General features: G+C 42.0%; 4 protein-coding genes across 11 annotated transcripts in view; 3 read left to right on the forward strand and 1 right to left on the reverse strand.

The window, feature by feature from the left end:
- The window catches only part of pde4d (phosphodiesterase 4D, cAMP-specific), a 161,899-nt gene extending 146,606 nt beyond the window's left edge, over positions 1-15,293 (forward strand). For 7 of the 8 annotated variants that reach the window (XM_031856231.1, XM_031856233.1, XM_031856229.1 and 4 more), the window contains 10 exons: positions 2,408-2,520; positions 9,741-9,834; positions 10,199-10,374; positions 10,543-10,641; positions 10,764-10,928; positions 11,122-11,221; positions 12,881-13,035; positions 13,139-13,261; positions 13,703-13,885; positions 13,974-15,293. In XM_031856231.1, the coding sequence (XP_031712091.1) occupies positions 2,408-2,520; positions 9,741-9,834; positions 10,199-10,374; positions 10,543-10,641; positions 10,764-10,928; positions 11,122-11,221; positions 12,881-13,035; positions 13,139-13,261; positions 13,703-13,885; positions 13,974-14,507 (1,742 nt within the window). In that variant the 3' untranslated portion in view covers positions 14,508-15,293. Of the gene's footprint in view, positions 1-2,407; positions 2,521-2,545; positions 8,262-9,740; positions 9,835-10,198; positions 10,375-10,542; positions 10,642-10,763; positions 10,929-11,121; positions 11,222-12,880; positions 13,036-13,138; positions 13,262-13,702; positions 13,886-13,973 lie in introns of those variants that run through there. The other variant, XM_031856236.1, reaches the window with a different exon arrangement.
- Positions 15,294-19,280: 3,987 nt separating this feature from the next.
- Positions 19,281-29,649, reverse strand: rab3c (RAB3C, member RAS oncogene family). Its single transcript, XM_031856643.1, has 5 exons — positions 29,419-29,649; positions 28,071-28,295; positions 24,477-24,595; positions 21,827-21,951; positions 19,281-21,594 (listed from the first exon to the last, which is right to left on the reverse strand). The coding sequence occupies exons 2-5, from the start codon at positions 28,293-28,295 to the stop codon at positions 21,404-21,406; spliced, it is 660 nt and encodes a 219-aa protein (XP_031712503.1). The 5' UTR covers positions 29,419-29,649; the 3' UTR covers positions 19,281-21,403.
- A 1,076-nt stretch (positions 29,650-30,725) lies between these two features.
- Positions 30,726-35,595, forward strand: LOC116388623 (adenine nucleotide translocase lysine N-methyltransferase). Its single transcript, XM_031856662.1, has 6 exons — positions 30,726-30,797; positions 32,065-32,238; positions 33,205-33,309; positions 33,478-33,618; positions 33,694-33,744; positions 33,868-35,595. Exons 2-6 carry the CDS (start codon positions 32,071-32,073, stop codon positions 34,054-34,056), a joined length of 654 nt encoding a protein of 217 aa, XP_031712522.1. The 5' UTR covers positions 30,726-30,797; positions 32,065-32,070; the 3' UTR covers positions 34,057-35,595.
- An 83-nt stretch (positions 35,596-35,678) lies between these two features.
- On the forward strand, positions 35,679-41,725 carry plk2b (polo-like kinase 2b (Drosophila)). Its single transcript, XM_031856661.1, has 14 exons — positions 35,679-35,989; positions 36,085-36,192; positions 36,303-36,419; positions 36,702-36,831; positions 37,056-37,239; positions 37,446-37,644; positions 37,768-37,915; positions 38,118-38,212; positions 38,538-38,670; positions 38,891-38,971; positions 39,296-39,455; positions 39,728-39,857; positions 40,015-40,125; positions 40,327-41,725. The coding sequence occupies exons 1-14, from the start codon at positions 35,768-35,770 to the stop codon at positions 40,516-40,518; spliced, it is 2,010 nt and encodes a 669-aa protein (XP_031712521.1). The 5' UTR covers positions 35,679-35,767; the 3' UTR covers positions 40,519-41,725.
- Positions 41,726-71,520: the final 29,795 nt, after the last annotated feature.

Here is a 71,520-nt window from a genome sequence, read left to right on the forward strand (position 1 = left end):
TCACAGGGATCAAGCTGCTCTCTTAAAATGTAACAAGCTGCTGAATATCCAAACATTTGGGCTGATGCACTACAAAATTACAATATATATGAATTATCAAAACAATTGATATCACATCAGTATTCTTCCTTAGTAGTCCAGCCTCCCTTGTCCTCTTGTCTCTGCATATTTTTCTCCTTCTTCCCCTTCCTCCTCCTCCTCCTCCTCCTCTCTCCTCCACTCCGTCTCACAGTCCGACTTCACTGTCGAACTGTTCCGGTACATAGTTTGGCTGCAGCTCTGCGTCTGTGCAGCAGAGTGGCCTCTCCGAGCTCCGGTGTCTGATGTCGCACTAAGCATGAGAAGAATGTCATTGACGTCAGTGCAGTTGCTGTCAGAAAGAGTAGCACCCCAGCCACCGACACCACACCAGGGAGTGATACAGACGGAGAGAGAAAGGGAGACCGAGAGAAAGAAAGAGGAGAGAGACGGAAAGAAGACAAAAGAGGGAGGAGGAAGGATGTTCAGAGATCAGCGGAGGAAATGAGGAGTGTGGGAGAGGAAGGGGACCAATGGAAGGAGGGAGGGAAACATTTGTCAAAGACAATGAAGCGGGAGAGGGGGGATCTTTTAGAGAATAGGAGGTGTAGAGATGGTCAGTGGTCGTGCTTAGACACTAAATAGTCATGCATTGAAACAAAAATGGTGAGCATGTGCCCTTTGAAATATTCAGGTGCTAAAAAAACTACACATGCATCCCAGACCTACAAACTCTGCAACATTTAGTCAAAGAATGAATTGTCCCAGAATAAAAGGTTGGTTTAAAAATATGAATCAAGCCTAAATAAAGGCTTTTATGGGGTCTAAATGCAAACCGAAATGTTGATATTGCATGATTAAATGTGGTCCTCCTGTTTTTTTTATCTGGTACTGTTTTCTCTGTGTGTGTGTGTGTGTGTGTGTAATTGAATTACAGCTAAAGTGACCCCCCCCCCCCCCCCCCCCCCCCCAGATCAAACAGCATTGAAAGCCTGTGCTTTCCTAAATGAGTCAAGGCATCAATATTAATTGGCTTCTGACAAGGTGACATTTTTCTGTTAACGTAGGCTGACTTTGAGAGAGGCATGTCTTGAATTTCACATGAAAAGAAACTAGAGGATGCTCTGATGCGGGGCTTGTTACGGTGACGCTCTACATTCTTTGCCATATCGTCAGCCATCTATTTGTTTACCTCTGTGTTGTGTTGTGTTTGTATGCTGAGCAGTGAACACATATTAACATGCAGGCACACACATCATAGGGAGCTCCCAGCTCTGTCTCCACTCCTCTATTACTCCAGTCCACATGTTGTCGCTCTCCCTTCCCCATCCACGGTGCAGTCCTCTCAGGCTTTAGGTACAGCTTGGGGGGAGAACAGCACGTTTGGCTACCAGGGACGCCGAAGCAACAGCAGCCCACCCCCTATACACACAGCATTTATAGGAAACACTACCCAGCACACACTCATACACAGCACCGGATTATACCATTTGCTTCCCGGATACGATGGATATTTTCATTGACAGAGAGGCTAAGGAGACAAAATCATGATGTGTTATGGTTAGCATTTCGTCTGGTGTGTGTGTGTTCGTGCGCGTGTCTGTTTGCGTCCGTGTGTGTTTGAGATGTCTTTGTATTTGTTAACCATGTCAGGATGCTGTGAACCATCTAGTGTTTGTTCCTTGCTGGACTGTATTGACATGGATCTCGACTGGTTCTGAGTCTCTCACTGGATCCTCTTTTCCACCGTCCCTGTCTTCCCACCATCCCCACATTGGCAGACATGGGCCTGCTCAGCAGACTGCTGTTCATCCTGCTACATGACTGGAATTACATCTCTCTCACGACTGATAGCGTAAACCTCACACACCTGAGTGTGATATGTGTGCTGTGTTTGGAGAGATAGGGGATGAGTCTGTTTGTGTGCGATCTCTGAGAAATCGCTGTTGCTCCTTGCGCTCTGTGGGTTACCTCTGTATTTTTTGGTGTGATTTTTCTTGCTGTTAACATTCATTTGGACACCCAGAACTGACTCAGAGTGGCTGCTTGCCATTCATCACGTGCAACCGTACTCCCTGGGATTGTATCTGACTTATTCTTCAAAGGAAGGATCCAGGATTTGAACTGTAGGACTGCACTGGAGTTTTCTTTTCTCCAAGGGAGTCAGTTAGCTTTGCTACCTAACCCACAGACTGTGGGTTAGGATACAGGACCACTGCCAGGCCCGCACAGCTGGCTCACCTGTCCAGTATGAAGAGTCACCCATGTGTCTTCTCGGGGTATCCCAGCTTAGCTGTATGTGGGGTGGGAGACCCCGGGCCTGGACCGTCCCCTAGCCCTCTGAAGCGGGCCCTTACTGACCACTTGCCCTCCTGTCTTGCCCCTGCAGAGGAGGCCTACCAGAAACTGGCGACTGAGACCCTGGAGGAGCTGGACTGGTGTCTGGACCAGCTGGAGACGCTGCAGACGAGACACTCTGTCAGCGAGATGGCCTCCAACAAGGTAAGATTAACAAAAAAGTGTCCTCCAACTTTTCAAGTTTAATTCTGGAGGCCAACATGATTGCGTCTGATATATCTTTTTGTTTTTGTTATTTATTTAAACATGTTCAGAAGCTGCTACCCAGGATTCACTGTGGTGTCTTTTTGTACGTGGCTGATGAGAACAGAATTAATAGATAGTGGTATATGTGATGTATAGTATACATACTAATCTGTATAAGGTTATACTATTATATACTATATATTATACATCGAGTGTTTGTTACAGGTAACAGAATTTATTTGTGGGTGTGATGAACTGACGCGGACACTTGCATTGGTCCTCACAGGTTAACTTCAGACAAGGGAGGTGCTCGTGAAAACAGACTTTGTAATCCATCCACACCTACAGCGGCATTTCCACACATCAATGAAGAAAGATACAATTACAAATGAATATTTCTACAAATCTGCCGATGTGCTATATACTGTATGGTCACTCAGCGGCAGTGAAGCGGTGTTTATTGTTCACTGACAGGCCAAGCTGATGTGCAGCGTAACTTCACCTGGAGATGGATCCAATACGTTGTGCGTTGTTGATTTGATTCTTTTGAACAGGTGTAGTTTAATATGTAATAGACATTACCTCCTCTGTGTGCGACCTGCTCCTTTGCCATCAAGCCCTTCTCCTTGTTCTGTTGTCAAGAGTGTATCAACACTTAGCAGTTTCTGTTTGAGCTTGAGGAGCTCACTTCTTCTGCAATCATTACGTGGCTGTAGATATTATGTGTTGTGATGCCTTTTGCAGCAACCCAGCCATCAAAGCTCACGTTGGACTGTTTCTGTCATATTATCTCTGTGTGATAGTGACAGCATCATAATGCAGGCAGGGAGTTGTGTTGTGAACATGCTCAGTCGCCTCTAGTGTGTGTGTGTGTGTGTGTGTGTGTGTGTGTGTGTGTGTGTGGAGGGAGGCTGCTGTGCCACTCTGAATGCTGAGCAGCTCTAGTGATGTCACACACTGTGATGTCACACAAGGGGGCATGGACCACGACGAGAGGCAGGCAGGACGGACAGACAAAGGAACTGCTCGAACGCACACATCCAACGCTGATGTGTCCACGGTCACGTGCATGAGCGGCACATCTACCTCGCGTGAAAGTGAGAAGGTTAAAGGAAGGAAGAAAAAAAAAAACCCCGTAACATGCACCGCCTCACTATTACTTACCAGGACAACTATCTCTAGTTGTCATGGCAACAGCCACAGGCCCAACCAGCCTGATGTCTCACTCCACCAACACGTACACACACACACACACACATCAAAGGTACTACAGACCCCACACCTCCCACACAGAGCTCTTACTCGTGTCTGTAGACTCTCATTGATCAACACTCGACTTAAACCTTAATTCATCAATGACGGAGACTCTGAGATTAAACAGAATGTAATTCCCTTGATGTAAAAGGAAGGAAACTGCAGCTAAATCTGCACCTCACTGGATCTGAAGGTGACTCCCAGTGACATTCTTGCGTAGATCACCATCCATATGTGTGCTGTAGCAGCCACGTTGTACAGCTGCTGTTGTTTTGTGGAAGCAGTACAGTTCCTTCTGCTTTGGACATCCCTAAGTAAAGACCCCAATCAGATTCTGACATAACCTAGGGAAATAATGCATGTCACCTCTGAACATCAGCACTCTCAGAGTTACTCCGTTAAGCCCCAGGGCTGCTATAACAGTAGGTCAAACAAGGTGGCACACCTGTTTGACCCAAACGATCTCACAGCAGAGAGAAGACATGTTCAATGTTATTATTGCTGTTACAGCATTCATACAGCAGCTGAAATACATACAAATACACAGCATTATACACGATTCAATAGAAATGTAGCACAATTTGTTCTATCTGACATAGCCTTTGAGACAACCGTATCTGTATTGAGGCGGGTATTGCGCTGGTGGTTTATCTGGTGGCTCTAGTGTAGGATGCTCCTGTGGATACAGTTCCACCCTTTGTGTGGGCGTAGAGGCGTCTCTAGAATCAGCACCTGGTCTTCCTCTGGTTCTGCGCCTCTTCATTGTCTGCTCATTTCCAGAGGTAACAATGTAGGACAAGGAAGATACTCTTGATTAACAGCTCAAACCCACTAAGATGCACAAAGAGTAGTTTCTAGTGTGGAGAAGATCTCCTGGAGCAAAACGTCCCACAACGTCTTGGTTGTGTTATGATCCAGAGTGTTGGCAGCCTCTGTTGAACCATGGCTCAGGCAGTAACAGGTTAAATGTACCGTGGATCCCATCACTTCGTCAGGGGGGGGTACTTGTGAAACATGGTCCATTTTCAGATACAACACACCGCAAATATACTTTAATCTTTGAATATCTTTTCAATATTGCCATCCCGTGTTGCAGCCTTGGTGAGGTAAATGTCTAGCTGTTCAAAGTGACATATGCAATCACTAAAAACAACACATGCCTAGATCCTGCATCCGGCCGCCACACATACAGTACAACCTGGCTAAACCTGGCCAAAGTGCGTTGGTGCAAATTCTATACATCCCCCACAACACAGAGCCATCTTAATGAATATTGGATTCTGTTTCATTTGGTCAACACCTCAATGACATACTCCCCATCTTGAGGCGACACCATATATATTTTGTCCAGTCCAGCCTCTGATGTGTGCTGTGTCCACAGGTGAGTCATCCAGGACACCCTCCATCAATACTTGTTCATTTCCTTTTCTTTGAGTTGTTCAGGCTCAATACAGCTGCCTTTGCGAGGTGTTTTGCCGGCTATACACAATGTTGGGATATTTGCTCATGCACACACAGCCCGCACCTGTGGAGATCCCAATCGGGTAATCTGCTTCTTTAGGTTGGAAAAAGATGTGCGCAGCTCATGATCAGTGTAGATTGACGTACACGAATACTTCTGTGAAACCGCTGTCCATTTCATGTGACTGTGCTGCTCTGACGCCATCAGACAGGTTGAGTTATTTTGCAGCAAAAGCTCTTAATAGTTGTATTCAGGGTTTGCAGATCTTTATTTGTGCTCAGGTTTTGATGATGCTTTTTAGTTTTGACTTTACTGCCACCAGAATAAATCTGTAATGTGAGAAAAGAAACGAGTGCAACATAGATCTGGAGGTGTCATAGGCTATATACAGCAGGGAGTGGATATTTCTGGTCACTCTGCCGAAGAGCAAATTACACACAAGTCACAGCTAACCTTGGTGTGACACTTTCCAATTTCAACCCAATAGTTTGTGTTCACACCTCTTGGCTAAGCTATCAATATATCAATATGTGTGTGTATTTGTGTGACAGAGGAGGGAGTTTGTCTGTGGGCGTTGTATTTGTTTAAACTCTGGGCTTCTACGGCGAGTACACTACGTGTGTGTGCGTGTGTGTGTGTGTGTGTGTGTGTGTGTGTGTGTGTGTGTGTGTGTGGGGTGGGCCTGTGCTGGCCTGCTTGGCTCAGAGTCAATCAAAGCTGCTGGATCTCAGTCAGCCAGTTGTCTCATCTGCTCCAGCGTAGCTGTAAATTACTCACAGTGCCAGGCTGGCTATAGAGGTGTAAAGTAGGCAGAGACAGGTTTGGTCCCTTTTCAATCCATGTAGCCACCGGACCATCACAGACACATGACACATGCATGTGCACGTATGTGCTCACACACGCCAAGAAAAAAACCTCTTCTCACAAATGACTGTAGATTCCTGATTTAAGATTAAGCTGTTACCTGTACTTTATTCTGTTTCATTTAATGTCATGCTGCCCCATAATTATTACTGCGTCCATAATCAATATATTGTATAGTAACAACATATCTAATGTAGGGCTGGGCTGATATTAATCTTGATTTTCCGACAATTAAATGAACATGATTGACTGCGATATTGATGTTTATAATGTGTGCTCCATAAATAGAAAACTACGCTGCATATCAAATCAAGCACTTCCTAAACTGACAGCCAGCCACCGGGCACATGGCTTCACCTTTGATAAGCCGTCATGCCACTGCATGCTTTCCCTTCAGAGGCACTCTGTGAAAAACGTTCCTGAATGTTGTCCAGCAGTCCAAAGTAGACGACTAATGTATATCACTCTAAATTAAGGGGAGGAAGAACCTTCATTTTAGTCATGTTTTGATGCACAGTTTTAGTTTTGGTGCAGCTTTATTTTGCTCCTAAGAGATGGGCTGTGAATAAGGACCAGTCTTATTTCGATGCATAGATTTGCACACAACATGGAACTTAAAGAAGTGCTCGTGTCAATCTCGATCTCATCGTGATCTCAATTTTGATTAAAAAAAACAAATAGTCATGATTATCATTTTGGCCTTAATTGTGGGGCCCTAATCTCATGTGAAAGCAACGTGACAATGTGAAAGGGGTCGTTCATAATGATGAAGCCACAGTCGCATTATTACTCAATGCGTTGGCAATATTGTCTTTGTTACACTCGTGCCAGTAAAGCATATTGAATTCAATTGAATTCAATTGAATCTGCTTTGTATAGAACTACATGGCGAATTGTTTCCAACCAAAGCGACAACCTCTTGAGCTCAGTGACACACGCAGCAGCCTATGTGGACTCTGTGCTTTCAGTTTCTGTTCTACTGAGCCCACTTCAGATAACTGTGACGCTCATTCTTTTTGCAAGATTAATTGGTTTTCATGTGATACATCATCTCAATAGTGATGTTACTGTGACTCATCTCCCATGAATACTGGCGTGAGAGCAGACCTCAGTTTGTCTTTTGTTAGATGAGGTAACCTGTGCTCGTACATCATACTGAACAGAAGGTTAGGTCAGTTAACACGCAGACCCACACACGCATGTACTAGTGCATGTAATGTAAATATGCCTTGCATACACACAAACGAACATGTACTGTATGTACACACACACGCACGTACGCACACGCATCACCACATCCCGCCTCACTGCAGGAATGGAAGGAAAAAGGAAGAGGTAGATTTTCCACTGACTTCAGTCCCAGCCAATCACACAGCAGGTGACCTCAAGTCTGTTCCAATCCAAGCCAATCACAGGTGATGATGAGCTCACACTTCTTCCATATCTGGGCCCTGATTTGCTGCTGTTGTGTGACACAGCAAGAGAAGCAGCTTTTGCTCTTCACATGGGAGCTTGTGTCATACACACAGAGGCGGCCGGGCAGGCAATCAGGCCTGTTTGGAAGCTGTTGACAGATTTCTTTTTTTTTGTGCTGTCCTGGTGCTTTGGCATCTACCAAGCATCCGCACCACCATCAATTATTCACAACCTCAGCAGTGCGTCCCTGTATCTGAGCGTATGTGTTTGAGTGTGTGTGTGTGTGTGTGTGTGTGTGTGTGCGTGTGTGTGTGTGTGTGTGTGTGTGCACATGTCATGTGTGTCACAGTGTGTGGTCTCAACGGATCTTTGGGGAGCCACGTTCCCGCTGCTCCTCTCTCAGAATCTGCTTTTCCTCTCTGCTTCCTGCATCGTGGGCTCCTCTCCGTGGATATTGGCAGGACCAGAACGTGATGCTTCCTTTATGGACATTGAACCGAGTTTCAAAGGCTCTTCAGGTTGAAGTCTTTTACTGGCCAGAGCTGCGGACGTTTTTTGTTTTGCTAGCAGTCTAGCGCTTTCATCATCCGAACTGTGTTTTGGGCTGTAAAGCTGTACCTTTCTGTTTCTGGATATCTTGTGTTCCTTTGTCAAAATGCCTGAAGCTAATTATCTACTCTCTGTGTCCTGGGGATATATAAAGGTAAGATGTGGTCTCAGATTAGTCTGTTTAAATTAATTATTTTTTTTTACACCTATTTAAATGTGATTGTTGTTTTTTTGATACATCTGTGATGGAAAGAGCTGATAACGCTGGCACTGTACTTTGAAAGGTGTAAGACATGGCTGGAGGTGCGGCAAAGATGAACATACGTAGTTACATTTTGAAGTGAATTTGATTTTAAAACGGCAGACATTTTCACCTGTAAATTGTTAAATTCTCGTCGGTCATTTCGGTTATTTTAAGCTCTTAACTGGAATAAATCAGCAACTCTTGGAGCTCTGTGGAGACTTATTTAGGTCAGCAATCCTCTCGGTAGTTGAGATGCTCCACATTTTATTGATGTTCTGGGGGATATTTGTTAGGTTAGCCACATTATTTTAATTAAAAAAGCAAAAATCTATCTTTTTTCAGTGAGCTCTTATTTGTTATAATAATACATAACGTATGTGTCTTGTTAATACAGCTCTACATGTCATGTATTTGTCGCTTTTCTCTTCTACAGGCTCTTACTATCTGACAAAAGCACACCACAGATGGCTCTCTGCCTCTTGTGTCTCCATTTTAAAAAGCCACCCAATGAATGCCCGTGGGTGTTACTCAATAGGATGTCGATACACAATTGCGCAGAAAGCACTCTGCAGTTTCGTAATGGTCTATTTTAAGTGATCAATATTGATGTATACTTAATCAATATACATAAATTAGGCATTTGGACTGAAGCCGGAATGAATCGAGACAAAGCAGCGACTTTTGTGCCAGAGGTTTTTGTTTTGCAATCCGCTTTGTAGCTGTTGTTCGGCAGCCACTTTAGAAAGCCCCTGATTTCAAGCATCCTCCTCCACGTCAATCAGTTTGATCTTCAAATCAAAACCTGCAGCTAAATTTGGGTCTGCCACTCGAATTACAGTAGGCAGAGGAGACAGAAGAGAGAATAGGGTGAGGGAGAGGGAGAGGCAGGGAGGAGCAGGCAGTGCGGCAGGGGGAAACTGAAATTGAAAGAAATTGTGGGAAATCGGGTTACTGATTGTGTACTTACCTGGCAGTAGCACTCTGACCTGCTTTGTGTGTTTGTGCGCACGTGTTTAACCAGAAATGGTGACGTTCCTGGTACAGCTCTTGAGATGTGACTAGAAATTTCAAGAAGCCAGCAGAGGAGTCTGTGTTGATGAAATCGTTTGATTCTTCACTGCCATCATGAAAATGTATTTTTGATCAAATAAAAGGTTCTGTAGTACTGGCTCCGTACTTTAGCCTCAAACACATTTAGAGAAATGAGGAACGTTTATTTTATGTAATATTTATTCAAATATGTGTGTGATACCCGAGTGTCAGCTGTAAGAAAAATAAGAAAATTCGATTTTTCTGCCCTGTATTACACACTGTGAAACCCCTAATCTCTGCGTGTGTGTGTGTGTGTGTGTGTGTGTGTGTGTGTGTGTGTGTGTGTGCCTCTTTTAGTTCAAGAGGATGTTGAACAGGGAGCTGACTCACCTATCAGAGATGAGCCGCTCTGGGAACCAGGTGTCTGAGTTCATCTCCAGCACCTTCCTGGGTGAGTGATGACACAGGATAGACCCACTGGTTTGGAATAAAAAAAAAAATCTCCCTCTGCCCGAGAAGTAAAAATGTATATTTTGCCAAACTTCAGAGTGAGTTCTTGAAGTCATGTTTTGTACTGAATATGGCCAAACACATGCAGTGTACAGAATTTTCTGAAACCCCAGAGCGATTAATCCGTTTTTTTCTACTTCAACCTGGATTTAGTTGTACCATCAAATCTAATTCAGCCACTATTTACAGGAAGAAAAGTGTTTCTTTTTCTGGTTGAACCACTACAACATTAACCCAAGTGCGCAACAAAAGGCTTCATCATCCTCATGTTCTCCTTCCACTTGTGTGTCACTGGGTTCCTCTAGACAAGCAACATGAAGTGGAGATGCCATCCCCTCAGACGCAGAAGGAGAAGGAGAAGAAGAACAAGCCCATGTCTCAGATCATTGGGGTGAAAAAGCTGCAACACTCCTCCAGCCTCACAAACTCTAATATCGCTCGCTTCGGAGTCAAGACCGAGACCGAGGATGAACTAGCTAAGGTGTGTGTGTGTCCTGACAAACTGTGTGCACGCAGACCGTGCATTCACATGAATAGAGAGCACACTATCTGAAATGTTCTGTGACTCGGGGTGGTAATGAAGGAAAAGAAGGAAGGAAAAAAATCAGTTGTTTTTTTTCGTAATTGTGTATCTAATTCCTTTGTTCAGGAGCTCGAGCATGTGAATAAATGGGGCCGTAACGTTTTTAAAATCTCAGAGTTCTCTGGGAATCGGCCACTGACAGTCATGATGTACACTATATTCCAGGTAAGGACTGTCACCTCTTTTCTTTTTCTTTTTCTCTTAATCTTTCACTACAAAATGAATTGCCTGTTGAATCCTGAAACTGTTTTGACAACAACATTCCTCTTGTGTTTTTTGGTTTGTAGGAGAGAGACTTGCTGAAAACGTTTAAAATTCCACTTGACACCTTTATAACATACCTGATGACCTTAGAAGACCATTATCATGGCGATGTGGCCTACCATAACAACATTCATGCTGCTGACGTCACCCAGTCAACTCACGTGCTGCTATCCACCCCTGCCCTCGAGGTGAGGCGCGAATGAACACACTTGAAACACATGCACAGACACACATGTACGCACCATCACGCAGGCCACGCCTCCACAATCAGCTTCAGTCAAAGTCCAATCAATGGCTCTTACTTGCAAGGATATTTTTGTCCAACCGTTTGATTCTCTCATCAATGCCCTCCCTCCTCCCCTCTGTGTTCTTTTCTTCCAGGCTGTGTTCACAGACCTTGAGATCCTAGCTGCCATCTTTGCCAGTGCAATTCACGACGTGGATCATCCTGGTGTCTCCAACCAGTTCCTCATCAGCACCAGTGAGTCTAAATATGGCGCTGTCTTAGCAGCTACGTCAGTGCCTCAGCAGTGTCATTAGTGCGTATTCACAAGCAAGCACAGTCTGTTACCCAGGTGGTAACATGCACACTGTAGCTTCACACACACACACACACATTCTCACACTAGACAATTAACATTTCTGTCATAAAAGAAACTTCACGTATAAACCAAACTTGGATGCATTTTACTGCACATGGATGGTCAAAATATTCGAAGCAGAACACATATGCACATTATGCGCATGCACACGTGCCACAATTTAGTCATGTGTGATGCTTTAACAAGAGATTCCAAGGAAGAGGAGTTCAAAGAGATAAGTACAGTAGCCTTTCCTTGTAGCACATCATCACTCAAGCTAACATGTTCTCAGGAAACACACATGCCTCTCAAAGACTTGGCTGTAGTAGAGGGGAACCTTTGTTTGACATCTTATGTAGTATCAATGCTGCTGTTAGGGTAACAAGGTGGGATAATAGTTATGCCACACACATTGCAATATATCATATTTGCCCGGACCAGTCTGCACTGTCGTATCCTGTGCAGCTGCATCAGACAGGTTTGCCATGCTGGTCAAAAGAATATATTGTTTTAAGAGATGTTTCTGCAGTCGATTAACAACAGCCTGTATATCTGTTAATCTCATCCAGGCTTATCGACATATTCGTGGCAAACTGTGAGATGTCATCTGTCTGTTTTGTTTCATTTTTATTGCTGTGAGCATCACAAATACAAATTCCATTCACCTCCATTGTAAAGTGGAGGCAGAAAAGATATCTCAAAATCTGGAAAAATAAAAGCAAAGCTATCTGCAGGGTAGTGATGGAAGTGGGTGAACTGAGCCTCCAACCAGACCTCCAGGGTTCATGATGTTGAGGCTGGTAGCTGAAGTGTCCTCAAGCAAGAGGCTGAACCTCTGCTACCTCTCTGCTTGCACTGACTCACTCGCTCACGGCCTTGATTTGGCAATTTAGAGGAAAACACAAACAAATAGAGTTTTATATCCACTGGGTATTGCCTTAAGCAATCATTCAGAATCCCCTTACAAAAGTTTGTGTTGCATAAAGGTATTAGTAATACCTCACCAGAGCAGAACATACACTGCACACACTCAACTCACAAAATGTGTTGTGCTTCCCATAAGCCCAAATGGGGAATCCCTGCAGTAAAGGCAGTGTGAGTCATCCTTGTTAGGAGCCACCAGACTGATCTTCTGTCAGCCACAGAGCAACAGAGCAGGATCCCCTTTCTCCCCTCTGCTGCTCTGTTCCACTGTGGCCAAGACTAATGCATCTTAATGGAAAATCTAAATACAGCTAGAGGACCTTCAAATGACCCGGAGTGTGGAGACCTCCCAGCGGAAAACATGCTGGTGCTTTCTTCTGCCGCTTGCGGAGCAAGGGATGGATGATACACGTGTCACCACCGCAGCACACATGTCATTTGGAGAGGCCTATTAGGAGTGAACTTTGTAGCTCCATTCTGTTGAAAAGATGTACTTAGTTGCATTTGTATTTCCTTACAAAATAACCCCGTTTATTGATGCGTGAACATGTAAATGTCATGTTTTTATGATTAATTCAAACCAGAAAAAAACACAATTCCTCAAGCTGAAATGGTCGATGTTGTGCTCCGTGCAGATTCCGAGCTAGCGTTGATGTACAATGACTCGTCGGTGTTGGAGAACCACCATCTAGCAGTTGGTTTCAAGCTTCTGCAAGAGGAGAACTGTGACATCTTCCAAAATTTGGCCAAAAAACAAAGACAATCACTGCGAAAGATGGTCATTGACATTGTAAGTGAAAAGAAATATTAGGTGGAATGCATTACGTGCACTACATTATACAATCCCTTTATTTCTGTATTGAATGCTAACGGTTGGTTGTGGGTATTCCCAGGTGCTAGCAACCGACATGTCCAAGCACATGAATCTACTGGCTGATCTGAAGACTATGGTGGAAACCAAGAAGGTGACCAGCTCGGGTGTCTTGCTGCTGGACAACTACTCTGACAGGATACAGGTCAGACGAACCAGTAACGGAAAGATCCGTATCACTTTGTTTTGGTGATTTTAATGTACAGTCAAAGAATAGCCGGGTCCCCTTGAAGATTCTGCAACATTTAGGCTTCTGAAAACTTTTCACATCTGTAGAAAAATACGTCATTAGTGCGTCCTTGTCACTCCAGAAAGTCCGGCTCATGTGACACAGTGATATGGTAGCTTCCCCCGTTTTGGACTCTCTGATTTTCTCCATTCTCTTAAAGGTGCATAGGAACATTAAAGTTGAACTCACAACACAAATTTACTTAAACAATTTCATTAAAATCCGATGATTTCAGCCTGAAACGGTTGTAATTGATGCTGGGACCGAGCCCTTAGGCTTCGCCCTACCCTAACTCATGGAACATGTGGCCAGCGTGGGCACCTTTTTTTAATACCTTTCTGTTTTTTTTATATTCAGGTTCTCCAGAACATGGTGCACTGTGCAGATCTGAGCAACCCCACCAAGCCTCTCCAGCTGTATCGGCAGTGGACGGACCGCATCATGGAGGAGTTCTTCAGCCAGGGGGACCGAGAGAGGGAGAGGGGCATGGAGATCAGCCCTATGTGTGACAAACACAACGCCTCGGTAGAAAAGAGCCAGGTAACACACACACACACACATGCATACACATCAATATTGTGCACAGACACAGACTAAATGACCTATTCTTCCCTAATGTATCCTGTAGGTTGGCTTCATAGACTATATCGTTCACCCTTTGTGGGAGACCTGGGCTGACCTGGTCCACCCGGATGCCCAGGACATCCTCGACACGTTGGAAGACAACAGGGAGTGGTACCAAAGCACCATTCCCCAAAGCCCCTCTCCTCACTTGGACGACCCCGAGGACGGCTCTCGGCCCCCAGGGGACAAGTTCCAATTTGAGCTCACCCTGGAGGAGGACGGGGAGTCGGACACGGAGAAAGACAGCGGCAGCCAGCCGGAGGAGGAGGAAGAGGAGGAGGAGGAGGAGGATGACGAGGACGACGAGGAGGAGGAAGACGAAGACGAGGAGAACAGCTGTACTGACTCTAAAACGCTCTGTACGCAGGACTCTGAATCAACAGAGATTCCTTTGGACGAACAGGTGGGGGATGATGAGGAGGAGGAGGAGGAGGTAACGGAAGAGGGGCAGACATCCTGTTCACAACCATGTGTTGTGGAGGAAGAGGTAGCAGAGCAGCAGGAGGGAGAGGAGAAAGAGGAAGCCCCCCACACATAGCAGTTTATGGACAGCAACTGATTAACTGTTCTTCTTAGTAATGACAGATGATTATTTATAGAATTTGTTTGGGGGTTTTGTGGAGTCTGTCTGTGTTTTTTATACATCTCTGTATGTGTGCTGCTCTCCACCTTGGCCACTCCTCCCGTCAGCTTTGTTCAGACACGCCCACCGGTACTTCTTCAAGTTTTTTTGCACTCAGGAAAACTCCTCTCCATTCCCGTCTGTACTGAAGTGGTGTGCCCTTATTTCCCTTTTTACGCCTCCTTTTCACAAGCTTAAGCTTAGTATACGGACGAGCAGTTCAGTCTGCTCAGTGCTGTCCACACGACACATGATATCACATTTTCCTTCCCTTTCCGCTTCGTCTCAGCCTTGCCTGAAAGTTTAGCAGTGTTTCTGTGTTTTATGTGTGCCCATACTCTACAGAGACGGTTATCGGCGTGTTCAAGGAGCATCTCCATCTCGGTTAGGTCCTTTCCTCCCCTCTTGCGAATTCGGAGGCATTTTATGCTGCCGTTCCGCTGAAAACCCGACGGACGCTGCAGAGATGAAAGCTGCAGCACACTGGGGAGCTTTACGAGACACATTTCTGATGTAAAAGTCTTCCTTGAAAACATGACTGATACAAAGCTCAAATCGACACAGCACTGGCGCTGTCCTAGACCTCTTTCATTTTTGTATCGTACTGTATGTAAGATTCAGATATTTTCTAGAATTTACTTTTGCAATCTGAGGCTTTTCCTTTTCTGTGTTGGCAAAGAAGATGAGAGAACTTTTGGAGACCAGCGGGGAGAAGTGTGTCACACATATTCAGTGTTTTGAAGGGATATCTTCACGGCTGGATTACATTAGGAGTGTTCTGAGGTGTTTGCACTTGCTCCAATAGCATTTATACTACTATTCCCGTGCTAATATACACACATTTGGTTCGTCCTGTGAGTTGAAATTTGGAATTTATTCATAATACCAATTCTTTGGGTAAGAGTTTTCACTGAGTTTTCACTGAGAAGGGTGCAGGAACCTTATGCTTTACTCTCATTGAAGCGGTTTATGATGTGGATGAAGCCTTCACATTTTGTTGTTGTTGCCTGCAGTTCTATTGAACACATCCTGAGACAATGCAATGCTTTGTAGTTGATACAAACAGCACCTTCTTTTTAGAAGCTTGATTAGTGTTCAGAGTATTCAGAAATATTAATGGTGTTAAAAACCACTGGTGTGATTTTTATACCAACATTATGAGAGATTTCTGTTGTCCTTCCTTTTTATTTTTGGTGCCCATTTCGTTTGATGTGCACATCACCAACAGCTGCATACCTGCTTGTTTCCACCCACTTCATTTTCTGCTGAGCGGTGTCAATTCATTTGTCATCAAAATAATGCTTCATTTTGCCATCACAACATTCAACCCAGTTGCTGACAATCAGCTCCGTTGTCATCAGATAAGACGCTCCTCTAATGCACTGATATATATATATATATATTCATATATCACCGCTTCAATATGTTTGATATGTTTAAACTCGCCAAAACACTCAGTCATTAATACTTAGTGAGCTGTCTCACACCTCAGCCAAGACACTTTTCCTTTTTCCACGTTTATCATTTTTTTTTCACTTTACACCTGATGCTATTATTTATTGGTATATTTTTCTATTTGTTGAGTCGTTTTTTGCAATATAAAGGTGGTACAGTAAATATTTAACTGTAGCATAGACCACAGTACAGGCTTGGCAGTTACAATACCCAAATATACTTTTTTTTTTCCTCTGTGTACATAAAATATAGAAAAATTAACAAATGTATAAAAAAAAAAAACACTTGAAATACTGCACATCGCTTTTTTTAAAGAGCTTGTTTTGATTATGTGTCATTTCCAAACTTTTTATTTCATTTTGTGCCAAGATTTCTCTCTTCTTTTTTTTTCCAGCCTCACCCAATGCCCTTACCTGTAATAAAATGTTCTGGTTTTATCGCTGTTTACAAACATATATTTATTGTGCTGTATATAATATATAATTATTAATGTTATTACTATCATAATGCCGTTTGTTGTAAATGGTTGATTCTTATCATCCCTTTTGGTGATGGTGTGGCTGTATTACGTACCTCTTGTTGAGAGAATGTTTATTACACACAAGCTTCAGTGTAAAAATGATCCGTCGACATGTTGCTGATCTGAGAAGTAGCTCAGTGAAGAGAGGGGGAAAGCCAAATTGTTTTTTAAAAAGAAACTGTTCCTTGGCCCATGGGCTGTGCCTTAAATTCAACGCATGTCATTTACTTTAGCCTTTTCTTTCTGTTTTATTTTCTAGTTCTCTTTTGCTGCATTAGTAGTGAATCTCGTGGCTTGGGTTGGCCTGATCTCATGTTGCCTTTTTACTATCACAGCCAAACACAAATTGCTCTATCAAAAAAAAAGAATAAGAAGAAGAAGAAGTGGCTCTGGGTAGAAAATACATCGTCAGTGCAGAAGCTTGCAGTGATTCAGGTCAACCACAAGCCATAGATGTATTACATGAGTGACGTGTGGCCTATAGCCGGATGTCCAAGAGTCGTATTTGCTGTAGACCCCGTCTGAACAACTCGCACCTTCCTTGCGCCCTGCCACCACTACACTCACAGATGTGACACAACCCCATCGGATGTAAGCAACACGGGAGCAACTTTTGCGTCTGCGCAAAGTTACTGCAGTGTCGTCTGCATCCACGTGGGTGTATCACAGCTACAAACACTGTATGGGGCGCAGCGGGAAGTGTGTAGTTGCCGCTGGACCACAGCCTACGAAGCACAGAGGCTTTCAGACACATCTGCATGTTCAGCCACTGCTGCATTAATTATGGCTGGAACACTGACAGTGTGTTGCTTATCTATGCTTGGCCAACACTTCCACTCACATTACTTGCAATATCCAAAACCACTGACGTCTTTCTGCCTGGACGGGAGAAGGGTTTAATACATCCCTGTAGTAAAGGGCAGGGGGGGGGGGGGTTATGGGTGAGGGCATCATTGTCCAGAAACAGGGACTCTTATTTTGACACACATACTGTAGATTCTAAACAGCCCTGGACCAATGGAAACAGTGGGTTCTTTTCTCATTATGTGTTCTATTTTTTATGGTATGAAAGGTAAACACAAACTGTAACTTAAAAAAAGGTCTTCAGGACAATTATTTTTTTGGGTTATGTCTTGAGAATGCCAACTTGTCTGTAAGTTTCACAGGACAAGTCAAATGTTATTTTAATGGATTCCTTGTTAATTGCAGTCTATTGGATAGCACTGTAGATCATACAACTTTATGTAAAAAAACAAATAAAAAGAATGAAAAAAAGTTTTTATATGCAATGGATTAAATAAAAGCATGGGTTGATTCTGCCTACTTGCTGGTTTCTTGTCGTTGTTTCAGTAAAACACAAGTGTGGGATGAAGCGTACATGTGTCACTGAGAAAAATATACTTTCAAAAAGCATTAATCCACTTTCTATAATCTGACAGATTCATATTAAAACACTTTTTGTAAGATAACAAAAGGTGATGATTATCTGGGTGATAGCATCAGTCTTTACGCCACCGTGACTGAAGGACATAAGCGTTAACTTCAGCTCCATCCTTCATTCTGACTGAGGAGAGTATCTGCTGTTCATCTCAGTGAGCGGTTATCACGGCAGCCCTGATGAGGAAGAAAAGGCTGCGGTTGGCATTAATTGTCACAACGCCTTTTGTTAGTTTATTAAGAGCTACCACTAGAGGGACTGTTGTGTCACTTTTCAGTCTAGTTCTTTGTATGCTTTTGTATTGTGTCTGTCATGGAGTGCAAGGATTTGATTTACTACAACTCATCTCTTATCTCTGTAACCGGCACATTACTAGTGGCCTCTCAGGATCTACGAATTGAAAGTAACAGTAAGCTATATTTGGTACAATATAGTGCATTGTTTATTGAAGCTGTTGTACCCATATACTAGAGTTGTTTTAACAGACACTAGCTGTGGATATCCTAGAAAGTGCAATGAAGACATAGAGGACTTTGTTCTATGCGATACTGTGAGAGCAGGCTACCAGTTATGAAGTGATCAATAAATCCCACTTTGACCTGTTTGCTTCACAATAGTATAGGTTTATATACACATCGGTATATAAAGCTGGTACATTTGTGTGTATTCTGATCTTTTACAGTATCAAAAGTTCATGCAGTAGAACAGCCCTTCACAGTTTTATATATTACTGTGTCATTGTTATTGTTAATGCATTACTGTTTAAGCAGTATTTCCTTATTGTAGCTTAATGAGCTGAAGCTGCTACTATTACTGGATTAGTTTAGTAATTTTATAGAATGATCACATATTTTGTATGTAAAATCAAAATCTCCAAAGAACTAACTTTCAGGCAAAGGTAAAAAATACAATATTCATCTCGGAATTTTCGGGGAGTGGAAGGAAACGTAGCTTTGAAATACCCAAGTACTTCTTAATTAGTGTATTATTACTGATACATAAACATGTAAGTGGCATTTTTATTAAGCTGTTGAGGTGAAATGTAACTATTTTTTAACGATGTGCTATTGGATAGATTAATGTACATCTATTCATTGTGAGTCAGTAGCTGTCAAATAAATGCAGTGGAGCACTCCAACACTAGGTGGTGTGCGTCGCCTAGAAATGAAGCAAGAATTACAGCAGCAGAGCAGAGCGGACCTGCGGTTCAGAGGGCAATCCCTCCGCCATGCTTCTCTATAGTCAGCAGAGAGAGAGAGAGAACACAGAGACCCACTGATAGAATTTGATTTATTTCCTATAATCTCAAAAACATACTTCTTACTTTGCTTGCACTCTTGAGAAACAAATATATTCAGTAATATGTAAAGTCATACTGTTCTACAATGACATTTGACCAGAGTGACTGTCAGGCCACGGCCACATAGCTATTCCTCTATCAAATGAATCTTGACTGGAGATCAATACAATAATTTATTTCATGGCTACTAGCATAAAATCATAATATCACACACATACAACGGGTGCACACGCACAAAGAACGTGTACACACGTATGCGCAGGGTCTATCCCTTTTCTTGGATTTACAACAGTATGGCATGGACTAAGTAACCTCCCTGACTATCGTTCACAATAACACTGCATTTTGACATGATAATACGAGATCAATCAACACCCAACAGTTAGCAGGAACAGCATATAGTACGTGAATACATTTGTACAAAAGGTATACGCAAACAATACACTATATTACGTCATTTGTCTGTTCAACATGGCAGGTACACACACGCGCGCACGCACACACACACACTCGCTTTTTTTCAGAGATTGTACATCAGTTTCACAGCCATTCTGACCAAACTGTCTCTCACATACTGCAGATAGAGTCATAGTACTCGAGGACAGGAGAAACTATGTACAGGGTTTCATTCACAAAATATTGCACTTATTGGCCCATTGCATCTCACAGCAAGTGCTATGACAATGCTTCTAAATCTGTAACACAGAGTGATATATATATACACTATCTTATTATATAAATCTACGTCAGGACTGGCTTCATGCAATATTTATTTTTTTTTTTATTCAACTATGCAACAAACAACTCACGATGCAAAAGGAATTGTATTGTTTTGGCACAAACGTTTTTGCAGAACTGAAAGGCTTTCTGGATTTTAAAAGGGGCTCCAACTTTCATATCATATGGGCTTGAGTTATCATTAAGACCACTACTATCTATAATGTTTTTCTTTCAGGAGGGAATTATTTTATAGCACAAACATGAAATTTTAGCATGCTGAATGAAACTTTTTTTTTTTTTTTTTTTTTATATGGCTGTTTATTCCATGCCAGAGCTGATCACTTGTTATATATCACACACTGTACTGTGCCATGTCAGTGTGTGTATTGAATGAAATGCTGGATCGTTGCTATCATGTGGAGTTGAGGATGTTTAGGTTCTATCTTTAGATAAAACAGCACATATGATTGACTTTTTGGCAGCATGCTCATCGCATTAAACTATAAAGGGTCAACTTAGAGGCTAAGCATATAGAAGTAGTTGCTTTTAAGAATTACAGATATACTTATCAGAGAAATCACACATCTACAGACAGCAAAACGTAGAATAGTACTCACATCAACATTACACATACTGGATTCATTCCAAAAGTAAAGCAAGACAGGGGAACGTACGGAGGCCGTGTTGGAGATGCTAAAAGGCCACTTTTTTTTTTTATCCAAGGTAGACGACCTTTTTTCGATGACAGAGTTTCACTCATTTGTCACATAATACTCACACTCGTGCAAACCCACACACACACTTACTGTACAGTCACACAACAGCCACACACTCACTACACGAATGAAAGCCGCTACATCCTTTAGTGCACTAAATCATAGATTTGGCAGCTTTAGGAGACAAAATAATCCTATAAAAGGAAAATTCATACTGTACAAAAAATAAAAGTCAAAGCACTCACTTACTCTATCTCTCATTTTATAATTATTCTAGGTCTTAAAGATTTTTAAAGGTCTTAAGGACTAACTGTACATCATGTCTATGGACTATTTCCAGCCTTATCCAACAGGCTTGGTTTATGACCATACTAACTAGCTGAGGAATGAGAATATGGTGTCTCTACGTTTTGGATATCCTGTAATGTCAAACAGTTTACAATAGCCATGTGTGTTTGTCTGGTTATTTGCTCTTGATATAAGGTGATAAAGTTGAGAGATAGTACGACGGCATTTTGTAATTCTACCACTAAACAGGGTTTGAACTGTAGTCCAGAGAAAGCAGCACTAGCAGGAGTGATAAGGGAGAATACAACTCTGCACACTCTACCACCTTACAGGACCCGCGCTGCCCTCCCCCTTTTTGCTTCCTGACATCAGTCACTAACAGTTGCATCCAGGCTGCTGGAGGGGCGGAGCGCTGTCTGTGAGTTTGGCAGTGGGAGCTCCTGTGGTGACGGCCGGATCCGAGTCCAAGCTCTCGGACATCTTGTCGCAAATGAGGTCGACGAGACGTTCAAAGGTCTGCTTCACGTTGACGTTGTCCTTGGCGCTGGTCTCAAAGAATTCGAAACCTTGGAAAGAGGGAGAGTTAGCAACATGAGAACAGGAGGAGACAAGACAACCAGCGTATGATAAATATTTAGTAAAGTATTACATTTTTAGGACGAGCTTTGAGAGGTATTGTTGCTGATGAAAGCTGCTTCTATGTAGCAGTAGGATAATATCCTAAAAGGTAACAAAAGCACTGGCAAGTGAAAAAAAGGCCAAAAGACATAAAGGGTTGAATGTTGCTCCAAGACTTACCCAGCTGTTCTGCCAGCAGTCTGCCGTTGTCCACTGAGACCACTCTCTCTTCTTCCATATCACACTTATTTCCAGCCAGCACCACCTGTGCATTATCCCACGAGTAGGTTTTTATCTGAGTTGACCTGCGCATAATCAGAAAAACGTTTTTTTTTGTCAAAGCATCACAGTCAAATAAATGCTGTTGCTGAATTTTATAATAACTTGTCAGGATTGTCTTTGTGCCACTTTTTACTGGACGGGATCCTGAAAGTTTGTAGAGCGAAGGACATGATGTAAAGTTCATTCCCCGTTTGGACCAGTCATGAACAGCGATTACATCACCATGCGTTTGGCATCATGAAACACTTGAGTCACTGTTAGCAGCCATGCAAAAGTGGGTCAATTACCGGTCTGTGCTGAACACGTGTAAGCACTATTACGCAGATGTAGGTTATCACTTGGTATTTTCTAGCTATCTGGCATTGACATGTGTGATACTTTACATCCTTTCCTTTGGATTTGTTCTTCGGCTCCTGCTAACTTCTGATTGGTAAGCTATTAATCGTACGTGCCACACACAGCCTGCTGGATATTAAAGCTACACGGGGAAAAGTTATAGTCTCTGACATGGCATATGGGGAAAACTGGTTTGTTACTAAATAATGGCGAACTATACCGAAGATGCACACAGCTTGCAAATGTGAATTTGAGCTCTGTGTCTTTCACCTTAAAGCCAGGAAAATGATTTACATCCCAGATTGTGATGTTCCGGCGCGATAACAATGACAATTTCAGAAAATTGACTGTGAATCAGAGAGGCGCTTGTTCTCAAAGCACTTTGAGGAGGCATTTCGGGAACAAATATCTCCTGTGGTGTTGCAGTCTGACTAAAAGTAGGGCAGCTTACACACTACAGGCTGAAATCACTAGAGAAAGAGCCAGTAAGAAAGAGAGGAAGAAACAACAAGCTGGAGAGAGAGAGAGAGAGAGAGAGAGAGAGAGAGAGAGAGAGACAGAGAGACAGAGAGACAGAGAGCAGCATGTTGTTGGCACTCCTCTCTCTCTGTCCAGTTCGGACTTGTTAGCGGTTCAGATGTGGGTCATTTTGAAGCCAACTGCTGATAATATTCACTGACAGAATAAACATTTGTGTTTGCATCCAGTCAAACAGAGCTGCGAGTGCAGGCTATAAAAGGTCTGTACGTTTACCGGTGCATTTTGAACAACGTAGCCTCTGGAGAACAGAGACAGGATAATTGGAAGGTACACGCACATCCTTTGAGATGGTTGCTGTAATCAAATGGTTTGTGTAATTAATTTGCATGATTTCTTTCAAGTCCATTTGATGTCAGCGTTACAATATTTCCCTGTTTTGTCCCTGTCACGGGCAGGAAATGAGCACGTCACAAGCTTAATTCAGCCACCGTCGGGGAAGGAACTGTTGCCATGGCAGCCTCTTTTTTTCCCTACAACCTTGTCACAAGGAACAAGGGAAAGAGAAAGTGGGATTTAAGCCTGTGGCAAAGGCAAAAAAAAGGGGGGGGGGGGGATTCTGGTTATATGAAGGGTAAAAGAACGAGCCTCTTCCTGTGTGTACAGTGGAGTGATTTGTGCACAGTCTGGTCCGTCAGCTCACAGGTAAAACTCTCCAGGATTGTTGCTGCCACTGACACACTTGGCTCCATTCATTACCATATACCTATCACAGACAGTGCTCAGACTGCAGTATTCCATCAAAGTGTCAGACAGGCCTTAACAGAATAATAGGTGTGTCGGGCGCCGACCTCTGTTCACAAGAAAGCCTTGTTTCTTCTTAATGACTGGAAATCTATTTCAACACAAGTCATGCTAATAATAGTGCAGCATCTCAGTTGAGCACCGGGCTTTAATATGTGCGCACTTTAAATGCAGCTGCTTTAACCATGACAAGTGCTTCCTAAAGCAGCTGTCAAGTGCTGCTAGCTAAGTGACGAGGGCCAAGAAGACACTGACCTTAATAGTGATTGTCATAGTCCTACAATGGGTGCAAGCCACGTGGCATGCAGGCCCAGAGTCAACTGCAAAAATACCCAAAGGAACATCGTCAGAATGTAAATCAAACATGTTTACATCTGCTTGGCAGAGCTGAAATTCCTTGGCGTTTCACAAAAGCGTCCTCGCTGTTGTGCCGATGAGGACGCGTTTGTTTCTAGAGCAAGAATCCTAACCCAGAAACCTGGATTCTGCAGCCATTTCGAACGTCGCCTTGCGAGTCCTGTTTTAGACACCAATGCATCATCATAAGTCAGTGACATTTGGGCTCGGCTCAGAGCTGCTCCTCCTACAGACGCTTCTATGACTCATGAATGGACGAGAGCCATGACCTTGACAAGTTTCCCCTAGATCTCCAAGCCTGATAACAATGCACACATGCACACCACACAACAACACTGTCAAACATGAGAGAGACAATACTGTAGAGAAAGGGATGGTATCATGTACAATATCGAGTGTGCAGGACTGATTCCATTATGGAGACAAACAGGAAGCCCTTTTTTTCTCCGTTGATCTGAGGCTCATACATATTCAGTACAACACACAGGAAGAGATCGGACGAGAGATGACAACTGCATTAAAACATTGTCCAAAACGACCCAACATTGACTCCAAAGAGCTCGGGGCGACTCACCAGTCCTGCACAGCGCCGAAGGACTCCTCGTTGGTGATGTCGTACATTAGGATGAAGCCCATGGCCCCGCGGTAGTAGGCAGTGGTGATGGTCCTGTAGCGCTCCTGGCCGGCTGTGTCCTACACACAGAAAGCATGATTGAGCATTGACGTTAGCCAGCTGACTGATAATTAGGCTCAGCAACTTTGACACGATGCTGCACAGCACAAATGCGAGTCCATAATGGTAAATGTGAAGCCATGTGCATTATTATTCCTGCAGCTAATTATGCATACTAAATGAATCTTCGGCTACAATCTGAGCAGAGATGACAGAGGATCTACTTTTCTATTTTCTATCTACGTTTACGTATGCCGATGTTTGTTGTGTTTGTGATGTGGACATAATCATTAGGCTAACTGCCTCACTGGCTTTGCATTGATAAGATGCCAAAAAACAGCAAGTCCATTTAGGATGATGTGATTGATTCTTTCCTCTCCTCAGCTGTGTTACACACTCCGTGGTGCAGTATTCAGAGCTCAGCTCATGGCATGCATTTCTTAGAAAAAAGGGGCTAAAAATAGAGATAAAAATGATTTCAACATTGGGAAAGTGCTTGCTGTTCATGATAAGACTGAACAAAATTGCTCCAAGGCAAAGCAGGCGAGTGATTACACAGCATTCGAGGAGTAGTACATTGTGCACAGATTGCCCTGGAAACATGTGGCCACTGCAGCCTTTGCAACGAGATGTCAATGAAAATGCTAATGGCTCCCAATGCAGACAGATGAAGCTCTTCTGTGTGTCCATGAGGAGAGAGGAGGCGTGTGAGCTCAGGAATATTTTTTGTTTGTTCACAGAAGTGTCGATTTGTTGTTTTTACGGTACATTATATAATACTCAAGCCCAATGATGTCCCTCCTGTTTCTACTGTATGTTTACTGTGCTGTGGTTCCACCCACAACACAGTGTTTTGCAGGCTTCTGTGAATCATGATGGAGCACTTCTGGCTGCTCCACTTGGCTCTTTGTTAAAACAGAAGCTCGACAGGCAGCACTGGATGGTATTTGCCACAGTGGTGTTGCTTTCTGTCAGCCTGCACATGGCTGCAACAGTGTGCCTGTTATAGCCAGAGGACAGCGCTGACCTTCACTCCACAGAGACAGAGCTCACAGCAGGCCGAGCTTCCACACACAGCACAGCTAGGACCTTTTGTGGGTTTACAATAACACCCAAAAAATGCATGTGGATGTGTGCATCTTTAATGTCAGGAGCTAGTGTGTTAAAATAGCATAAAAAGAAAGAAAAATATGTTCTTGGGGATTTCTACTGTCATTGTGTGATTACCAATTCCTGAAACAGTATGTACAAGTCATCTGAATGTTTTTACTTCAGTCGTTCTTTCTTTTTTCTTGTCTGAGTTCTGAGGTTTGGACATTTCAGTAGCGTATTGATTCTTTACCGAGTGCTTGGCAATGACCTTTGCATTTCCAGGCTATTTCAGTGAGCCGGTTTGCTTGTTCTCAGTTAAAAAGACAGAGCAGGACAGGAAAAAAAAAAAAGTGCTGAGTCCCGTGAATTGGAGCTCCTTGAAAAGCGTTGCCTCTAGTCTGCGGATCACCATAAATCAATCCAAGAAGCTGACTGCTTCAAGTGGAGAGGCAGTGAGCGCAGGCTGACACGCGCCTGAACTCGTTTTGATTCACTAAAGTGAGTTTTAAGTGTTTTATGAGGTCCATCTTGGCAATGCTCGCCGATGTGCTTCATTCACTTCAGCCAAGTAAAACAACTGGGACAACTCGGATGCATTTTGATACTTTTATCTCTCAGCAGATGCATGGTGTGACTGCCACAATGACATCAGACAACAGCTATCACCTTAAATGGCTACTTACTGTAAGTCATCTCTCTTTGAGTCCAACTTAAAAATCAGACCAATTCATTTAGATGCAAGGGCAATATTGTCTTTCATCTCTAAATATACTTGTCTTTGCTAATTATGAAAACACATCATCCCGATTAGCCAATTCATTTTGTAGTCATTTGACTGTTCACATCTATAGTTTTTACATCCTGCTGGAGAGCTTCTTCTTTGTCCGTCTGTGTGTTTAGCAAAAACCAAATGCCTGGAGGTGGCTAATTGCTACAAAAGACAGCAGTTATGACAAGAGAGACTAAACCCTCTGAAGGAACGTTGCCATTTGGTGAAGCACACAGAAGAAAATGGTAAAAAAAAGAAAAAAGAAATAGAGAGAAAGAGAGGAACTTTTATCTATCTCAGTGGAGTTACAAGATAATCTGCTACAACAGCTCAGATTAACAACTAATTAAACAGCCTTAGACATTCTTCAGTTTCCCACACATTCTGAGGAAGGTGTTGCTTCTGTGTTCTTGCCCACCGTGTGCCAAACTAACACTTACTAGTCTCTTGTCAGTAATGTTGAGACTTCCATCTGTCTCCATACTTTCACCGAGGGGTGTTAAACAGGAAAACACAGTGTAGCCTCTCCTGAAGCTTCCTTCAACTAATTAAAAAACACAGCTGACGTGTTTCTAAGAATTAAAGAGAGGGATGAGTTTTCAAGTTGTGAATTGAGACGCTGAAATTCAAACATTATAAAAATGTCTTATTTAGGATGGTCAAAAAACCTCACTTTATGAGGGAAATGGTCCTATTTTGTGTATATTGATCTTTTAAAAGATTGCTTAAGATGATGTCAAAGTCCTTTGTTATCGTTTATCTATACCTAGAAACCCGAGATGGTAAAAGAAATAAGATTAGCTTCAAATGTACATTCTGTACTTTGACTGAAGTACATATAACATAATGCAAACATCAAGAGATGAAAAGGGAAGTGCGTCCAAGCATATCAAGCAAGCATGATCTGTCCAAAAAACGTGACTAAATTGAGTTAATGCATAGGTGATCCCGTAGGACCAAGCAGCCATCAAGTCACAACCTGTCACAGACCTTGAAACATATTGATCTATGTAGAAAGATACGGTCAGGGGTCAGGAGACAGTGGGCTCTGGGCACAGACTGACATCCTTTTACAGACATGACAGGAGTCAGTCTGCATGAACACAAGGACGGAGAGGAATGAGGGGGCAGGGCGGCTCCGGGGAGCCCCTGCTCCCCTTAGATAGTCCTCCAGGAGACCTTGGAGGACAACAGTCAACAGATTTCTTCCACACACCTACTGTAACATGCAAATGCTCTGGATTTAACTGAATTTAATTGAAATGTGTGCATGGTTGACATGACAACCATGAAACCAAGAAACGTGACATGTGACATGAAAGGAAAAACACTGTTACAGCTTGTTGTATGCTGCTGGTTTGTAGTCTAGAAATGCATTTTTCTGCCTTCTATAAATTACCATCATTAGATCATAATCATATTCTATTCGCCTTTAAATAGACAGATTAGACAGAAAGCAGGTCCTTCCAGTGTAAACAGCAAATAAGTAGGTCATCATCCTGTGTTGACCAGCCAAGGAGTGCAAGATAAGCAAATACAACATATCTTTGACGGCCATATTCCAGTTTCATCTGGTTTGGTCCGGAACCAAACATTTGGTAAATGTTTAATGCTAATATCTTAATATGTCATACCCAGATCTGCAGTTTGATCCTCTTGTCATTCTTGTAGACCGTCTTTACTTTGAAGTCAATGCCCACTGTGCTGACGAAGGCCGAAGTGAAGGCGTCGTCAGCGTAGCGGAACAGGAAAGACGTTTTGCCCACGCTGCTGTTGCCGATGATCAGCAGCTTGAACATGTAGTCAAAGTTTTGGTCCCCTCCCTCTCCCTTCCCTTTGACATCCTGAGTGGCAGCCATCTGCAAAACAAACAAACAAACATGAGAGACGCTGAGAAGAATAAATTAAGAGCTTCACCTTGAGTTACTGTGAAGCTAATGTGAACCCAACTAAGAAGAAACTAATGATTTGTTTTCCAGATGACTCTAGATGTTGCACACAGTAGTGTAGTACACACTTGCTCTTCAGGCCACAGATCAGAGGTGACAGAAGGCTGTGCCAGGCAAACCAGCATGACCAACGCAGCAAGCTGTTGTATTGATGAGTATTAGATAACCAGGATTTTAAAGAGCTGACTTTGTATTCTCCAATGCCAAAATGATTCCGTCAATGTAACTAAGGGATTATTATAATGATGTTATTACCGTTACCACTTAAGGATCTCATGAATACAAATCAGATGCAGTATTTTTTAATTACTTGGCAAAGTACACCTATATTGTATTGGAGCAAAACATGTCAAACAATTATTTTACATCCCAGTTAAAATGTGAGTGTGATGTTTTGATTTGACTTATTAAGAGCTTTCCTACTAGTAATACACTCAAATTTCACCAGCCAGTAAATCTTCCATATTAAAACTGTTGTGACCTACTGTTGTGCAATAAACATGTATTTTCCACCTTAACAACGCATCTATACCGAGTATTTCCGCTGCAAGCTGTTAGCAGTCAGCGACCAGAGAGGACACGAGTACTACGAGCAACATGTCAAGAGCACAGTCATCATTGCTCCAAGGTGAATGTTTTGACAAAGCCACAGCGCTCATGTGCTAAACGAGATCTCCTTGTAGCCCATCTAGTTATAAAAGATGCCGGACCTCCATCCTGCACATCCTGCACCGGCGGTTTCTGGTCGCTTCCGCGTATGAAAAAAAACACCAAAAAAAAAAGAAGAAAGAAACCCAACACCGAGGCAGTATTTGCAAGGACACCGCTTTGAAATAATCAGTGCAATGCTGCACACACCACGATAACAGCAGCCATCTGATATGTAATTACACGATGCAGTTAAAGCAGGGAGCTGCATGCCAGCTAATGCTAGACGAGCTATTCTGGGCACGAGGTCATTTTATGAATTAATTAAATTCTTCTACATAACTATTAATAAATGAAACGCGTTAAAGACATTGTGTGGACAAACCTGTTTTGAAGGCCTCGGCTCTATCTGTATCTGCCCCTGTTTTGCAGAACACGGTTGTTTTTTGATTGTGAGTGTAATGCAGCCGTTGATTTTCTTCCCCCCGTGTCTCTCTTTCTCTCTGGAGCGCCGACCAATTTCAGCACCTGGGAGCTGTCCCCTCCGCTTCGGATATTGTGGCACGCGCCCCTGAGCTGGCTCGCGTGAGATGAGCACGAGCAGAGGAAAGTGCGCGTCATGCGTGTCTCTGACGTCACCTGGCAGAAAGGGCCGAGAGGGATGGGGGGGGTTGTAGTTTTTTTTATCACGGCATCAGCGCAGAGTCCGAGAGGGGCGTCGAAAGTCGGGTTTCGACTGCATTTCCCAGCATGCAGCGCGGCACAGATGTCAGCAGCTGTGCGATTTACCGTGGAAGCGCAGGAAAAGCTCTGTAGTTCGTGCTGCAATAAGCATCAGACGTCGCCGACAGACGCGCCACACATTGCAAGAGAGAGACTACAATTAAACTGCAATACAACTGGAAACATTTGTTCAGCATCTCACTGCTGTGAGACATCGTGTGATGCTCTCTCTCTCTCTCTCTCTCTCTCTCTCTCTCTCTCTCTCTCTCTCCATATAGCTTTACAATTAAATCATGCATCTTACCTTCCCGTACAAGTCCATTGTGTGTCTGTTATAAAACCCCCTCCAGTAGCCTTTTATAAACTCGAAGCTGGGCAGTATATTTTTAAGCAAATATGATGGCCTCTCCTTTTGCGTCACTGTGGTCTGTCTTGCCTCCCCCCACCCTACCCCCCGCCCATGCAGCCAGCTCCGTCCAGAGACCAAGCGGCTGAGCAAATAAAGAGAGGCCTGAGTGGTAGATGAATGGATGAATATTATTATTGTGGGCCTTTTCAATGGGAGCAAGTGCAGGGTGAGGCCGCGGCGGAAGTGGAACAAATGGACATCTTTGCAATTGTAATGACGTCGGCCCTCTTTTATTACAAGCCCTGCATAATCAATTTGAAATGGGGCAAATGCAAAACTGCTCCATCGACATAATGAGGTGAGGACCAACAGGCTCATACCAGCAATTATTCAGCCTTTAATTAAGTAACCACCTCCTAATTCTAGACCTGGAGCCGACACTGCTCATAACAGTCCACCGTGCGCTAAGAAGCATCACAGACAGACCCAACAGACATTACATAAGCGTGGACTACAACTCGAATACAAGTCCAGGCCCTATCTGTCAGGAGCTTTAAATCAGCGGGTGAGCAGACAGCTGATAGGGCGGGGATGAACTCACAGGGCGGGACATCGTGCGGACTGACTGCCCTTTAACTGGAGGATATGCGTGTGCAGGCTGCTGAGTGCGCAGCAGAGAGGGGGCGGGTCAGGTAGGCTGCACAAACACGTCTGTTTCCCCAGATTGTGTGGTATAACTTTCCAAATGTGCCAAAGATATCCGCTATATGCGTGTATGTTGCTTGTAAAGTAGGTCAGTTATTCAATCGTCCGTTGGCTTTTGAATATTTTTTTTATTTCGTCCAATATCAGAAATCGTGAAAAATCTGTTGGCGTGTTTTGAAAGCCTCTTTTAAATCATTTACAGTGGTGGATCTGCTCAGCTCCTCTTTTCGAGAATACAAGCGTACTTTAGTGAGCAGGGCTGTCGTTTCAATCCATGACCTTAGTGGGGTAAACAAAAGTTTTCTAGAATGTTTCGACGTGAGAAAAGGCCGCTGTGGCACCATCTGCTGTTGGAAAAGGTGCTCTGGTGATGTGTTTTATCTTGGCAGCTCTAAAAGGCTGCTCTGTAGTAATGATTATCAAAGGCTATATTGGCAGAACCTCAAATTTCTGCTGCTTTATAAGCCTACTGACCTCCCGATACTGAAGTGAGGTGTATCTATTTACAACAGGAGACTGTATGATTGTTTGCATTCTGCAACCTTACACTGACTGCTGAGTTCCTGAACACTGAAGGTCATCCAGCCAGATTGGTCCAAACTATTTAAAAGTCACAGATTTCCAAATGAAATTCAGCAGCTGGAAATATCCAGATGACAAAAGTTTTTACAGAACTATTTATTTCATGCAATAAATACACATATAGAATTTAAACTGCTGACTGGGTTCTATGAAGACCTTAATGCGGGCTACTCCAATCATTCATTTTTCATGGAAGCATAGACCGTAGAAAATCTAGATCGTGACTAGTTTCTTTACATAAACAACCAAAAACATTTCATCTTGTGTATCCTCAGAACATTTTAGAGGTCGACCGATAAATTGGTTCGGTCGTTTTCTGTGTGTATGTTGGCCACTAATTAAAGGTGCTGAATTCCAAATGACTTTATTTGTTTACATGTTTCTTTCAATTGACAGAAAGAGACAATAATGAGCACAACAAAAGTATCACAAAAAAGAACAATCCCTGTCAAAAATGTTTATATAATGTCTTTATGTTCAAAAAAAAAAAAATAAATATCTGACGATATATTTTTGTCCAATTTTTAAAATCATCACATATCAATATTGGCTTGGACCTCAATCATCCAATATCTTCTTCAGAGATTATTCCTTACAGGAAGCCTTTTATATAGGCTGCAGTTATCTCTCCTCTTATGTGCTGTGTTTTTTTTTTAACCATATTGGTGATAGTTTGCAATGGAGGACTCCATTGATGTTATTCTTCAAGACTATGGCAGGGTCTGTCCCACCAACAGACCCCATCCTGTCCTGACTGCCTGCACAGCTGCTCTGCTCACAGGCCTGTATGGAGTATGGAGGCTGTTTGCTGTGCCTGGATTTCGCAAAATCCCTTGGAACCTCAAGGTGCTTGAGATTTCCCTTATCTAATTTTTACCTTCTAATTTTTTACCTGCATGCTTTGCCTTCTCGCCACTCTTTCCATTACCAAGTGCTGCAGGTTTGTGTGAAAGCCAAGACAGAGCATAATTTGCACTTTAACAATAATTTGCTTTTTCTTTGGAGCACAGTGCTCCGTGCTAACAGTCGTTGTGTTTTATGGAGAACTGCACCATCTTCTACAGTACGTCAGTCTAAAGTGCATTTTGTCCATTGTTGTAGCATAATGGATCATGTACTACTTTTGTTCACTGTCGGTGCAAGATGAACAGGAAAACATGATCACCAGGAGCAGATTATCAGAAGTCGGTGATGCTGAAGACATGTTGTTGCATGGGGAATCTGAATTTGTTCTGACTTTTTAATGTAAAAAGAAGTCGTTTTAAAGCTAATACTAATACCTGAAACATATGATCAACATGTAATTGCTTTTGCGTTTATAATTAACATATATCTGACCTGTGTTTTTTGAATTAATGACATGATGCTTTTATTTTTATCCTGCCAGTTAAACATGCTGTCCGAGAAGGACATTTTACATGATCACAGATTAAACCCTGTTCATCACAGCTGGAGACGAGAGACAGCCCTGCAGAATTCATCATTCAGACAGATGTTGTTCCACTGACAGCGAGTGGGAGATCAGATTCAATGTCATAGTCAAAACACTCAGAAGACTTTACAGTTGTTAACAGAAGTAAATGTAATATGAACCATATGCAGAGATATGTTTTCACATGAAAAAGCAATAATTCATGTTGCTGTAGTGTCGTGATTACTATACTGTGATCTGAATAACTTTACATTTTATTTGAAGTTGTAGTTCTTCCTTTCAGTAGAACTTGTTTATAGGGGGACTGTCAAAAAAATCAGATTAAAGAGACTCATATTGTGACTTGTATTGACTCACTATATGTTTGTACTGTGGTCCAGGTTCCTTATTTGCCCTCCAGTAAAGTCCAGACACTGAACATTATGCAGCTGCTTGAGGGACGAGCGGGTCGCTTAGCAGATCTGGGGTCAGGAGATGGAAGAGTGGTTAGTGAGCTGCAATCGTTTCACAAAAAAACATTAATTTGTGGCCAATAACTGAAGGGAAAATCTGACCCCTGAAACCAGGTGTTTCATGGTTTGAATTCCAGGTGTTTTTAATCTGAGTGTGCCATGTGTGTAGTTTATATTACACCACCAGATTTGATTTTCCAGGTGTTTGCGGCCTCTTCGGCTGGTTTCCAGTGCACAGGGTTTGAGATCAACTCCATTTTAGTGGCCTGTGCCAAGAGCAAGGCCCTCTGGACAGGAGTGCCCTCCAGCCAGGCAACGTTTGTTAAAAAAGACTTCTGGAAGGTAATACCTGAACAACAATTATTGCGGTCCTCAAGCCTTCTCAAAGTAGGTAAATGACCCTATCTTCGTTCGTAGACTGATTTATCTACATACAACAATGTGACTGCTTTCCTTGCTCCAGGAGTGGTGAGTTTTCCTCTGATGAAGAATTATTTATGTATTTGTGTATATATATATACTGTATATAAGTAGCATACATATCACTTGTTCACTAAGTTACTGATTTCATCTTTTGCGATTGGTTTACAGATGGAGGTGCTGGGTGAGAAGCTGTTGAAAGAGCTTCCTGATGATGCCCATGTCATCGCCAGTCGTTTTCCTTTCCCCGACTGGCCACAAAAGTCGTCCTTCGGCTCCGGTCTTGACCAGACTTTTTCTTACAACATCAGCACTGTGCGCTCACATCTGAGAAACATCCCGAAAACAGTGCTCCATTAAGTCACAGTTTTTTGTGTTATTTTCTAGCTCTGTCATCCTCAACAGCACTAAACAGAAAGACAACACACATTTTAGCAGGTAATCAGACACACTTTAGGGAAATCAATTGGTGATACATGCCCGTTACGATCACTGAGCAGAAGGGATACTTTTGAAAGATGTCTTTGAACATTGCAAGGATGAGATGGACTCTCACTTAGCAGGATGTCAGGATGATTTTGACATCACTTATCCCCTGCAGTATTTGTTCAATCTTTGCACAGACTGTGCCTTTGCATTTTACTGACAATCTTGTTGCACCATCATGCGCCGCTATCTAGAATATGACTGTAGAGCTCTTTCTATAAGCACTTCCACTATAATTAATGTTACCTCCTCATCAACACTAATGCACCTCTTTGTTAATGGCTACAAGGATTATGAGGTCAATGTTTTTGTCTCACTTTGCTTTTGATGGGTTGCACTTAGATGCATATGTTGTGTTTATTCAAGAAGGGAATATGTTTCCAGCCCAAGGCCATGCTGAGATCATTCCATCTATCTTCTATCTAGAAAGCCACCTTTTGTTAGACACAAACACGTTTTTATGTTGTGCACGCCACGGTCTAGAATAATTACAGTATGCGTCACCTGACAAAAGACAGTTTAGTCTGAGAACCATGGTTATATGTGTAACCCTCTGTTTGTCTGTTAGCAGTAAAATGAGAGATTTCGTAAAATGTGCTGGAAAGTAAGGCCATTTGCCAATGAACAAGAGATTTCTTTTTGATTCATATTAAAATCATATTAACATAGCGAGATACAGCATTTCTGCCATATTTTCTCATGAACAATGTATTCCTGTGATTTCATTTGGACCGATTCAGACTAAAATGTTCCAAACATTTGGTTTTGTTAAGCAAATAAATTTGGGGGATTGTGCAGCCTTAGTGGAGGAAACTGTTCTCTGTATTACAATATCACTAATGACACTGTCATTTTTCTAATAGTCCATAAGTCATTCAAATATACCTGCAGCTGCGAGCTAGAACACAAATCTTCCACCTCTACAACCTTTCCCTTCATACCACTGCATGATGACGTCTCACATGTCAGTTGCAATACAGTATTCACTTAGTCTTTGGTAAAGGAGAGGCAGAACAGTTTGTAACCTGAACTGTACCTTAAATAGTACCCAACATCTCCAGCTGAGGGTGCTAGTGCTCCAAAGTGAGTTTTGGTGTAAAACCACAGGGTGAGGTGAGCCTGAATAGAATACAGATCATGTTTATCCTCTGCATGGTGGCTATTTTATTGACCAAACGCGTCGGACTTCTAACGCCTTGAATTCTATGTTGCACCAAAATGTAAAAAGCCCATTCACGTGCCTGGATTCCTCAAACAAAATAGGTAAATTATAGAACATTATTGTTTTGTGTGTATGGCGGCTGGTGATGCAAATAATCATTTATATCTTTACACGTTTTTAAATGGCAGAATCCACAGGCTGTTTTGGTTTTTGTCATCCCCTTTTGATTTCCTGTCCGTGCCATCATCAACACCCGTGAACATGCTCGGTAATCGATAGAAGGAAGACCTCATGCTCTCATTTCACACCGTGACGTCAGAGAGAGGGCGGCAGACAGCCGGGTGGGGTGGATGCCAGACTATAAGAACTCAGAGACGGGCTCCGGGCTGCATTCTGAGTGCGGGACGACAAAAACCACCTCTAATGGAAGTACAGAGAAATATCGGGCCCCAACAGACAAACAGCAGCAGCAGCAGCAGCAGCAGCAGCAGCAGCAGTAGTAGTAGTATGTGTGAGGCGACGCAGAAGTCGAGCGAACCTCGGCGAAAGAGAATGGATGAGCGCAGTGCGCCCTCGGAGATGGCCAGGATAATCACTGACCCGGCCACGGGGAAGTGCTACTGCCGTGGAAAAGTTTTGGGAAAGGTAGCGCGAGCATATAATATGTAGTCGCTTTTTTGGGGGGGGTTTCCTTGTAACCTGAAGACGCAGTATGTTAACAGTGTTTTTCCTCTTTCCAGGGAGGGTTTGCAAAATGCTATGAGATGACCGACCTCTCCACCAGCAAAGTTTACGCAGCCAAAATCATCCCGCATGCACGCGTCTCCAAACCTCACCAACGAGAGAAGGTAAGCGCGCACGGCTCCGGTGCCTGTGTGCACTGTTGTGGTTAGACAGCAAATTATCACAAAATTGCCTTTAGTTGCAATCGTGACCATGTTGTGCCTTCCTCTGCTAGATTGACCGAGAAATTGAGCTGCACCGAGCGCTGCACCACAAGCACATTGTGCACTTTTATCACCATTTTGAGGACAAGGAGAACATCTATATCCTGTTGGAATACTGCAGTAGAAAAGTAAGTGCTGTTTGTCACATACTTAAGTGTCCGCACGGTACTTTTAAATTTGGATAACACCTGCATTGCACCTAAAGTCAATGAGGCAGCACTCAGTCTGTCCCCACTGTAAAATACTTCTGTTTTAATTGTATTGTGCAGCAAATCTACATATCTCCCTACAGTTTTTTTACATTAAGGATAATTCACTTTGTTGAGGTGTTCTTCAGAGGTGTTTCTAGAATAATTAAACTTGAGGAATTTCATTTAATCATTTCCTCTCTACATTATGTCTTTTTGCAGTCGTTGGCTCACATCCTGAAGGCTCGTAAAGTGCTTACTGAGCCAGAGGTGCGCTATTATCTAAGACAGATTGTATCTGGACTAAAGTACCTGCATGAACAAGAGATCCTTCACAGAGACCTGAAACTAGGTAAGGAATCTTTACACAGCAGTGACACGCTACAGTGCTGAGACGCTTTGTGCACAATTGTAACGATGCATTCTGTACAGGGGAGGATATCTCTTTTTTTCTTTCTCATACGAACCCACTTCTTTCTCTGTAATCAGTTTATCAAGGGATCTGTGCAATATTTAGCCTTTGATCCTTGGGTGAATATCAATTGCTCATCATCACGGCCCCTTTCTTCCCCACAGGTAACTTCTTTGTGAGTGAGTCGATGGAGCTGAAGGTCGGGGACTTTGGTCTGGCTGCGAAGTTGGAGCCAGCGGGAAACCGGAGGAAGACGATCTGTGGAACTCCCAACTACCTGTCGCCAGAGGTGCTCAACAAGCAGGGCCACGGCTGTGAATCAGACATCTGGGCTCTAGGCTGTGTCATGTGAGTAGGAGAACTGTAAATTCATCATTAGATGCTTAAATGGTTTAGTAACTATCTAAATTATTATTGAATGACAGTCTGCTAATAGATAATCAGTTCAAAAATACACATTGGCATCAAATTCCGTGGTCCATTCCTGTTTAGCCTACAGTCACTTGTCTTTAGTGATGGAACTCGGCTCACTTTTGCCCTCCATCCTGCTCCAGGTACACCATGCTGTTGGGCAGACCACCATTTGAAACCACCAACCTGAAGGAGACGTACAGGTGTATTAGAGAGGCGCGGTATTCCCTGCCCTCCTCCCTGTCGCCACAGTCTAAGCAGCTAATCACCAGCCTGCTAGCCAAGATCCCAGAGGACCGACCTAACCTGGACCACATTCTGAGGCACGACTTCTTCACACAGGTTAGACCCTATTTTCACCTGTCTGTCTGTTTCTGCTCTCTGTCTGTCTCACTAAATGTCACTCTGTAGGAGTATAACAGTGACCCCGCCTTCCCACCACTGACCCACTTTCGTTCCCCACAGGGCTTCAGTCCAGAGCGTCTGCCGGCGAGCTGTTGCCATTCAGCACCAGATTTCCACATCTCAAGTCCCGCCAAAAGCTTCTTCAAGAAAGCTGCCGCTGCGCTCTTTGGGGGGAAGAGAGACAAGGTCAAATACTACGAGACTCTGAGTGAGTATTACATCAGCCTCTGAGCACTTTAAACGCCACCAGTTATGTTTCATTTTGCACAATTGTGGTTGCTACAAGAGGCAGCATTAAATCTAATTCATAAGACGACTTCAAGCTCAATTCACATTTTATTGCTCTGTCAGTTCATGTAGCTGCTGGTTAAGATGTCGTGTCTGTGTGTGTGGGTCATTGCCTTTGATAGATAAATTAACCAAAGAGGAAGAGGAGATCTACAAACTGCAGCATGACCTGGAGAGAACTGTCATCAGCCAACAGCAGAGCAAAAAGATTTCTGAGGTAAGACATTGAATGAATATTCAACACAAAAGAGGATGTTTACAAGAGTGTAGGTGGTGTTGCAGGCACATTATTCATACAGCCATTAAATAAACTGGCGGGGGAATGAGATATCATGTTGAGGAAAATCCAATGAGTCACTCTGATGCAGCACTAAAACTTCACAACAGCACAATTTCAAAGCAAACTAAAGGCACTTATTTTTCAACCTTTTAAAGCCCTCCGCTTTGCATCCGTGGCGTGGGTGACTGCTTAATCATAGTGGGAAGAGATTATCCAAACTCCGAGATTCTAACCCGATTCGTCACCGTTTTCTCACCGTCAGAATGGAAGTCTACTTCCGCCATCTGCCGAGAGCCCCGTTGGCACAGCAACGGAGAGCCAGTCCCCGACGACGCGAGACACCATCCGTCTCATCGTCAGGGGGAGCCTGGGGAGTTGCAGCAGCAGCAGCGAATGTAAGCTCACCAGCCTGGTTTCTCACACACACACACACACACACACAGCCCAGTGATCTCACACAGGCATGAATCGATGTTATGCAATACCCTTTTTATTTTAACCTTCAACTGTAAACCACACGCAAGAAAATAGAGATTTGATGTAACAACTGGAATGCAAAATAATTTCTTGTAATGTAACATAAAGCTAAGTGACGCCCTGTTGTTGCTCCTGAAGGCCTGGAAGACAGCACGACAGGCAGTGTGGCTGAGACCGTTGCAAGCGTGTTGAGGGGATGTCTGGAGAATATGCCTAAAGGTGAGTCGACCTGTTGAAATGATTTTCAAAGCCATGATTTTCAACCTGTACACATTGTGGATCCGATAGTTTCACATTGAAAGCTTTCGCTATACAACTAAAGCTCTTTTCCTGCACTTAACCTTGAATTGTCTAAACAGAGAGACATGTCGATTAAAGGACTCACAAAGAACATGTAGATTCATGCTCCATGTTTAATTTCTTAAAGATGCACTCCCTGATTTTGTTGACACACCCACATTTGCTCCAAGCTCAAGGTTGTCTGTTCTTTAAATCTTCCTTTTTAATTGTAATCAAATCCTCCTCTGTGTTCTCACCTTGCAGCCGATGACATTCCTCAGGGCTCAAACACCTGCAGTCTTCAATGGGTGACTAAATGGGTGGACTACTCCAACAAGTACGGCTTTGGCTACCAATTGTCTGATTACACCGTGGGCGTTCTCTTCAACAACGGCACTCACATGAGCCTCCTGCCAGACAGAAAGTATGCCCCATTCTGTGCTTTCACCACACCCTACCTTCAGTTTGACAGTTACTAGTCACTACATATAATGGACATGGCTTTTTTTCAGCATGCTGTAGTACTTAGTGAGGTTATCACATGAATCACCTTAACTGTTTTCAAGCAAGAGGAATATTTTCAGTCAAGAATACCAATGGATTTTGAATGTCAAGGAAATCCATCTATGTTTGCTCCATTTCTGTAGTGTTTATCTGAGTGGTTGTGTAACTCTGTGTTTATCTCCTTCTCTTCAGGACCATCCATTACTATGCAGAGTTGGGCCAGCGCTCTGTCTTTCCTACTTGCGAGGTTCCTGAACACTTTGTGGGCCAGGTGACTGTGCTCAAGTACTTTTCCCACTACATGGAGGAGAACCTCATGGATGTAAGTAAATCTCTCTATTCACCCACTCCTCTTTACGTAATGTATATCTCTCTTGCTATTATGTGTCTTTGTCTTTCCATCCCCTGAAGCATCAGAGATGGTATCTTTCATGTTGCAGCCTGTCTAATCCTGCTGCATTACTCTTTTGCTTTCTCAGGGCGGGGACCTGGGTAGTATGACGGATGCACACTTGCCCAGACTCTACCTGCTGCAGTGGCTCAAGTCCGACCGCGCCCTCATGATGCTCTTTAACGACGGCACTTTCCAGGTAAACACACAGGAAACAGATCCGTTGCTGGGCATGCTCAAAGCAACACGTTTTAGGTGCAGTGCATAACACAGATCAACAGAGGAGTAGGGTTAGACCACGAATCACATCAGAAAAAAGTTAACTTGCAATGGTCTTTTGCCCAAAATTGATAGAGAATAAACTAATATAACTTTTTTTTTTTTTTTTTTATCTACAAAGATCAACTTTTACCACGACCACACCAAGATCATCCTGTGTTGCCAGAGGGATGAGTACATGCTGACATACATCAACGAGGACCGCGTCTCCAAGACCTTCAAACTCAGCTCCCTGCTGACGTCAGGATGCCCCACCGACCTGCGCGAACGCATGGTGTACTCCCTCAACATGCTTCTGCAGAGGTGCAGCTAAACCTACGATAATGCGCTTTGGACGGCGTTACACAAGAGAAATCTACGCAGTGTGCTACTGCAGTGCTGCAGCGGGACCAGAGTTGTGTGGGAAGGACAAGTTTGAGAATGGACCTGTGAAAAGTTAATTAACATTCCTACACTGTTGCACCTTCATGACTCAGCAGAGGTGCAGGGGGGGGGGGAACAAAATGGTAACACGCAGAGACTGGGGAATGAATTGTAGCACAATGATGGTGGATGGCAAAGGGCTGATTTGTATGTTGATTGTTGGAGAAGAGGAAAGATGGACTATGTTGGTATGAATGTGAACCCCAGCTGTTTCGGGGGGGAAAGAGGGATGTTTGGGGAGAAAAGACGAATGCTGGGCTGGCACCAGCTTAAAGATGTATTGTATAGCTGATGCTGTTTTATAGAGGCAAACCATAAACTGAAGCTCTGAATGTAACCAGAGCTAGACTGTGGAATATTGTAAATGATGTACAGTGTATGTTACAGCCAACCTGTGTGTGTGTGTGTGTGTGTGTGTGTGTGTGTGTGTGTGTGTGTGTCTCTCTTCACACTAACTCTTAAAACTGTGATTTGTTCTCTTTAATGACGGCCGGTATGGCACATTGAGATGGGAACCAGTGGGATGATGAGAGGGAGAGAATTGCATTTAAAAAGAAGAAGGAAAAAAAAACTACCAGGGATTCTTTACGTATCCCTTAAGAGCCATTATCATCATGGTAGAACATGTCCTAAATAACTTATTGTGTGCAAAATAAAAGGTGCAGTATTTATTTAATAATAAAGAGCATTTTCTAAAATAAGAACTACTCCTGAGCACTTGTCCTTCTCATTGATTGTTTGTACCCGTATTTATTTTCAGAAGCACAATTTGCTCCGTCTGCTAAAAGATGTTCGATGTTTACTGCTATTACATTTTCCGAGTGTTCCCTCAAAATAGATGCAATTTAACAAACATGAAAATGAACCATGTCCTTGTTTCATATGTAAGAAGCAGTTCATGTATGGTACGGTGTGATGAGATTTAGAGCAAACAACTCTTATGTGTGGGCTGGTCCAAGTCAAAGCAAGTATTTTCTCTTTAAACTTCCACAGGAAATGGGCACACAGAGATACTTGATAGAGAACATGTTTACAGTGAAGTTGTTTATACTCAAGGTTCACGCTGCTGACTTTTCCTCCGGAGTGATAAATGGAGGATGGCAAAGAGGACTTGACTGTGCAATGTGGCTGACCTTGTCTTACACAAACGGGCGCTTGCTACTTCGCATACAAACGAGGGCACTGATCAACAGAGGCCGTCTTTCTGAACCACCCAGCCGGCCTAATAGTGGCATGCGGCTGTGGAAGGACAGGCAGCCTAATGGAATGACTGTCGTACTATGTCAGTGATTGCATCAGAGCTTTTGAGGTGACGATCATTCTTAGACATCCTTTCACATTCACTGACTGTAACCATGGAAACTAGCAACCACTGACCAAGTTTGGGAGAGTCTGAAATAAATGAAAGCTGGCACGGTTTCTCCTTGCTGAAAGTCGGAGCTCGTGTCATGACACACTACTGATCCGCTTTTCTGCTGTACGCGCTTTGTTCTCCACACGAGTATTTGATCCGGCTGTCCGTTGAACACCTAGTCACCCTCCGCGCTTATGTAATGGTGGAAGTTGAACATGGATGTTTGAGTCATCCCTCTGGATGTTCGCTCAGAATATCTGTGCTCTTCGGAGTTCAATAATGAATGCCTCTCATGCATAAACGGACCCACGCTGACAGAAGCAGCACAGGAAGTAGCCTACAAGAAAGAGCAGAAATTATTCATGACAACACCTCTAGGTCTGTGTGTGCGTACTTTGACAGTAATGGCCCCTGAAATGGATGCTTCAGTCAGACATAAATAGATGTTGTTCATGACGTGAACTTTTCTGGCCTCCGGGGGCATTTTTACCCCTGGTCCTAACATCTGAAGAGGAGTGCAGCATCTCCATCGGATGGATGCAATTGGGATGAACCAAATTAATAACAGACTGCTGCCTCTTTCCAAGCAAGCGAGAGCAATAGTGGCAGCTTCTCTGAGGTTATGTGAGGGGAACTATTACCCAGTCCAGTGTAGATTCAGCTCCTGTGATGATCACTGTAAGCAAACACTCAGGTCAAGTCAGGATCTCTTCTGTGAGTCAGCATTTGTTAGCTCATCAGCTCTATTGGCCTCATGGGAACTTTCTGCACGTCTGATAAGCATAGATAAGCGAATTAAAAAAAACCTGTGGAGTTCAAAAAGCTAATAGTTCACTTGATGTTCTTAGTGTCACTGTCATGTTATAACGCTGCCAGTTTTCAGTATCGCACACACAAAGCTGCTGCTCCTCGGTAATGTCACGTTGACAGTCGGAAAAGTCTTGTGCACGCGGACAGGCTCAGCTTTGGAATGAGTCTAAGCTGGAGTGCCAACGGGTATCTGTATACCTTAGCTTCTATACAGTTCTCTGCAGGCAGTGGAGTGAGTCAGATTGACGCTAAAAGTGATAGTAGGCACATTCTGCCTGAGAAAGAAAAGAAGAAACATGCTTTGATTTGTGCACACGCCGGGAGGCATTGGGGGGTTAGAGGGCCTTTGCATATCAAATGTCAGCACTCCTCCTCCTACTATGTGGACACAAACAGATGTACTATAGAGGGAGCTGGGATGACTGTAGCTTGGCTCATTCTATGCTGTAGCCTACAGTATCGACTGGAGAGATGAGCAATGCACAGCAGTCAAACTTACGTTGCCAGTGCCAATTTAGACAAATACAGTCTTAAATGTAAAATAAATGTGTCCAGAGTGTGTACAAGCACGTAAGAAGGTTTATGTGTGTTTGCTTTTCGACGTACTTCCGTTCCTTTCAGACCAATAAATAAGTTATGTTGAGAATGAGTCACCATGTATGATGCAGTGCATGGCCAATTACGCTCAGTAATGGTCTGTTTCTGGTTTTTTTCTTGTTGAAAATAGAACCTTTTGGATTTATATTTTCTTAATAAATCAAAATGTACAGACAAGTCTGCAGTCAATCAGCACCAAAGAGTAAAGAAGCAAAAAGACAGCGAGGCCTAAAATGAGTGTTATTGCAATACATTGTTTAAACCTCAAACCAAGGATCCTGACTAAAGTAACCAAATGCAATCAATATACACAATTAGCATAAAGCTCTTTGATTATTATTAAATACATGTCGTGGAGGTTTTCTTAATCCAGACATTAATCATACGTGTCAGACTAACTCAGCCGGAGTGACCCGAGATGAACCGTTGCACACAGTCGTCTTCATCTCATGGCCGCTGGACTGTGGCATAAGCTGTCATGTGCTCTGGATGAGCATCATAGTCTGATGTTTATGATAACAGATTGTGCTACGTGTCCTTCCACTGCATCAGCACCCTCCTCTGTGATGTCAGCAGAGAATGTGACTTCCTCGAAAATGGGGTGACGACCTGCTGACTTCTTTAATAAAAACATCCCGTGGTTGTGTGTGGGCAGACAAAGATAAGATTCATGCTGCATGAGCTGCCACAGCAATGAAAAATCCAACACATTGAGCTTTTTCAGCCATTTCCCATGAATAGAAGATATAACACCTTTAGACAATGCAGTGACTGTACTTTGTATCACTAGAATGTCAAATTCCAAGCATTAACAAATACGATGCGATACATACTTTTCCAAATGTAATGATTGTACACCAAATTCAGACATCCAGCACTTCCTCTAGACTCTGCCCAAAGGCTATAGCTAGTATGATAAGGAAACATGCCACAACATCTTATGTTCTGATTGGTCTAAAATATGGAAATCTGGGATGGACTTACTTTGGGCAAGTATCTAACGTTTTTGGATCACATGAAAAATCACACTTTGATCAATAGTCAAAGTCAGGATTTTTGAGAAATGAGGAAAAACGTTTTCTACGCACACATAGTGTATGCACACATACAGTATGTGTGCATAGCTTTGATATTTTACTTGCTGTGAGATCACAAACCAAACACTTAATTTTACTCCTTGTAGTTTGTATAGCCATTTTCTTATCATACTGTACTACATCTAGTCTTTAGGCACATGCACTGCTGTTTTCCCCTAATATATAATGGAGTATGGATCCCTGTGTCTAAAGATTAGATATAGTATGATAAGAAATAATCTTCAGAAAATGTCTTCAGACTTGTGACTCAAGCTGAGAGAACACATCCACCAAAGTAAATTAAACATTTCAGTCGCAGGCACAAACGGGACATTGATAAAGGCCGCTCAGGCAGTCCAGTATTTAGGCCAGATCTGCCTCTTAGTAATATAATAATCATCAACCATATTTCAATACGGTAACAGAAACAACTGCAAAACCTGTCCCCTGGAGTTTTAGCTTTTCGGGTTGCAATTCCTGTGGGAACCAAACCAAAAGTCCTGCAGCATCAACCTCCCCATCCTGTCATTATATAGCATAGTAGTTTTACGGATGATCATTGAAATGCACTGGGTTGGGAGATAATTATTGTTTAAGCTCTTCTAAAGTAGACATTGCATTCCATCCATAGCAGGAAATGAAAGGTTCCCTTTCTCATACTCAAATTCCTCTTTGCAAGGTTTAACTTGTCCGCGAATTAGCTTATCAAGGACATTGTCATGTTTTATTGGTTCCAATGATTGTTTTTCAAAAGCTGTCTGTCTGTCTGTCTTTCTGCCTGTCTGCCTGTCTGTCTGTCTGTCTGTCTGTCTGTCTGCCTGTCTGTCTGTCTGTCTGCCTGTCTGTCTGTCTGTCTATCTGAAAATCTTACCCAAAACTTGATATACAAAGTTCATGTTTGAGCCAGCAGCAAAACACCAACTAGCCTGTTCAAGGCACGTGGTTCAAAGGCTATTTAAGCTGAGCAGTGTTGGTGTCACTAAATGTGGGAAGCGAGGCATTTAGCAAAGATCCGTGAAGTGTGGCAAGTGTTTAAATACAGCCCTGCCTTGTGGAGGGAGGAAACTCCAGAGGCTTCAAAGCAACGTTTCAATCCTGTGACTCATTGAGGATATAGAAGGACAAAGCAAATCCCACACACACACACACACACACACACACACACCATCTCCCTTTGGATTTAGGTGGGGTTTCGTTGCCCAATAAGTTAATAGCTGAATGTTAATTATCTTTTCTCTATCCATGCTGGAGCTTTACAATCTATTACCACTGCTAGATACAGACGTATGTTTCTATGTAACAAAAATGCAATGTGCAAATTGTGTATTTATATATATTTGTCAACATCAATGCTAGCAGATTTGTTGATACAAGGTTGTGACTTAATTCTATGTTACAGCTTCCACCAATGTCCCAGCAGGCCCGCACTCTTTAGAGCCAATAAAACTGCAAACTGTATATTATCCACTCTCCTGAGTTTCAGTAGCTCTGACTGAAGTGAGAAGCTCTACAGCAGCTCTTGTTCTTTGGTAATGGTGTGGTTTGTTCATTTATTACAACAAATTCCTTATTTACTAATCATACAATCATAAAGTTGGAGAAGTTTGGACTACTATAAAGTTCGTTCAGAGACATGTAAGTGACAGGTGTGTGACACAACCCATGCTCCTTTGGCTTTTGCCTTGGTCCGGTAAATGGAAAAAGGTAATGTTATCCAAATTGCCGTCCTCGCAGCATGCACAAGACAGATGCAGAGGCGGACAAAACTGGACTGCGGTGCCGGATGGAGGAGGATCGGCTTCATGATGTCAGCTGGAGGAAGATGAATCTCCACAATCTTTGATGATACTTCAGAGTGCTGGCATTTCCGGACACCAAAACATTTTTGAAGCAGCCTGTGCTGAAGAGGAAAGAAAGGGACATCACATTGTGATTTTTCTTTATTCTTTAAAGGAACAATTTACAGTATGTTCAACTGAATGATTCGTGTGGCAGACAAATATGCTTTCTCTGTGACGCAACCGTCCAACCATACAGAGGGACCATGAACTGGTATCTATTCACACGTTGCTACATTCAGAGTATCAGCTGAATGTTTTCACCGAAAGCAAGGAAAAAAAGAAACGCTTCTCATTACGCAGCTGTAGCTGCTTTGAGAACGACTGAATTAAACATCCTCTCATTTGCAGACAGTGTGTTCAACATATTGCTGCCCTATTTGTGTGTCTAGCTGCTCTCATTCATGAAAACTCTCTTCCTGTTCCCGGCGTGGAGGAAAAAAAAGGTAAAATGCCAGTACAAAGAGGAGGCTGGAGAGTCTGGCATGAGGTTAGCGTGGTAGGGCAGTGTTCCCGGGGATCCGTCTGACAGCCCCATCACAGAGCCAATCAGTGCATCGTCTCTGATAATAGATAGTCAGTCTCCGCTTGCTCTCCCATTGAGCTGAGTGGGAGACATACTACTGTTTCCAAGGCAACTGACATCCTCATCATCGAACGCACGGTGAACACCCAGCTGTAATTTATGTGGCCGCTCTCTGTTGGTCCTCCATGTATTGTGTGCACACTTTGTTATGATCATATTGTTTCATAAGATTGGTTACGAAATGTGAATTTGTAAACACTGGTTATTTAATTCAACACTGGACGGTCTTCCTTCTTACACGTACGCCAGTTGAATCATTCAACACCTGTCGATGCAAAATGTTTGCTGCCAGGCATGAACAAAACATTTCAAAATCTAGACTGTGGTATTACCCGCATTTGTCTCCAGAATAGCTCGATTTAAGAAGGTCATACCATCTGAAGAGACTTTGTGCTAAACATACATGTTGCTGCTCACCTTGAAATCATTTCTGGTTAAAAGTAGCAAATTGCTCTCATGTCTTACTTTGTCTTAGTTTTGTTTTCCCAAGTCGTTTCCTGTTCACTTGCATCAGCATTATGCTCCCCTGACTGTGACTCTCCAGATTCTCACAGGAAGTATCCACATAGATAAAACCTTTGAGAAACCATGTGGCTATACAAACATAACTATCACAATCATGTCCTTTTATCTAAACTTTTGTTTAGGGCCTTAACACCAATAAACTTCAAGCACTACAAAAATCCCCAAACATACATATGATTTTAAAAAAGTCAACTCATCTGTGGTAAATTGTGATTCTGGTAACTTTTTATTAAGTTTTGTCTATTTCTTAGCTGCTAGAATCAATAAGGTGTGAAAGGAGAGGTGAAAGAGTTGTACTGGTTGTTACTGGGCTGCAGCAGCTGCCATGGCACTGATGAATGATTGAGAATGACTGACGCACGCCTGCTCTGTAAGCTACATGCGTTTGTGAATAAACCTTCAGCTAGCCAAATATGACACAATAACTGTTGACGAACTGTCATGGCGTTTACTGTTAACCATTCGGAAGGACAATAGCTGTTGTCACTGTTTGTATTCCTTTCAGGGGGAAGTGAACAGGAACACATCCTACGGGATATCCTTTGTTTGGCCTGGCAGATGAAATGGGAACCATAAACCAAATGAGTTTAAGGATTAAGAAGGAGGAGGAGGAGGTGGACTACACACTCTCAAAGATCCTAAGGACTATTAACTTAGTTGATATTCTTACTGTTTATTACTTATTTACTTATTTATATTACTTGTTGCTCTTGTTTTTTACTCTGTATCTTGTGTGCACTGTCCACTTTGCTGCTGTGATCATGTGAATTTCCCCACTGCAGGACTAATAAAGGATTATCTTATCTTATTAAGTATTGAAAATGGGTATATAATAAGCAGCCCTGTAAATCCTTAAAGTTAAATATGGCCTGTGAGACAAATTGAAGGAAAGCCAAAACAACAACACAGCAGATATTTAATAAATGTACTGACAAATAATAAATCCAGCAGTAGTTGGTGGCATTGCTGGTGTTACATAGATGATGCCATACAGCTCATGTCATCGAGGTGTCAGAGTTTGGTTCCCTCAAGAGTCCCATAAAAAAATCTAAGAGGTTAAAAGATAATTAATAGGTAAAGGTGGAAAAGAAATCTTTATTTTGCCTGTGAAATACCAGATACTTTCACCTCTTCAGGCCTTGAAAAATCTTTCAAAGAGATTGTTTTGATATGGCAAATATGAAGACTTGCTCTGTGCCTTCCAGATGAGTTTGCATTCCGTGCAGAGGAGCAGGTGTCATAATGCATGTGAGGCTCTGCCGAGTTCACCTGTCTGACTACCCCGGCTAAGTGCAGCAATACAGACAAAAAGCTTACTCACCATCGCTTCAGAGTGATGTGATGACTGTCAGTAATTGTATGTTTTGTCTGTGCATCTGTGTGTGTGTCAACTAAAAGCCCACCTGGAGACCCATATCAAAGCTTGACTAACACCTTTTAAATGTAGCTGTAATGTCATGTGCTTTGGCTGTGCACACACAGGTTCACTGCAGCACAGTGAAGCAGTGGATTTAAACCTCAGCCTTGTCACTGTGGGTTTTTTTGGGTTTTTCCCGTATGTGTGTAGGATTTTTCCTCATTTGGCTCTCCAGGTTCAAAGGCATGCAGCTCATGCAAACAAAAGACTATAAACTCTAGATGTGAGTGTAATTGTCCTGCAAAGGCCTGCTGACCTTCCTTATTAGGGCTGTCACGATATCAGATTTTTGCTATTATCGGGCTATCTATAGAAAATCAAAAAACACAAAATGATGGTATTAGTCAAATTCCTCTTTAACTTTGTGTATTTTGTCTCTTTCTGGCAAATAAATAACACTTAAAATACGAGAGAAGTTACACAATTATGATTTAAGAGGCGCTGGATTATCAATAATACATTTTTTAAATATTCATGTTGTCAATACGGGTATATCACTACACCCCTTGTCCATATGAAGTTGTGAAAAGTAACAAAGTACATTTACTCAATTGCTGTGATTACGTCCTTGTACTTATTTCTTGTTACTTTATTCGTTCAGGGAATTATTTAACTTTTAATGTTTTTGACAGCTGTAGTCAAAACTTACTTTTCAGATTATGATTTCATATATAATTTAATTTCTTATAAGACAAGCTGTATACAACGTAATGCATCATTGTAGATTAAAATCAAGAGTTTCAAGTAATTAACTCCAGCTCCCACCAGCTGGATTTTTCAACCATTTTTCTGTGAATCCCTCTGTACTTGTACTTGTTTACTAACCTTGAAATTGAACTGCAGTAAACCTTTGAAGGCATAACTGTTACCTGTAAGGGATATATTTATAGTGTGGACATGTTACTGAGTATGTGTATAATTACTACTGTGTATCCACAGGAATGAGAGAAGTGTTGAGAGAGGTGAGTGTATCTGGGGAACTGGGTGTGTTCAGAGATATAGTTTCGGTGGGATAACTCACCTGTGTCTGCTTTTTATTACACACACATGACTGTGGTGGACCCACTGTCATGGTCCTGAGTAGCAATAAACAACTGTAGAAAATAGAAGAAAGCATTGTTGTTCTTTATCAGCCTGTGGATCTTGTTGGATGCAGTCTACAGCACTTTGCATGAACAATTCCACCTCTTTCTCAGCTATAATCAGATAATATTGGTAGAAAGTATTCTCCTTGACTGCCCTTCACATTCAAAAATGCCTTCTACAAAATATGGATGTAGTCTCCATGACATCACCCATTGGTTTGTGGACTGCCATGTTTAAGCCTCGAGTCCGACATTTGGCCATCGCCATCTTAGCTTTTTGGACGTCGCCATCTCTGCTTTTTGCAAACAGTAGTGACACCAGAGGGTGGAGCTAAATACACGCTGAAAAGGACATTTTTATACAACCAAAAAGGCTACAATTATATTTTTGAATAAACTGAAAACGCACTGTGAAAGTGTTAAAGTTGTAAAATGAAATAGCGGACAACTCCCAGACCAGCCAACGCCCTGGTAGCGACCTGCCAATCACAAAGTAGCCACGCCCTAAAGCATACCCTGCTTTATTGTCTGTTTTACTCTAAATGGGACTATAATTTACCAAATGAACATCATGTTGTATCGAAGAAGACTTGAAATTAGTGATTGAGACCATGAAATCATGTTCACAATGTTTACTGAGGTAATAAATTAAGTGAGATGTAGGGTCATGTTCTCCTAGACTTCTATACAATCTGACATCTTTTTGCAACCAGAGGATTCGCCCCATGCTGGCCATTAGAAATAATGCAAGTTGAAGGCACTAACGCATTGGCTTCACTTTTCAGAACCGCATGTTGCCACGGTGGGTGGCTCCAGTTGTTGCCCTCTTGGCAGTGCTGGCCGCCTAACTGGGCAAGGTGGTGAATCATCATTGCCAGCCTCAAGTGGCCATTCGAAGAACCGCAGCTTTTGGCACTTCCGCTTTTACTTTATTTCTCAGTACCGGAGTTTGTCACTTGATAGGAAAGCATGTCCACAAGCAAGCTTTTGCAACAGTATAAACAAGTCCAGACAAGACCAAGACCAGTCCAACCCTCAAACCTCCCATATCAAGAATGAGGAAGATGTTTTATGAAGTTGGGCAATCCCTGTGCCTTGCAGTGTTTTTATCTGCAATCTCTGGGCAGAAGAAGCCTTGTTTCAGAAACCATGGGAGATGCATGAGTGTCTGAAGTCACTATTGGGTGCCATCTTCCTTGAGAGATGGGGGATTAAATTGCAGCCAAACGAACTTGTGTCAACATCCAGAGATCTCCAATGGGAATACACACAGTGAGAGGAAAATATGCACACAGACACACACACACACACACACACACACACACACACACATGTACGCCAAAGCCTTTCCAAACTCTACGGAAGTTATTTTCAGCATCCAGGATGCACTGCAAAGAGCACCGTAATTATCTTCATATTTTTGTTGCTGTCAGTGAAATTCAATCACATTACCAAGAATAGGGAGTAATTCAATTCGAGGATTCTCAGAGATGTTATCTCTGATTCAACACCTGTGAATAAAGGCTGTCAGGGCATTTTCCATGCATTCATTATTAAAAGCTCCTGTCAGGGTTTTTATCGTTTTATCTTTATCTATGTTTTGAGTCAGCCCTCACTCACTTGACTCAGAAAGTTTGATGGCACGATGAAGCTGGCAGTTTCTCTCGGATTTCTACATACTCCCCAGTCATAGGACACACACAAAATCAGATTACGTTTACACGTCCACTCATAGGAGGTAGACTATTTTCCAGCTGGCAGTAAAATTCAAACTTGAAACTGGAGGCGTATGACTATGTCTATCACTCTCTCTCCTTCGTTGTTACTCAAAATAAATTAAATCTCCCCTCTGACGCATTGGCTAGACAACGTTATATGACCAAGACTGACTGCAGCATCAGTGTTTGTGTCACAGCCTCGGCCAGAGACATTTTACTGCCAGAGGCCTCAGAGTACTGATGTCTTTTAAAATACAACTAGGCTTTTACTTTTCAAAGATGACATAACACAGAGAAGATGTGCTTTGTTTAGCAACTGTGTTGTATCGTACATGCCCACAAGTTGTAATACTACACCACTAGCATTTGAGTCACTCTGGCAAAAAGTGAGATGGACAGTAGGCCTACAGTGCCTCAGTGCAGTTACAGTTAGTGTGTATGATTGATTAAAAGTCTACATGGTTTCCGTCACAATAATCATAGTTATCAAACATGCGGATGGATAGGTGTAAGCTCTTCCACAGAGATTGACGTTTACTTTGTCCAAAGATATTCTGCTCCAATGAAATAATAATATATTAGTTTTAATTAATCAATTAAGTAATTTAGGGTGCTGGTGAATAACACTCTAATCATATGTCAAGGGAAAGTTAACCGAATGCCCACTGCTTCATATTTGCATTGAAATACATGTTTCCTCCACAGGGGTGGAAGTAAATACATTTACATTTGTCACAGTAAGAAAGTGTTTTTTATGTAGACATCTTCTACTTTTTGTCTTTTAAAAAACTATAATTTTATTTTGAATTCTTATCACATGTATTGCACGGAACAACAAGTATTACAAACCTGCATATTCAAACCGCTTCCTGTTAGTTTCGCAGGGAAATGCCCCGATGAACTGGAAGAGAAGAAGCCGATGTCCGCGGCCGTAGGACGGCTGAGATCCACACTCCGGAACAAATACAAGTCCAATGTGTAAGTTCACAGGCAGGGGGTGTCAGAGGTCACCAGAGATAGTATTAGTGAACTGTACAAACAAGCAGTCACGCAAAAAAATGTACAGCATCGATCTGCCTTAATGAATTTGATGCACCACTGGCGAGAACGTTAAGTGACACGCGGAGCTCAAGACTCACAGAATTCCGTTCATTTGAGTTCAACAACACACTCACTCTCCATGAGAACGTCAACAAGCACAGCACAGAGCCGTAAATTGAATTTAGTGTTGGTTTGGACATCAGGGGTCATGATGCTGATGTTATTCCGCTAGTGTATACGTTGGCATTTTATGCAATTTATTTTGTAGCCTAAATATGTTCTTTAATTTAACAGTAGTATCATATATATGATCACCTTTCACTTTTATTTAGGCTAAGTACATTTTTACACAAATACTTTTACCTCAGTAAGTAACGGTACTTTTTCTTTACAATAGTCTAGTAGCTACTCTTTCCACCTCTGTCACTAGTGTGAAGTAGCCACAATTTTGTTTTAGCATCAGCGTAGTCTAGGGCTGCAACTAACAATTATTTTAATTGTCGATTTATCTGTCGATTGTCTTCTTGATTAATCGATTAGTTGTTTGGTCTTTAAAATGTCGATCAGTGTTTCCCAAAGACCAAGATGACATCCTCAAATGTCTTGTTTTTTTGCACAACATAAAGATATTAAATTTACTGTCACAGAGGAGTAAAGAAACTCAGAGAATTACTTGTAGAAAAAAACACTATTAGCATTAATATACCAATTAATCGATTACCAAAATAGTTTTGATTAATGTAATAATTGATAACTAGTCGATTCATTGTTGCAGCTCCAGTGCAGTCATTTTCCTACAGATGTTGTGAGTGTGTTTGCTGAAGGAGAAGAAAATAGAATTTCAGCTAGAGGGAGGGTTGAGTTCAGAGTAGTGGGTTGTTCACTGTGAGCAGCTAAACAGAAAGTGTGATTGTTGTGGAATTACGTGACGAAAAGATTGGTGGGGGGTTGTTGCGATTGGGTAAGGGACTTGATTAACACTGAGGTGACGCAGGAGCCTCACAGCAGAACCCATGGGTTCAGTCTATTAGCAATCAACTGTCTAAGCACTGGGGGGGAAACTGCAAGCTATAGCAAGCCAATTAGGGCAAAGCATGTGCATGGTGGTGTGTGTGTGTGTGTGTTCATGCATGTGTGTGTCTCTTTGTTCATGATTATTTTTCTCTCAGGGCAAGTGAGAAAAACACATAGAGCCTCTTGAGACCAAGCAAGCTCTTGCCACAATAGTCAGTATTCAGTGAATTAAAGGATTTCATGTGATGTCTAAAAAAGTACAAAATTACTGATAAAGATCATCATAGTTTTGTGATTCCTACGTATTACGCTGCACTTGACCTCACAAGGATTGAGAGGCCCAGTGCTGATAGGTAAATACAACCAAATGACAAGAGAGACATTTGTTTGCCAAATTTTGACTGTAGTGGGATACGTTACGTAATAAAGTTTTTGAATCAGAGGGGACCTTATGTATATTAACTAAGGATGTTTAAAAGGTTCCTTTTGTTTCCTGGAATAGACAAAAAAGTGCAGCTCTGAGCAGCTTTTGTAAGGTTCTAAAAGATGTCAGGAGAAATGACAGCTCATTATTCAGCTGTTGGACCATCATTGAACTCTTCTTCACAACTTCAAAAGCTTTTTTCTCATGTTCATGCTGAATCATTTTGGCTGCCCAGGAATGGGATGAGAGCTGAGTCGACTGCTAAGACCGATAAGCACATTTGCTGCATCACTGTCCCAAGCATGTGTACAAAATACCACTTAACAATAAGGCAACGTTCAAAATATGCTGATATACTTTTAAGCTGTCAGTATTTGCTCTATTGTGGTTGATAAATTACTGCTCAGTGCTTTAAAATAGAAATAATCAACAAAATATAAATGTTACGTTGCCAGGTAGTAATTAAGGTGAAGCATCTCTTTGGCAGAATCCAGACCAAAACATATTTATTGGTGCCTTACAAAGACTGCTAGACAATGTAATCGCACCAGGTTATCTGGGATGCACTGGTCCCGCAAACGTGCCTGATATTTGCTTCTTGTCTTCTGCTGTGAATGGTCAAACTAGAGCTGTCAAACTGTCACTCCGGCCACCATCAAGATGGAAATTACAGTAAAGTGTTACAAAGATGTTTTCCAACAATATGCATCTGGTTCATTGCAAAATGGAAACACCATGACCATGATGACTCAGCTGTATGATACCCATGTACTCTTCTTCAGAAAAAGGGAAAGGGGTTGTCCCTGATCTTTCTAATCTTTAAAGCATTCATTTAAGATTTATTATCTGAGGAAAGTCTTAACTGACAACTTTCCTTTCAACGTAGTATGTAAAGTGATATAGGTTGATAGCAAAAACCTTCCTACTACTTCTACTACGTCCTACTACTATATCTGTAACTGTGGATTGTTGGTATACATAAAAGGCTCTGCAGCTGCAGATGGGTGAGTGCGTAAGTGATCACACCTTTCCTTCCTTGGTTGTCTAAGCACAAGGCTTCCTGCAGCCCAAATTATCCCAATAGTTATTTTCCTGCCAGACTGTTTCCTCAGCTATTGAGCCCTTGCTAGCTTCTTACAATGGAAATGTGCAGCTGCAGTGACCTAGCTTTGTGTGTTATGTTCAGCAAAACTGTTTTGTTTTGGGGGGTTTTAATTTCACCTTCCTTTAACAAACTAACTTTAAACTTGGTTAAAATCCGTCTTGGTTTTTTATTAAACACTCACTAACTTGCCTCACTTGCTCACTCGCCCTTGCTCTCTATCTCTCTGTCACACGCAGTGTTTACCCTCCACCAGTGGGTGGAGCGGATTTAACAACGCTTCCTGCACAACAGGAAGCAGGGAGCAGGGCAAGAGAGATGGGAAGGGCTCAGAGGAGTTGATGGATGAGCTTGTTTTACCCCATTGTCTCTGCTTTCCTCGACAGGTGCACTTGAGCCTTTAGTAAGATAACAAAATGGTTTGTTTTTCCAAAGATTAGACATTATTTTGGTGTGGAAGTGTTTTGTGGATTCAAATATTTACCAGCTATGTACGTAAAATTGTGTATCTGAAAGTTTCTCTGTTACAAAACTGCAATGTTCTGATTAACTCTGACAGAGAAGCAATGGTCAAGGAACACGAAACAGTGCTGACTGGGTGAAACTGGGTACTACTGCTAGTTAACTACTATATTAGTATTTATTACTGTCATTTCTTCCTTTCACGATTAACCTAAAAACATGAATTAACCAATTAGGCAAATTTTGCGAGTCTAGATTACATTGATCTCATTGAAATTCAGCCCCCTAACAGCCAAAACACTAAATAACATCTAGCAATGTGTACTTTCAAGAAAATATGATTTTTAATGGGATTTTGTCACAGCTGAAAGCAAAACGTAACACATGCTGAGAAGTTCACCTCACAGGTGCAAATTTGGAACAATTAGTTCTCAGAAAACACTTCTATAACAGAAGGTCACTAATGAATTGTTTTGCATATGGAAGTGGTTGAATTTATGTTATCATACAAGAAAATAAATCTCAGTGCTGAATACATGTATTTATTCCTTTTTGTGTGCAGACTATTCAGAATTTTTCACTGCAGTAAGATAAATATAGGCGCCATACACAGTGTAGTTAGTAAGTGTGTTTATTTACGTACCACCTTTCAAAAGCGGGTGTCACAAAGTGCTTCACAACAGGAAAAGACATATAATGTAGAGAATTAGTAAGTGATAATAAAGGACACTGTGCTTTTAAGGTTGTAGCTCAAATGCAGTCTCGACTTGAAGATGCACTCACATTGACGATGTGCTTTTATGATGATGTTTTGCATTTTAAACCTCTTGTGCGGTGCAAAGTAGAGATTTTCCTTTGATGACGCAGTTGTAGTCACTGATAACATTTTTCCTGATTCACTGAATTTTTGTAGAAATAAGAGACGTTCGTTCATTTTAACTTATTTTGCTAGGCTGCCATTGGCCTTGACCATGACAAATACGTATGTAGCCTATGTTTTCTTTTGGAACCGTTGACTTAAAATCTGAATAAGACAAATGGTAAACAAGTTTAATGTTATTGCATTAAAAGCAAATCATGAACCTCAGTTGCTGAGGTTGCATTTCTTAATTATGGAGGTGTCTCTTACTCAAAGTTCTGTTCCAGCAGTTTGTGATATGTTGCTTGTGTAAAGCTCAGTGTTTGTGTTGTAACAGGATCAGTTGACTGCTCTGCTTAGGCTTGATTTTGAGGTGCTGCTACAGAAAATGTCTAGGCATGTCTGACATGCATGCAAGAATAAATGTCAGACTGAAAGCAAGAATGAATTCCTAAACTGTGTTGTCTTGCTCTCCTTTACACTGTCAGAGCTAGACAAATTAAAACTCAAAACAAAATAATATTAAATGCAATTCATTGACAAAAAGTCCGAAAAAATACTTCAGATAAATTAATTGAATTTATTTGTTGTATTGTTGTATTTTTTTCCTTGTCTCAAAATCTGACAACAGATGAGACGAGCTGCAGATTCATTAGTGAAGCATAACCCAGCAGAAGAGAAGAGAGCACACATCCACACGCAGAACATTTCATTGTGTTTCCTGTAGCTTCATTATTGCTGTGAATGCCTTTAGCTTGTTCGTACCAGTCATCAGTTGCTCAATTGCATACCAACAATACCAAGGCTGACTCACTGTTTATAGCAGGTAGACAAAGGAGAATTAAGGTGAGACTGCACCAAACTTGACTTGTGGCATGTTAGACATACCACAGACATGTTTTAAACAGTAATAAAAAGCAGGAAAAAAAATCGCACCTTCCAAAAACCTACAGTATCCGCATTTTTTTCTACGAATGACAGGCGTTGCTTACAATCCAGGCTTCATACAGAGGACAATTTGAGTGTCTGACGTGTCCTAGAACATCACTGCACTCTCACCGGACCCCAGAATAATTTTGTCACGGTGCTCTGAAAGGCTTTGTGGGAATACAACGACTTTCATGCGGTTCAGATAGAGAGAGAGAGGTCTCCATGTCAAGAGGCAGTGTGATTGCTATGTGCTTTAACAAATAAGTTGATGTACAGGCCTTCAAATAAAATCTCAAGCAAGAGATGTTGGGGTCATACAGGCTGCCAGTGATGCTGCTGGGGACAGGTGTGTAATATCTGTGCTCAGTTTTGTTTGTGTGACATGAATCAGCCTTTCAAGCCAGACAGGTTGATAATTGAGAAGCACAACATGCACTTACAGCCACAGAACAAAAACGGCACTTCAATGCAATAACAAATACTGAATGCAAGTGGAAACATTGCTGAGTAGCTAAGCAGTAAAGTTGACAGGGTTCATCGTATTGATTCTTCTGGGTAGCAGAGAGGGATGTTCAGCAAGAAAGGGATAAGTGATGTGGTGGGTCTCATAATGGCCATGTATGGACAGAAAGAGTAAAATAGTAGTTTACGAAAATGGCTGAAAAGTACAGTCCATAATATTCAAACATCACTTTACGTTGTTGCTGGACGAGCTTGGGCTGTTTTCCTGTTGCCCTCTCTATTGGCATCCTTGCTGCGACGACCAACTGGCTCCATTCAAATGAATGAGAGGACTGCGTTTTTTTTAAGCAGGGCTACACTCTGTATGGATGAAGCCTTTGATGAAGAGTTACAGGCGACACAAACCTCCAACGTCTCAGCAAGGTCACCAACTTTATTATGCCCTGGTGTTGTGTGCAAAACTGCTCACGCCGTGTGTAGCATACAATGATTGTGGTTGTTCACGGCATGATGGAAAAAGCATAGTCTCCTTCATTAAAATGATGTGAGTATCTCTGGTGTCACCAAATCAACCAGGACTTAAATCTTAATGATTTTAACTTTAATGCATTTCAAGACTATAATGTTCCAAAGTTAAAATGACTGATAATAACAGGCAATGCGTGTCTGACCAGCAGGCCACATGCAAGTTACGTATGAGGACTGGACTGAAAGTGATACGAAGCTGACTGAGATCACACAGATTGCGGTGGTGACAGATCTGACATCTTAAAATCTGAGCCTTGGGCTGTGAGCTGGTGCCTCGTGGGACAACAGAGACAGAGAACTCACTTGTGTGTGTAAGTGTTTGTATTCCATGTTTGTACTGCATGTCCACACATTGTCACAGACCTGCGACAGCCTTTTGAGCCTTTTGAAACTCTTCACAGCAATGGCCCGAGGGTCTGATCTCTGCTATCGTTTCTCAGAGCTGCCCCTGTTTTTGCCGTATAGCTGACTTGACTGCAAGAGAGTGAAAAACATGGAGGCTGGGCTCCTGCAGCAGCACTGTAATTATCACATTTCCCAAGCAGGAGCCGAAGCATCCTGCTTTGCTTGAGTTGGCACTGAAGTGAGAATTAGCATCTTCTGCTCCACTGAACATTTGAATATCTTTACAAATGCCATCTTGGTTACCAAAATACGGCAGGTATTCCGTGAAAAAAGCAATGTTACAGTGCAGCCCAATCCTCAAGAAAGCAGTATTTATGGTATATGTGGATTTGAAATAAAATGCATAGTTGAATATTTAGGCTGGGGTACTTTCAGGACAAACATTCAACCGTTTTGTTTTGGTAAATAAAGCTGTTGTGATTTGCCGTGTCATAATTCCAGGGTGATTGTCAAAATGATGTGTGTCGTGCTGTATCTTTCCCTTTCTCCTTCTCTTTTTGCTTTGTCATGCTGTGTGCTGTCGTGCTGTTGAACGCTGTGTTTGTGTGTTGTGCTGTGTCGTGACGTCTTGAGTCTGTGTTGTCCTGTAGGACTTATCAGACACGGAGACAGGCTGCATTACAGCACTGATGAAATCTGTCAGCACCGACTGCACTCAGGGGCAGCTCGCAGTGCAGCAGCCCTACTTACCACCACACAGGAGAGGCAGAGAGATAGTGGGGTAGAGGGTGGGATGGGTGGCTGGTACATGAGATAGATAGGTAGAGATTTAATGTGTGAAGGTTGTGTGTGTATGTGTGTTCGTTTGAGTAATTACACAGTGATGAATAAAGTGTTCTGCCGTGCTGGGGTGCCTCACTCCAGCGGGTTCAAATCAGAGGAGCAGACAGCCACAGCTTCCTTGCTTAGACCAACTGGGACTGAACAGAATACTAATGTGCACAGGCGGCTGAGTGAGAGGGAGAGATAGAAGAGACAGTGATGAAAAGAGTGGAGTGCGGAAGGGGAAGCTAGTGTGAGAGGAAAAACACAGGGAGGGGAATTAAAGACTGGGTGCGAAGAGAAATCCTTAAAATCACAAAGGTACTGAAGAAACGACATGGTGGAGAAAAGTGAAGGGTCATAGAGGAGAAGCATGAATCATAAAGTGCAGTGACGTGTGATGTATAGTTTTTTGTTGTGCTGACAAAGACCTCGTCTTCTCAACAATGTCATATTACAGCATTGAGGTCAGCTAAAGTAGCCATTATGGAGTTTGTGAGCGAGGAACTCCATCAAACAGAATCAGATATGTACGAGTTATAAAGAGTGAGAGTTAATGGGATTCTTATGGCTCCTTGTGAAGCCAGCATTGGTGGTTGGCACAGGTTCAGTCTTTATTTTGATTTATGTTCCTCATTAAGTTTGTACCTGTAGCGACAAATCACGCACAGGATATCTTTTAAATGATTACAAATGCCATTTTAAACAGTTCATTTTCAGTATATATGTTGGGGAAAGAATTAAGGATTTAGATAAAAGCTGCGATGGCAAATAAGTTAGGGTTTGTAGAATATCTTGGTATGAATCATGAAAATAGCTATTACAAAAACATGTGACAATGAAAGATTGAAAGTATCCTGGGGTAATGTGCTGAATATGAATCCTGATGCCGTCTCACTTTCCGCTGAGCTTCCTCTCTATTTATCACCCCTCTACTGATGACCACTGAATGCAATTCAAGTTAACAATTCAATAACAAAACAAAGTGATGGATTGTTCAAGTCATTCCAATTGGGTAAGAAGCAAGGATGGTTGCATAGTTAAGGAGAGAATATGACATGCTCACTACTGAGCTTGCCATTCTTTTTTCGGATGTCAAGTTGTTGAGCTGCACTTCCCGAATACCAAAGCAGGTACTTTCTGTTGTTCACTGATTCCAAACATTACCACGGTTCTCATGTAGGGCATTTACATGGTGTGACATTTTGATGTCACGGATGGGTACGTTACATTTTTGGTGATTCATTCTGTGGTTGTACCTGACATTTTATGCTCTATTACCAAATGCAGCCCTTCGTTTTTCATTAAGACGTCTGTGATTGGATTTGTGCTGCTATATATGCTGTTTCGTCCTTGCTTTTTGGCCTTTGTTTGAGTCCTGCGACAATAAGTCCCCCCTGGTTATATTGCTGTAGCACAGATTATGTAACTCCAAGGGGACAACGCAAAAAAAAAAGGTCCTCTTCCTCTTCATGTGCTTGTTGTGGTTTTCTAAGATCCAGCTGAAGCATTGAGATTCTAATTCTAATTCACCACTGACCCCTTTGTACTACACAGGTTTCACCTTTAGTTATTCATAATTATTTCAGGCCGACATCCCTGCAGTACCTCAGTTCTATTTAAAATTGTAATAAAAGAACCAAATAAGACTATAACTCAATCAAAATGATTTTGTTTGGAGAAAATGTTCATTAGGTGCTGAAACACATACATCAATGTATGCTAAAAGGCATAGCCGCATTATGAGACAATGGGTCCCTGGACCAAGGCACGTACAGCACCCCCCAGAGCTATTCTGCTGTCAAACATATTTAATATACTGTATTTATTTGATTGTGTTACCGTAGCCCAACGTGTGCTGTGCAGCTGTATTTTTTAGGGAACAATGAACACAAATGTGATGAAATAATTAGATCAGAAGCTGTGTCAGCAGACACTCAATATATATAAGTATCAAAAGCAAAATATGTGAGAAATAAGTGTTGATAACAGTCACTTCTGGCTTTGGGGACCTCTGAGCCCTTGGGCTTCAGAGCCTGTGCCTGGTAGCCAGCCTGTTCGGTAATCCATTATGCTTAAATCGCATCATGGTCAATTAAGGCTGCTCAATGGGTCTGAAAGAATCATTTGCCCTTTGATTCTGAGGGGCTATCTTTTCACAGTTACCCAAAAGTAATGATACTATACACCAGAAAAAAGCCCCAAAAGTAAATGAAAAAAACAAGGCGAAAATGTGTTCTCTTGTAATCAATTACAAGTTAAGAGAAATCACAGGAATCACAGGATTCACAGAAATCACAGAGGAATCCTCCTTCAATTGTCACAGCTGCTAAATCCACAGCATTATTAGACTTCCTGAGAGACTGAACAGAAAAAAACGTTATCAAACAATGCCCTCCAGTCTCACCATGCATTGCTGTGAAGATTGTTACCGTGAGGAACTCCACCAAAAACACTGACCACAAAAAACACTGACCAGTCACGTCAGTGTTTTTGCTTTAGATCGTCATAACTTCGGTTCAGGTCACGGTATCCGTGATGACACGCACACAAACGATGCATCAAGGAGCCGTTTGTTCTTAAGGTCACCTCTGTCAACTACAGCGTCCCCTGCGTACATGGGTTACTTCTGGTGCTGGCACTGCAGCAGTTCAACACACACAACAAAAGAATACAAAATCCTTGCTCGACACAAATGATAAACAACAGACAATGCAGATGAGGAAAACAATGCAGACTATGCTGTGATGATGATGGTGTATTTAGGTCATGTCATTTGATTACAAATATTGGGAATAAGGATATGAAATATATGTCAATAATGATGACATACCATACAATTGTAAAAATATAATAAACAAAATCTTGAAACTTTAAAGTTTAAAATATGATGGTAGTAATAATGCTGTGGAAACATAATATAATAATATATGACAAAGACAAACAATGGCTCAGGCTTTGCTCTGACGACTGATGATTATGATGACATAATTAGTTTAAGGAATTTAATGATGATATAAAACATATGTAAAGAATGATAAAAGTAATAAAGCTAATGGTAATAATTATAAAGATGATTATGATATTATTACTGGATGTAAAACAGTGATATCCTGCTATTCATGCTGTACAGAAAGCGTACCTTTTCACTTGAAAGAAGCAGCCAGTGTTTGTTTGTTCCAAGCCTGAAGGTCAGTCAGATACTCTCTGCACCACTGTAGCCCACTGGTGCCTACAGCCAGCCACACACACACACACACACACACACACACACACACTTTGTCAAGAGTCATCATATTCAACCACCAAGCAACACCAGCCACCCTTGCCCCATGTGGCTGTTACTTAACACGTTTGGTTTACTCACACACATGCACAGATACTCAGTGACATGTACACGCACACACACACACATGCACAAAGAGACTGCAAGTGCACGGATGCATGCTACACACACATCCACAGTCCTTCTCCATCATTCTTTTCTCTCTTGCACCCACACAGAGACGCACTCTCACACACTTATACAGTCACACAATGGTGGAAAGAACCAAAGTGCATTTACTCAAGTATTGTATTTCAGCATAGTTTTGAGGTGGCACTTTCCCTCAACTACATTTCTGGGTGAAACATTGTTCATCTGACATTGTATTACTGTAATGTGATGGTTAGTTTATAGGAATAAAGTTTGGCATGACAAATTCAATTCAATTCAATTTATTTTGTATAGCCCAAAATCACAAATCACAAATTTGCATCAGAGGGCTTTACAATCTGTACACATACGACATCCTCTGTCCCGGGACCCTCACATCGGTACAGGAAAAATTCCCCCCAAAAAACCTTTAACGGGGTTAAAGAAAGAAAGAAAGAAAGAAAGAAACCTTAAGGAGAGCAACAGAGTTACAACACATTAAATACATATGATAAAAATTATTCATATAATGAGAGTAGTGAGCAGAATAATTATGAAAAAATTATGACAAATAACAGCAGCAGTGGATATAGTAAAATAACAATGATAACAAAAGCAGTAATGGTATCCGCAATAGCAAGCAATTAAGAATAATGATGGTAGCAGTGGGTGTCAGGCAGGACCACGGCAGCAGGCAAGACCAGGGTCCAGATATAACCACGATCCACGGAAACCTGTGAGGCGAGAAAGCACAAAGACTCCGGGGAAGAAGTGAGGAATGTGCATCAATGGTGCATGAAATCATACAGAAGCAGATGAAGAAGAGGAGAGAGGAGCTCAGTGTATCCTAGGAAGTCCCCCGGCAGTCTAGGCCTATAGCAGCAAAATCTACTTTTTAAGACTCTAGGAACCACAGGTAACCCCGCATTCAGGGAGTGCAGCTCTCTAGTAGGGTAATATGGTACTATAAGCTCCTTAAGATATGACGGTGCCAATTAGGGCTTTGTAGGTGAGGAGACAGATTTTGAATTCTATTCTTTATTTTACAGGGAGCCAGTGCAGAGAAGCTCATACAGGAGTGGTATGATCTCTTTTCTTAGTTTTTGTTCGTACACGTGCTGCAGTATTCTGGATCAACTGGAGACATTTAAGAGACTTATTCGAGCAGCCTGATAATAAGGAATTACAGTAATCTAATCTAGAAGTAACAAACAAAGCAAACATAACAATTGCCTTATAAAGTATGATGCACAGATAACAGAATTGCGCCAGTGACTCTCTACAACTTGCATTTGAGTGAGCACTTTAACTTTTGCTACTAAACATAAGTATATTTTACTGCCACAAATTTGATTGCAGATTTTTTCTCCTCTCTACAGAATACACAGAAACACAAAATGCCAGTTGCTCTCACCCCTCTGCCTTTGCTTCTCTCTCCTCTCATCTAGATGAAGTAACATGTAATTACAACCAGTTCAGCTGCCCAGAACCTCTTCAGAGAGCTTAAAAAGATTGTTCTGTTCTTTCTAATCTACTGTGTGTCTACTAAAGTTCACCCACTCTGTTCTTTGTATTCTCTCTCTCCTCCATCTTTGCTCTTTTTCTGTCTTCTGCAGCACACTCCTTGGCTAGTGACAACAAGACTATTTGAAGACTGACCTTTTTTGTACATTGAATCAAAGTGGTTTTTTTACGCATGTTGAGTACCACTGCCAAATAATTGTTGTTTAAAATACGACCATGTACAACATGTATCTTTCTTGACAAACTGATGTGTGGTTGACCGTCAATAGTCTTTTATTAAGCCAGGGATTTTCTGGTGCTGTGAACTTTCCTCCACTAACCACAGGGTTCAGGACAACCTGCCCCTGTGTGTGCTGTCTAGCCTGCAGCACTCGTTTTAATGAGGACACATGTAGCTCGGTAAACAGAGGTGGGAGCCAGATGATGTGTTAAGGGTCTAGTGCGTCTAGTGGGTAAACACGATGGGGAGCAGGTCTGGATAATGCTGGCTACATCGGGCATAATAGGAGACAAATATTTACAAACTCGTTAATCACAGATATGAGGTTAAATAGCATTGTAAAATGACACTGATATGTATCATTGTGGGGATATTTAGCAAGCAATGTTAAGCACTGTGTTTTTACTATGAGGCATTATGCCAGCAGATGCTCAGACACCGGTATGAAATTAGAGACATCTGACTACATGATGCAACATATGTTGGCTTTTTGCAATTATTTTAAGAAACCTGTATGTAAGAGTATCATGATGCATCAACATTTCCATATCTCATCTCCATGCCCTAAAAATACGAATTGTACCCTCTCCCATTGGATCTTCAGTTATCACAAAGGGGATTCCTTATTGCATGAAGGTGTTGGAGTGACGCAAGGTTGTATACGTTTTTGAAGACTGTTTAAATATGCACGATAGACTGTAGAGAATAGAGCAATTACAGGTTGTGACCTACATGTTAGTTGCCACTGATGACTCAGAGCTGGATACTGAGGGATAATAATGACAACAATGACTCTTAATGAGCTTGACTTGAGCTGCTGGTGATTTCAGTCAAAGATACATGAAAGGACCTCGTCTGGGAATACCTAGATTGTTGGATCATTGTTGCATATCAGTAAGCATATTCATTATGGTCAAACATGACTTATAATACAGAGAAATTGTAGATATATATAGAATACCATATAGACGGCACACCATGATGTCACATTGATCCTGACCACCTGTCTGAAAGTTAGGCGAATGGTACATTCACATGTAATCAAGCAGGCGGTAGACCGGATATCATTTTAACGAGAGCAGGAAGGTAAAATTAAGTGAGGCTGGCAGAGAATACCGGGCAACGGCAGATGGCATTGCTGTCCAAAGAGCTCACTTCTTATTTGCCGACGGAGGTCCACTTTAGTGTCTGGGCGCTGGCAACACAGAGGGATGCCAAACACCATTTATCTGCACACACTGCACACACTGCAATCACACAGAGCTGGTTGAAAATCGGCAAAGCATCCCTTTAAGTATGTTTGCATGCTAAATTTAGCTAATTAGTATTAAACACAAAGTGCAGCTGAGGCTGATGGTAATGACATTAGTTTTGCAGGTATTTGGTATAGAAGTTTTACATTTTCACCTAATGATGGTGCTTTATAGGAAGAAAGTGATTACAATTATTGATGAATAATTATTTCATGGCTTACAGTAGTTGTTGAGACATTTCACTCAAAAACACAACCTGGTAGTGGCACTAAAGGAAAAGTCAGGGATCATCAATGTCAGTAGGATTCATCCTCTGGGGACCATGACCTTTGGTTATCCAGCAGCCTGTACTTAGAAGTTCACAATTTCTGAAGTCATGACAGTATCGTTTGATGGTTCTGTTTACACACAGGCTGTCATACTATCCTGCAGGTAGCATAGGGACTCTCCCGAGGGAGTGGTCTTGTTTATGTCTTTCACTGTTTGTTTGACATTATTGTTATGCTCCTCCAGCTGCACACAGTCAGTGGGAACCAAGGACTAAAAGGTCCTCCCCTTCCTCTCCTCCCTCCTCTTTTACCAACCTTCCGCTGTGTTCAAAACATCCCTGGAAGAAAAGCTAATTTTGCCTCTAAGAATGACCTCATCCATTGTTTTTTCCGGGCTTAGCGCTGCAACACCGTTAAACATTGATACACTGAATGACGTCTACCTTTGACTGTATCTTGTGAACAGCCAGAGAGAAAACCTGCAGTCTTTGTTGATAGAAAATAATGCACTGAATCACAGTATACCCTCAAACTATGAATTATTACCACTTAAGATTTGGACATTCCTGTATGTTGAGCCAAACTGTGCTTAAATATATTCACAAAAATCAATCAAAAGATTAAACAAATTTTAAAAAAGCATGGAAATGATTCACAGTAATATGTATGCATTTTTTTAAACGGCTGTAGATCCACATTTGGATTAGTTGTATGTAGTTTTATTTTCCAAAATAGCTTTCATGCAAAACAATTTCCAAACAGAGTCCATTCAACAACTCTGTATCCTGTTTTGTTTCAGGACTTTTTGACCTCAGCTGTTGCAGACCTCGGAGACCCATATGTGAGGATGTGAGGGTCACAACAGGTATTGTAATTCAGCATCTGTCCTGTCATGCCGCCATCATCGATTTTGTAGTAAGAGCTGTATTTAGAGATTGATTGATGTATAACCCTACATAACCACATATGATAATATTTATTATTAATATGGTTTGCATGCCCTTATGTTGCAGACTCTGAATTGCCCAAATGTGTAAATGTAAATCTGGCTGAGATTTGTACTGACTATATGATGTACTGGCTACCTATCTAGGATGTATCTACTCCTCTCATCCAATGCATCATGGCATGGACATAAGCCCTTAAAGCCTGAATAACAATCAGTGAATGCTAAAATTCACCCCATTCCCAGTTTTGGGGGCATTTTCCCATCCAATTATCCATCCAGGAGTCAGACATTTTTGGTATTTTCCTTGCCTCATTTATAAGTGAAATAATAACTCCAAAGCTGTCTTATTAAGAGGTTGTATAGTGCTGTTCTTTAAGATAGGCTAATCGCACGCTAGACCAATTTCTGTGCAGCAAGATGAAATGGATATCTTATTATCTGTTTGTTTGATGGCCAAAATAGTGCATTTTATAAAGTTCCGAACAATGTCTTAGCAATGACAAACTCAAGATATATTTGAATCTAACTTGGGACCTATACTTTGAGGACTTTGTGTTACATTTATATCAACACATGTAATTGCGAAGCTGTCTTCCAGTGCTTCACTACTACCTGTAGCCACTGTGCTCCAGCCTCTTTAAATCCTTCTGCATGCTCTGATACAAACTGTGATGCTGTGCTTGAAATCGCTCCCTTGTTCACATGTACAGTACAAGCAAGGACTTATGAATCAGAGGAGGGTGCACACTTCCTGTTAAAAGCAGGCAGTTCAACATTCTTCAGCCTCAACACCACTGATTGTATTCATGCCAAAATAGTGACACAATAGTCATGCAATGCGAAAGTGACTTTCCCTCCTTATTTAATGAAATGCATTTCTGGTTAACCTGTAACACCTGAGGCTCATTCAAAAAGCAGATTGGTATCGCTGTTGACATATCAGTACTTATATTGCATTTACATCTGTGCTGGTGTTTCCTGCTTTATGCTCCTGTTGAATAATCCATCCACAAACTTATGTCCTTGATGTTTTAAGATGTCACTCCTCTCCCACTCCCTCTGTCGTCAAATTTGGCTAAAGATGGTAATGACGTGACAGTTTTTTACAAATTCTGGCTTGCTACGGAGACGTACACAGGTGTGTGAAAAAACTACGCATTCACAGATAAAGTGGTTGTGCAAGCCAAAGCACATTCACAGAGACATTCCCACACTAGTGTGAATAATCAGCATATGCCTTGCAGAATTTATGGAGTAATGTTTAAAATATGCCAGAAATGTGGTCATGTAGCTAATAAGTGTTTTGTTTCCAACAAAATTCAAATGCTTTTTTTACCAGTGAGCCAGTCGGTCAAAGCTCCCTGCATTAATTTTTAATGACTCTGAACTGGCAATGGGCTGCAGCCTTCAGGTGATTTATGGTAATCAGGGAGCAATTCCGGTGATGCTTGACATGAGTGACCCCAGCTTCGTGCACACCTTTTCCAATCCAAATGTCCTGATTTTCTACTGCAGAGGCGATTGTTCCCCTGCTAGAGGAAGTTCCCTGGCTCTCACCTAATCACCCTGGCAGTGAGGCTTCCTCTGATCTTGGTAAGGGGGAGGCTTCACCCCCCTGTGTGTTCATGGGATCCCATCGATGATTCACCGAACTTGCTTGCTCTCGAGCAACTTATCCTCTCCTCTCCCTGCCGGAGCTAAGAAACATTTCACGCTCCTCCCCCTCTCTTCCCCCCCTTAGTCAGAAAGCTGTGGCTTTTTTGTCTAGGTGAGTCACAAACGGATCCACGAATATAGATGTCCTGTGTGGGTGGATGGTGCCCCCCGTGCTCAACTGCGGTTATTGCAAATATGAAGCTCATCCAACCTCCTTTAGAGAATATGAAAAAAGAAAACTCCCCCACATTGTCCTCATTTTAACTGCAATATGTTTCACATGAATTGTGATTCTGATATTCTCCATTGTCTGTCAATAAACAAGTTATTGTTTTACAGGTGGAATCACCACACACCAATGCACAGAGTCAATCTCTTTAACAACATGTCCCAGTCCTTGGACTATTACAGTTTAGTGATATGGCATTGAATTCAGACTGCGTTACATAAGATTACGCTTACGAGATAATTTGATATAGCTGGTAGCAATATTGAGATGACACTTTGTCTCAGAGGTAATTTGCTTTTAATAATTCTGAAGTCCCTTTACTCTTTTCACAGCCCCCTGCACACACAAAACACATACACTATCCATGCAAGAATGTATAGGTGCATGCACCCATAATGTGCCCTTTTGTACTCCACACTGAGATGTGATCAGGACTTAATGTGCGAAACAGAGCATAAATACAGCACACCCAATCTTCACAGTTGAACTTGACTGGGAGATGAGTTTAAAGTGAGGAAAGGGTGGAACCTTCAGAGTGGAGGAGGTGTGATGGCATCCTTCCTTAAAGGAAGCATATGGATGGTTGAAGAGAGGAAACCAGCTCCCCCAGAGGGTAAAACAAAGGACATGGAGAGGAAGTCTAATTAATTACAGGAATGTGAGAGCTTTATTTGCATCCTTTGGGATCGTGAATATCATAAAGACACTACATTTCTTCTTTTTGGAAGGCATGTTTGTTTAAATACCTTGAGGGAAGTTTTCTCTGTGATATCATGTGAAGAGCACTTTAAGAGTCATTTGATTACTTTAGTATTGTTCATCATCTAATACTTCCATTGGGGGCTGGTTAAATTGGAAAATGCAATACACCATTATGCACTTTGCTTAGGTAGAGGGTGTCTTTGTTGCAGTTCAAACATCTACAGTCTGAGCAAAAAGAGCTTATATTCGTAATGGTTTCTGTTCAATTGAAGTGAATACATTTTGTCAGATTTTGGAAAAAACAATGTGAACAGAAGGTAACAGGAAATGATTGATCGTTTTAATTGGGGACCAATCCCAGAGTGTTCTACATATAGTTACATTGTAAATGTTATTTGCACTATATCATAGCATCATCTAATTGCAAACATAGATAACTTTATTGTCTACAGCTTTTTCTTAGACCTCGAGTAATCATACATGTTATTCAAGGACAGAATAATGCCAGTGTTAATTAGCATCAAAACTCCTACTGAAATCTCCAAAGGGGATAATAAAAACAATGTACAAATCAAATGTAAAATATCTTAAGCTTCTCCTCGCGTTTTCATGGGTTCCCTCCAAGTCTTTTAGTTTCCTCCCACATTCCAAATGATTTGTAGTGTAAATTGCCCACAGGTAAATGAGAGGGTGTATGTTCGGCCTGACGGACTGGCACGATGTCCAGGGTATTTTCCTGCATTTCAGAGATAAGCTCCAGTCGCCTGCGACCTTGGGAAAAGTGGGCCAAGTAAAGACCAATTGCAGTGCAATTGTCAATATGACATTCAATCATGGAAATTTGTTCCACAAGGCTCGATCACACTGTGAGCATTTCCAACTGATTTGTTGCTGGAGTACTTGTTACATGAGTGATAATATGCAGCAGATTGGCAATGGGTGGTAAATCAATCCGCTTAAGAGTCTGGAAACCTTTTGTTCTACCGCAGCTGTTCTAGCACTGGCTGATAATATTGTGTAAAGTAAACATAAAATAATGTAAATAGTCTGTGTGTGCTGTATGTCTTCACAACTGTCTGCGATTGCTAGCAGACAATGGTTATTAAGTTGACTTCAAATCTGCGAAAAGATCCAGGGGATTATCAGAATCACTGCACTGACACAATAACCGGCACAGATAACATGTCTCACCAATTGTATTGTCTGTGATGTAATTGTTGATGCCCAAATAATATCAACATCCATGTCAAGAACCCTTTTAACATGCCGACATGAGGGCATCAGTCTAACAATGAGGGTGGGATCATTAGGTGTTTTCTCACGGTTGTATAATTGCCTTCATATAAAGAATTGTCCTCTGTGCTGTGGGCGAGAATCACAGATTCACTTGCATTCCCACATGGTGAGCATGGGAACAATGACAAGGATACCGGCGTGAAAAGCAAAGATTAGTAGTGATCTTGAGAAGTTGCAGGATAAATTACACTTTGACGCAACCTCAAAAGCACACAACCGACAAACCCTGAAAATAATTTGATCTGATTAGTACAAGAATGTGTTTTATGTTACATCTATTCTGTTATATTACAATGACTGCAGATATTTCTCGTGCTCGAGCCTGTACTAAATTACCTGTATGTTGCAATATCCTTGAATACCTTTGCACACTTGAATCTCACG

This window comes from Anarrhichthys ocellatus, unplaced genomic scaffold (genome assembly GCF_004355925.1).
Source record: "Anarrhichthys ocellatus isolate YVR2014 unplaced genomic scaffold, GSC_Weel_1.0 scaffold17, whole genome shotgun sequence".
Taxonomy (NCBI): Eukaryota; Metazoa; Chordata; class Actinopteri; order Perciformes; family Anarhichadidae; genus Anarrhichthys; species Anarrhichthys ocellatus.

What these genes read in the sequence shown, in the direction of transcription:
- rab3c (XM_031856643.1), bottom strand. Translation starts at nt 28,295, where the DNA reads ATGGCTGCCACTCAGGATGTCAAAGGGAAGGGAGAGGGAGGGGACCAA. An exon ending in GGATCAAACTGCAGATCTGG is followed by an intron (nt 24,596 to 28,070) that starts GTATGACATATT and finishes TTCTGTGTGTAG; the next exon opens with GACACAGCCGGCCAGGAGCG. An exon ending in TTCGGCGCTGTGCAGGACTG is followed by an intron (nt 21,952 to 24,476) that starts GTGAGTCGCCCC and finishes GATTATGCGCAG; the next exon opens with GTCAACTCAGATAAAAACCT.
- LOC116388623 (XM_031856662.1), top strand. Translation starts at nt 32,071, where the DNA reads ATGGAGGACTCCATTGATGTTATTCTTCAAGACTATGGCAGGGTCTGT. An exon ending in GGTCAGGAGATGGAAGAGTG is followed by an intron (nt 33,310 to 33,477) that starts GTTAGTGAGCTG and finishes TTGATTTTCCAG; the next exon opens with GTGTTTGCGGCCTCTTCGGC. An exon ending in TTAAAAAAGACTTCTGGAAG is followed by an intron (nt 33,619 to 33,693) that starts GTAATACCTGAA and finishes CTTCGTTCGTAG; the next exon opens with ACTGATTTATCTACATACAA.
- plk2b (XM_031856661.1), top strand. Translation starts at nt 35,768, where the DNA reads ATGGAAGTACAGAGAAATATCGGGCCCCAACAGACAAACAGCAGCAGC. An exon ending in AACCTCACCAACGAGAGAAG is followed by an intron (nt 36,193 to 36,302) that starts GTAAGCGCGCAC and finishes TTCCTCTGCTAG; the next exon opens with ATTGACCGAGAAATTGAGCT. An exon ending in GGCACGACTTCTTCACACAG is followed by an intron (nt 37,645 to 37,767) that starts GTTAGACCCTAT and finishes CGTTCCCCACAG; the next exon opens with GGCTTCAGTCCAGAGCGTCT.